The sequence below is a fragment of the Zea mays genome, chromosome 3 (genome assembly GCF_902167145.1).
Source record: "Zea mays cultivar B73 chromosome 3, Zm-B73-REFERENCE-NAM-5.0, whole genome shotgun sequence".
Taxonomy (NCBI): Eukaryota; Viridiplantae; Streptophyta; class Magnoliopsida; order Poales; family Poaceae; genus Zea; species Zea mays.
In genome coordinates this window covers 29,600,472-29,672,161 of record NC_050098.1, presented here as the reverse complement: position 1 = coordinate 29,672,161, position 71,690 = coordinate 29,600,472, and the positions used below count along the sequence as shown (strand labels likewise).

Sequence of the window (71,690 nt, the reverse complement as noted above, 5' to 3'; positions counted from 1 at the left end):
TGAAAATAGGAGCCAGCTCGCATGCTTGCTTGAAGAACGATGTCGGAAAACGCACTGAGAATGGAGCGTGAACCAGGCCAACCCCAGGGACCATTCATGATCTCTACAAGTGGCAATATAAATGTTGGTCAGCTAATTCAACGGTAATTATAGCTTACAGGAAATTGAGCTCAGTGGATGACCATTCTAGAACAGATGTGATATGAATTTGGCGCTAGAGCTTAGGGTCCTTGACCATGACACGCTGTCACGCCTTGCACACAGCCTCCACTTCCAACATAATCTTGCAAAACCCCAAACTAATAAAGATGTTGAGCAACACATTGTTGGGACTTGGGCAGTGTCGCCCAGTCTCTCACCTCAAGGACATATGGCTCTGAAGGAGGATTCTTATGGTGGCCACGGCAGCTGCTACTGAAGATGTCCACTATCTGCAAATCATGGATGGCAAAAAGCCAAAGGAGGTGAGAACGTCTCTATAAATGTCTCTAGTTTTTTATCTGACCACTTTCAAGTACAATTGGAAGCTAGCACAATCGTAAAGGACCGATAGGTAAAAATGGTGGCAGAATATGGACCTAGGTCTTAAATTATCATTAAACATCAGGTTCACAGTTGAGGGATACGATGAACATGCATACCAACCGATCATTGAAATGATAAAATAATAATAGCCTTGATAAAATATGCGACCAACTTTCAATTTTGTATAAAAAACTGTACACTGGTTATTCTGTTTATTAATTCTTGACGACAAATAAAATTCAGTCCACATCATGGTTGGATCTGTCAGCCCACATCATCCAGTTCTTAGAAATCACTCAAGAACTCCACAAAACACAACCAACTAAGTTTCGCCAAAAAATGGGTAGAAAGTTTGCTTGTCAGCCCAAAGAGAGAAAATCCTCTCATTCAGAGTGGTGCATGACTTTCGCATCATCATTGCCCTTACAACATAGCTTCCCTCTCCATACCAGGAAGAAGAGGAACAATAGATGAGATAACAGAACAAACTTCAAGCAGCCAACACATGATGGCAATCAAAATAAAGAACATAGAAGAGAAAACAAATTCAAATCAAACAATAAAAATAAAAACAGAAGAAATGACGACTTGGCTGGCTCCAACGAACAAATGTGGTGATGTCCCGAGGCAACTCCTTAGCTGTTGTGACAGCATCGACATGGTAGGACTGGATAACCACTAAGACAATATTCTAGAATGTATTGCTAAGAAGTTACATGTATAGATTTGTAGTTCATTGATGAGCTAGACTATATTGCTGAGAAGTTACATGTATAGATTTGTATTCAGAACACTTGCAAATTTTGATGATCTCGAAGAATTGTAAGAAATATTCTAGACTAAATCAGAGGTCAAAAAATATTCTAAAATAAAATAGCATCAGTAAGAGGTCAACCAACACCATCTAGAGCTTATCAACAAATAGTTACGGTCTTTCAAACACCGATACAGAGAAAATTATTGTTTCCATGAAATGTCATACATGAGAGCCAAAAAATTGTATGCCTCATAATTAGGCTGTCAACCTTAAAAAATCGGTCTCTGTCTAGCACCTTCTAAACCCAACCCATATTCATTATATGTGGAGAAACATTCAAAAATAGAAGCATCAACCTAAGTTCAAAAAATAGGCTTGTTGCACCAAAATACACTTTCCGAAGAGAACACAGGCATACACTCTATCTATTCTACAAGACAAGATGAGCACGAACAAAACATAAATGAATCTAACCAGCAACATTCGATTCCTGGTACGATCGAAGAAAACACATGTATGAGTTCATTGAGACAACACCATTAATCGCTACAAAACACTGTATTTATGAAAAACTATGTTCGCACAGCTTGACGAATATAAATCAGGACAGCTAGACAAATTATAAATACTGGTGAGAGTGAGACAAATGAACCTTTAAATAGATTATGTACTGACCGTGTAACCGAAAATGTTCTCTCCAATCCTTGGTCCCTCTGAAGGGGTCAAAGGCTCCACAGCAAGTATGATCTTCAGCTGAAGAATAGGAGACCTGAGCAGCAGTTTGATTCGAAAACGAGTATCTTAATTAAAACCTTCCAATAACAGAATTGCATTTGCAATTTGGAGCAGGATTTAAATAACACAGCGCGATCATAGAACAGAAGATCTATATCTAACTAAATCGGTGTTATCAGAAGAATAAGCTAAATAAAAGCAAAAAAGGGCCAATTAGGTTCCCCACATTCAATACTACTATGTACCAAGCAGTAGGTTCGTGTTTTAATACCAGAATTTATAGACACTTTTTATATAGGAAAAAAGAAGGTGATACAGATAACGTAAAAATAATATGATTCAGAATCATGGATAAATTCAAAGACAGAATAAGCTTAGCAGTAATTTTTTTGTCAGTGGCATCTTTCAATAAAGGTTGAACTGCAAACTAAACACTTTAAGATGGAGTTCTCCATGAATAAGAATTCATATATGACCTAGAAATGCAGAAAAAGTTTGTCTCACAATGGCCAAACAACATAATCTGGCCATGCATTACCCAATCAATAAATAGCTATGAAGAACAGAACATATCGTGAGCAGTAATTATCTTGGTCTAGATTATATATATCCTAAACATACCATATACAAATTCTGATCTAAACTGAAATGGATGAAGCAGTTCAATGTTTTGGTGTCAATGAAAAAATGCCTAGTCCCACGTGCAGGGGTCTCAGTTTTCCCAAGTGCTAAAAGATTGGGAGCTAAGGTTGGCAGTTTTTAGGGATGTGTTTTTTCAATGTTTCCAAAACTTCTGGATTGGGAGAGTGTTTTGAGAACTCTTGGAGATACTCTTAGGTCGTCTTTTTTTGTAGTTTGTTACTGATTAGCCTACATAAAAGTTACCATGATGAATCAGATCTTAATAGAAATTGTTTGTGAATCTCTGTCCATCTTCCGGAGTTCTGTTCACGGGACAGCTCACTTGTAGTCAAAGAAATCTTTGGAGTTACAGAGTATGTCTATATTTTACTAAACCCCCTTGTTTTCTTTGTACCTCAAACAGTTCTTTTGTCATGTCCATTTTATTGTGAAGATTTTTGCCCCTTGTTGGTAATTGTCATTATTTTCTGTTTTCTTATGAGCAGTGAGGATGCAGATAGCCTACGGATTCACTCCCTCTCAGCAACAGGTGATATCGAATCTATACAGAAGATGGTGGACAATCTAGACCTGGAACAAGGTCCCCCATCATCGTCTTGAGTTATGGTGGTGGAATAATGCTAAACATCTTCGTTGATAGTATTGCAAATTTAGATTGATGTGAGTTTCTCAAATCTTTTCGTTTAGTTTTTTCAGCTGTTGAAGTAGGACTTGGGCCTGTGAACACAGGACACTTTCGGCTGGAGCCTAGAGATTTTGTAAATTGCCTCTCGATTAGGCTAGTAATATCTACCAGACCTGCCCATGATTTGAGTAAACGCCGAAACTTCGGTTTTGGTGTTACCACATGTGTACACAAGGAGAGAATTTGAAAAATTACCTTGGCATAATCAGCTATTAGCTCATCAATGTCTAGCTTGAATAGTGCAATATCTATATTTAAAGGCATGGCCAAGCCTCAAACTATATAAGAAAACTAAAGTTCAGTCAATTGGAGATAAAAATAAGAAATCGCCAACAACCAACAGCGTGCAATGGAGATGTAAATAAATAAAGCAATTTGAACAACCACCAACCTAAGAGCACCATGGTGACAACATTATGTAAAATCCTTGTGTTGACTAACTTAACATAGCAATATATGTTCAGTATCTAACCAAAGGATGGACATGGTCCAATTGCTAGGGAATCACAAGGGAAGGACATAAAGGCACGCTAAACGCTGATAGAACTTATGTTATGAGCCTATGGTGGCTTCCTGATGGAGACCAAGGGACCAGGTGGAGGAGTTTGGAATGGCTGCATAAATAAATGCATAATAAAAAATAAAAATTCAGAATTTTTTCTTGCACTCACCTCATATGGGAACATAGTTTCTCCCCTTCTTCGACATCCATGAGATAAATCAAGAAAGATGCCACGTAGGGAATTGCATTCCAATAGCTCATTAGTAACAATTTAATAATTAATTAATTTTAAGACAAAAGCAAACACAAATCCAAGGTATAAACTGAAGGAATAGTTCATTATATCAGTGAAGGGTTCCCTGGAGGAAAAATGTTACTAACAAGTAGCATTTTTTACTGCATATTGTTTAACATTTATTTTTTTTCATGTAAATCACTATATCCCTTGTTATTTTACGGTAACTATTGAGTTGGTTTGTTCCCAAGTGTGTTGGTTCTCATCAGAAAAAATATGGTATATAATTGCAAATATGGTATATTCCTAAAGCTATGGTATATTCCTAGAGCACATGTATATTCCTAGAGCTAATCAATTCTCTGACCAAACTGGAACAATTAAATCACAAAATATGGTATATAATTGCAAATATTATGTAGTACCTCCCCATGATTTCTGGGTAACACGGTAGCCCTTGCAATCTTCTTCTCGATTTCTGCAAGGGTTCTAGTTGAGTCTTCATTAGCACCGAGGAATGTTCCCGAACTGTTTGGCATAAGGATCCATCAGTTCAATGAGATTGTAAGTATTCATCATTTGCCTGGATTATTGAAGAGTAAAGGCTGTTGAAGTCAATAAGTAGAACATACTTGTCATATAGACCCATTTTAGGCTCAAAAAAATCCACCAGCATATGAAGATTCCTTTCTAACTTTACCTTGATCACCATTATGCACTCAATTATTGGTTTAGTACCATGTATGACAAATATTTTAATACGGCATATAGGACCATAGCATCATAACATTAACTGCTGCAATTAGTATTAGAAAATGTGAAATAAAATTCCTTATTAAGAGAACCAGTTTCGCAAACGAAACCACAGCTAAAATGGTTGATACTGATTAGTATTTTGATCCCCTACACGAACCACCTAACAGAAGTGATGATGGTAATATATTAACATCATGACACAAAAATTACAGCTATTACTTCCTATGATACCCATTTCCCGTTCACAGCAAATTGGCAAAGCAGATAGTTCAGAACGAACGGAGATCAGAACTATGACCATTCTTATTTTGTTTTGACCTGGGTTGACCATTCCATTAGCAATTGAGACGATTTGAACAAAGAAAACGACAACCTCATCACTGCCCCCTTTCTGAATTAGAGATATTAATAGCGATCGTTCCTGCAATTAGCAACAGCTGAGGCGTCCTTACCGAATTAGCGTGTTGGGGATTTCAACCCGCACAAACTCCTCAGGGCCCGAATTAACGAGATCCGATATCAAACCACCGGAATAACCTCCTCATGGCCCGAATTAACGCGATCCAAGGTTAAACCAATATAATAACCCAGACAGAGAACAAACTAAAACGTCAAAGCCCTGACGCAAGCATCACACTGCAAGTCAATCGTCCGAGAAAAAAACACACCCTTAATTGGTAAACCCTGAGGCTTCAAGCCTCCAAGCCCAAGCGTACTCCTACCTCGCAAGCTTCCGCCTCCAGCGGGACCTAGAAATTGAAGAGTCCAAACCAACCCATCAAAAGGTAACGAATCTTACCGGAACGGAGTCGGGTGGCCTCTGCCCCGCGTCGCCATCCTGCTCCGCCATGGAATAGAGAGGGATGTGGGTGCCAGTTACGGTTTCGAGAATGAAGTAGGGTCGGGGCTCACCGCGGACGTCGAGCAGCTGCACAGCATGCCGAGCGATGGCGTCATGTGGCGGGTTGCACCCGTCGTGGTCATCGTAGAAGGCGCAGGCCACCAACCTCACCAGTCTGCCAGAAAACCAACCCACCCGATCCCGCGCGGAGGTCAAAAAAGGCCGCGACCAAGCTTTCGAGAATGAAGTAGGGTCAGGGCTCACCGCAGCCGCCGTCGTGCTAGGAGGAGAGCGCGGAGGCCCCGACGGCGAGCGTGGCGGTCTCCTTGCACCGCAGGCCCGCGATAGCGTCGCTGCGAACGAGATTCGTGCGAGCGGGACGATGGAGGAAGGAGGGCGAGGCCGTTGATGGGCGGCGACTGTCACGGCGGGGCATCGCGTGCGAGACCGGGGAGGAGGGGGGCGGCCGCGCCAGAGCACCCACGGCGGGGCATCGCGGCGCACGTCCGGCCCGCGGCTCCGAGCGCCGCCGGCTGGTCCCCGGCGGTGACGGAGGGCAGCACGGGTGCCTCGCCCCAGCCGACGGCGCCGCTGCGGAGATCGACGCGCACGACGACGTTGGAGAGCCGGCGAGGCGCGAGGACGCGATGGTGAAGGGCGCGACAAGCGGGACACGAAGCGGGCGCGCGCCGGGCGCCGACACGTCCACGGAGAAGGTCTCCTTGAGCGCGTCGAAGCCGAACGAGCCCACGGGGGAGGGCGAGGACGGGGACGGCGAGACGGCGCAGAGGCGGGTGGTGGCGGTGGCGGGCTGTTGGCGGTGGATCGGCCTCGTGCCCTCGTGGGCGACGCCGCCGAAGGGTGGGGGCGGGGTGGTTGCCAAAGGCTGGGACGAGGGAGGGGAGGGGGCGGAGCACGGTCGGATCTCGTTGGATGAAGCGAACGGTCCAGATTTACCGATGGCAGAACAAAAAAAGGCAGGCTACTCTTAGAGCCTTAATAAGTAGTATAGATTCTTCTTTCTACCTCCACTAGCTTCCAGACAACTTTTAATTCTTAATTTTATTTGCCTTTCAACTATCCTCTTCCCTAGTGGTGCACCAAGATATAACTAAGGTCAATCTTAGGTCACTTCGATTTGTATGACATAGGTTCTTTGATACCTCTATATACAACCTTAAACTTATCCAAGAAGTAGTGCTCATCAATAAAACCCTTAGTCTCTATGTCCCTCTTTATTGTTATAAGGCACAAATAATGGTCACATGGCTTACCAGTGTGTTGCCATTCAAAACAAGTAAATTCATGCACTTAAGTCTTAATGACATATATCTCATTCTTATCATTGTGCTTAACCTCTACACTCCAATCATTTGGTTTTACAACCTTTAGGTGGCCTAATCCTCTAGTCCTTGCATGCAATTGTAGTTTGATAGATGGTAGTATCATTCCCTGAAGCCGTTCTAAAACTTTCTCCTCGTCTCCCATAATGTCATTATCATCTCCCTCAAATTGTCAACAAGGTCAACCATAGGAAAATCCTTGATGTCTCTAATCTAGTTATTGAATGATTCTGACAGATTATTGGTGATAAAGTTGCATTTTATTGCTAGATTGAATGCACATCTCATCCAATGCAACTTGTGATCATTTTCTAGATAGTCAAATACATTAGGACAACTAATAACAAACATGTGTTTGTCAAACACTTCGTACATATATATATGCCCTTGTTGCAGGCCACATAGTACCATCATCGTGAAAATACTTCTTGAAATATTGCATTAAATGCCAAACCACTCTCTATGATCGGCATTAGGAAACACATATTTCACATCTTTTATTAATCCTAAGCAAGCATATGTGCAAATAGCAAGTTGTGGGACTTCATATAGCCTTTTGTAGTTGAGTCATAAAGCAAGCCCAATTATCCTAATTTTCACAATTTATCAATCCAAATGCAACCGGATATATCTAATTATGACCATCTACACCTATAGCTATAACTAACTTCCCATTTCACGTATCGTTCAGTGAAGTTGCATTTATACTAATGTATGATCTACATCTAGTGTAAAATCAATGCAAAAAAACTATGAAAATATACCTTCTTGTCCATAATTTTAGTATCGGTCTCAACAATACTTCCTGGCGATCTCTTCTCAGCATTGGCCTTCCAATAGAACAACAACTATACGTTTTCATCCAATTTGACATACAATCCATCGAAAGCTCTTTCTCTTCCCTTCCACACCATGTTGTATCATATACTAACATTGTACTCATTTTGCTACTGTATTTGCATAGCTTTGTATCCATATTGGGGTCTTCATAAGAAGATATGCTGCCTTGCTAGCCACCCTTGCTTGAGTCAGCATAGTAGTGAAGATTCTACTACTTAAAATACACTTGTGCTCCTCAACTAAGAGTGACCTGCAAACAAATATTACACATGGGGTCAGTAAAACAACTACGATTATGTAAACAAATGTTAAATAGTTATAAAAATATTAACAATATTGTATTACCTTTATAGTTGGAAAATTACTCATTTTTTGTTACAATTATTTACCAAGTACAACCATTAGCCTTCTGTTTGCACTGATATCTAAACTTCATTATATAGGGTTTCTTCATGACTAGCGCAAACTCCGTAGTAATGGCATGTTGTCTCAAAGCCAACCTAAATTCCTTCATATTTAGAAACATGGTGCCAAATTCAATCTCTGGGTTATTCTTATCATTTAAGAACAATAAGTTTGATGGTGTCAAATCTTTAACTAGGATGGGTGCACCATATGTTTAAACATCTTTAGTGATGTCTCCTTGTGCAAGATCTCCTTGGTTAGCAGCTTCTTCTGTAGCCATCCTTGTCATTTCATCCTCAGTCATCAACCCAAAAGAAGTTTACATTTGGTCATCTGTAATGACTGCTATCCGTCCTTCATCATATAATTTCTTGATATGTAGAGTAGACCATTCGACTAGGTTTAGTACTATCCAATCCACATAAATAACCTCTTCAATTGGACATAATTTACTATACATAAACTGGAACAATGCAAATTATAATTCAATAGGATTGTTGCTCATTAGATAACTCATCATATACACCAAAACCCTAACATAAAATGTGAAGCAATACCTTGTTTGAGGACGCATAGGGTGAGACAAGGAAGCTCTAATCGAGGACAGCGCTGATGGGGTCAATGTTGGCTTTAGGACAAGGTGATCGAAGTTGGTGTTGGTGATTACGATAAGGTGGCCCATGCATGGAGGTACCAGCCTAACGACTGATGGAAGGGAAACGACAGTCGGTTCCATGGCGCTGCTAGAAACCTCGTCGGTAGGTTCATGCGGCCCTGTTGGTGTGGTGCGCCCTGTCATGGTGAAAGGGAAATGTGCCCTTGGGTCATTTTTATTATGTTTTGGTGATTAGATGCTCAACACATATTGTTTTGTCTAAGTATGAGAAAAAAGTTAAAGAGATGCAAATGGAAAAGCAAGGTATGATTCTAGCCTTAGTAAATTGTTTTTGGTACTAACATTATTCTACTAAATGCTAGGAATCCTCTCAAAGTGAAAAAATAGAATTGGAGAAGTTTGGCTAAAGCAAACAAAATTTGTACCAACATGCGGTGCACCGGACTGTCTGGTGTGCACCGGGCAGTATCCGGTGCCCAGGCTGGTGCCTCAGCGAACTAGCCGCTCTCGGGAAAAGCTGAGGGCGTCGCGGCTATAATTCACCGGACTGTCGGATGTGTCAGCCGCGCCCACGCCAACGGTCGACCACGCGATCAGTGGGCGACACATGGACTTCGCCAACGGTCACCAGGTCGCACCGGACTGTCCGATGTGCCATAGGACCGGTGGCTGCAACAGTTGACTTCGCCAAATAAGGAAGAGAATCACTCACTGTTCATTGTCCGGTGCTCCCACAGACAGAAGGCAACCAGAGCCTTCCAAATGGAACTTAAACAGCTCCTAGCTGCCTTGGGGCTATAAAAGGGACTCATAGGCATATGGAGCATAACACCAAGGATCCATTGAACATCCTACAACGCCTAGACTTCGCAAGCACGCATTCGTTTCATTGCGATAGAGATTTGAACACTTCTTTGAGCCATGACTCCGCTGTGTTGTTTTGTGTGCTCGTTTCTTGACTTGTGTGCATGTTGTTACTTCAACTCTAAGTCTTGTATGTGTTTCTATTCCCTCCCTTACTCCTAGTGGTTTACTTGTGATCAATATTGTAAGGGTGTGAGACTCTAACTTGTGGAGATTCCTCACAAAAGGAATTCTTGAGAAAAAGAAGAAAATCGTGATACTCAAGTTTGATCTTTGGATCACTTGAGAGAGATTGAGTGCAATCCTTGACCGAAGGAGGTCACCACAACGTGGAGTAGGTATTGACCGAACCACGGTATAAAATCATTGTATCTCTTGTGCATTTCCTTAGTGTGATTGTCTTTCTTCCTTAGAGTTCTCACATCTTCACTCGCGCTCTTGTTCCTAAGTTTAATACATGTCTTAAAGGAATAATCAAGTGAAGAGTTCTCTTCTCTCTGTCTCTATTCATATCAACTTGGTTTTAATCCTATTAACATTTATTATAAACCAAGTTTATCTTGTTTAGAGTTGATTATTGTAGGATCACCTATTCACTCCCTCTAGGTGCTCTCACATGAAAATCGGCATGGTGGACAATGATGTCGATGGTTGGGCGGGGGCATCGACAACCGACATAGGGGAGTTAGCAGCCGCTCCCATGGCCTAGAAACAAACTTGGTGGCAGGCGAGTGAGGGCTTCTATTCTAAGATCGAGACTTCTGAGAGAGCAAAGTATTTGATATTAAGAAAAAGGTTAGGGGCACTTTGGTATTTTTGTCCCGACTAGTGAGAAGAAACCTTTCAAATTTGTAAAAGACAATAAAATTTAATTTGGAAACAAGTGAAGTCTAAAAATATCAAGGAACACAACATTATTTGTGCCATTTTAATGAATCTGACATAGTTGTGTTATTTTCCTGAAACCACTTATTTGGAGTCGTAAATAATAAAAAGTCTCCCTTTGCTAAGCTGTTGTGGTGGCAGCGGTGACATCCATGGTGTGATGGTGTCATTGTGGTCAAAGCGTGAGCTTAGCCTCGACCTTGGAGCAGTAGGCGCGGATGGAGCGATGTGGGCCTCATTCCTGTGACCATCCTTCTGTTAGGCTAGCTTCAGCAAGAGCCTCTAAAGCCTCCTGTACTCTAAATATAGAGGACCAAACAGTTCTCTACGCTCTCCAGCAGCGTCCTCTAAACGGTCCTCTAAATTTAGAGGACGATGTTGGATTCTCTACATATAGAGTTTCTCTAAACGGTCCTCTATCCATTTGAATACTTTAAATAACCGGTTTAGCAAAACTAAAATATGTACAATACATTTAAGAGTACGACAAATACGTATATACAAAAAATAAAAAATAAAAAATGTATCTAATATAGGTATTTACGTATAGATGACGTGATTTAGAGGACGTTGTTGGAGAGGAAAGAGATATAGAGAATGAAATCTTTTAGAGAAGACTGTAAAGAACGGATATAGATGATTGATATAGAGGACGATGCTGGGGACAACCACTCTAAATTTAGAGGACGCTGCTTGATTCTCTATATATAGAGTTTCTCTAAACGATCATATATCCATTTGAATACTTTAAATATCCGGTTTAGCAGAACTAAAATATGTACAATACATTTGAGAGTATGACAAATATGTATGTACAAAAAGTAAAAATAAAAAATGTCTTTAATATAGATATTTGAGTATAGAGGACGTGATTTAGATGACGTTGTTGGAGAGAAAGAAGATATAGAGGATGAAATCTTTTAGAGAAGACTGTAAAGAACGGATATAGATGATGTATATAGAGAACGTTGCTGAAGACAACATTATATATTAGTATATGGATATAGCTTCTCCCTGTCATGCTCTCCTTGATTAGGGAGGCCCTTTGCAAACCGCGCAAGTAACAGATTAGGGGATGTCCAGCCGTCCAAGTTTGAGCAACTGGAGCTATAGAAGATGCGGTAGACTCGTGTTCCTATTGCTTATGTCTAGTTTGACAACTCTATTTTTTAAAGAAATTTTCATTTTACCAAATGAAACAGAATTAATTTTTTTTGGAAAAATAAAAATTCTTTAGGTTGTCAAACTAGTCTTTATGTGGTGCATTTGTAAGCGATTGTGGATCACCATTCTCTGTCGTCCTCTCGAGAAATAGCTGAAAAGGTCACCCACAAGTATATATGGCCAAATGGTCGACCTGGTCCGGCACGGTCCGTTTTTGGCACGGCCCACCACGCCTGGCTAGCGAATCGGGCTATGCCGGACGGGCCCATGTGCCACGGTAGCAGCCCAAGTATGGTCCGTCGGCCTGCCGACCGTGCCAGGTCGGTTCGATAGCATACTGGCTCATTTTAGTATACTAGGTGAGTACCCGTGCGTTGCAACGGGAACATATAATAATATAATAACTTATATACAAAATGTGTCTTATATTATTATAAAAAAATATTTCATAATCCATTTGTAATCCTAGCCATACATAAATTTTGTTATTTTAATTTAGTTGTTTCACTATTACATTGCAACCATCAGTATCATGTAGGCTTTGATATATGCCACGATTTGCATGGTCTCATCATTGAAGAGCACGTGTCACACCTGCCGGTAGAAGTTCCCTCGTACATTGTCAGTCATCAGGTACGCACTACCATACACGCTTGCTTAAACAAAAAAAAACAAGTGTATGTGTTTACGAAGAGAATTAAAGGCAGGCCGACACAAAAGCTACCCCGACGATGGCGAGTGGTCATTGTTGTCGGTCCTCCTCTGCGTCACCTCTGGTGCCAAGATGACGCCATAGTCCTTGATATAGTAGTCGTCGAACGCGCACGACATGGTGAGTACCGATGACTCTTGGCTGGACTGCCAAACGAAGTGCACCCCGGGCTCATCAACGAGGTAGTACACCTAGCCGTTGCACCACCGGATGTGCTACTCCTCTACATAAATCTTGTTCGAGGACACTCACACAACGTCAGCAACGGTCGTCGTCCCAGCGCACAAGAATTCATGGCCGGTCAGTAGTGACTTAAGTGGGAGGTTGAGCTTCAGGTGGATGATGAGCTGGATGGTGTGACGGTGTCGTTGTCGGATGCGGTGCCCAGAACAACCCGAGAGTCGCCGGCGTTAGCGACGACCATGAGGTCCCCCTATTTGAAGATGGACAGCGCGGTGCAGCCGCTCTAGACCGCGTCCAAGCGGCGGCTGTGCTGGAGCTTACCGAACACGGCGACACATGCAACCACGTAGTACTGCTTCCAGAGGTCGAACTGGCAGTCGCCAAGCTTCTTCTCGTCGTCGATGAGCGACGCCAACGCGAGCGCCTCCTACCAGTGGTGTTTGTTCGGGGTTTCCAAGTAAGAAACATGGATTCATCTTTGGCGTTGGTTTATGAAAATGACTCACAAGTCAGATCCATGGAAAAAATATTACGGAGAATAAATGTCACACATATAAAAAAGAATTTAAGTTGAAAACATTATTCAAACAAAAGAAATTGCATGCAAGACTCTTTTTTAAATACTACTCCCTCCATCCAAAAATATAATTCAGGAATCTCGTTGATAATTATCTGCTACTACACATTGTGCAAAGGTAGCAGGTGGGTTTGGGAGAGATGTAGTAGATATTTTTACTGTAACAGATATGGACATAAACACACATATGGTGTAGTGGTAGCTACGAGCACATTTGCTTGAGAGGTCGCAAGTTTAAATCCTATTGGGGCCACATTTGTGTTGTTTTAATTTAATTTTAGCTAGGCGTGTGATACACGCGGGAATAAGAATGAAATTTGCGGGAAGGGGGGAATGAGAAAGACAGTGCGGAGGGGAGAATGAGAAAGACAGTGCGGGGAGGGGGGAATGGGAATGGCAGAACACAGAATGACAGCCTACCCCTTACTGCCTTGATAAGTAGTAGAGATTGTAAAATTCAGCAAAAAATGCATCGCGAAGGGGGCTCAAACACATGCTCACGCGTGTGGAAGGCTTAAACGCGCCTACCTAGCCAATGTGACTGTAGTTTGGTTGTGTTATATGACGAATTCATATACTAAATATATGTATACTATTAATTTCAAAATAAAAACGTAACTACGGTGCCTATAGGGGTGACAATGGGCTATAAATTTTACACTATAAAATTTAAGGATCGGATCGGATTAGGATCGAACCATATTTCTATTCATTTTTTAACTAAGATTTATTTAGGACCCTACTATTTTGTGATGAAGCATTTAGATCACGATCCATTACCACTCACAGGTGCTCGTGCCAGCACTACGGATCGAGATGACGAGACACTGACACTATGCTAATTAAACCAGATTGTGTCTAGGCAGTGCTTTTTTATGTCATACCTATACCGGCCCATCGTGTTAGTGTCAATTAACCATCTATACCCAATATCAGTAGCGCTGACTAGCATGGTGGAGGCAAAGCAAAGGTTGACGTGGGGGCATTAGAGGGGCGTGCCAGGTAGGCACAACGGCTTGTGGAGCGACGACGCAGGGGCGTGAGTGACGGAGACAAAATTAGTACAGACTCATTGTAAAATTAGTAATTTCAGTCCACTATTTGGTCGACATATTACTATTATTATTGGTCTTAGAAAAAAAAATTAATCTATATCACTATAAAATCCACTAGTTTAAATATTATAAAATCCTCCCAACTAAATCATCCTCATAACCTTCACTAAATCTACCAAACAAATTTCATCCAAACTTAACGTATCATCAAAACCAATAGATTTTCTCTCCTACCCAATCCAATGGACAATATTATTTTGATCATTCCTCTCATCCCCTCTTGCCCTCTCTCTTACTCGACACTCGTCACCCCTCCCTCACGTCTCGCCGCCCCCTCCCCTCACTCGCGTCGCTATCTGTCGGGGACCATAATTAGAGGTACCCTCAAGGCTCCTAATTCTCAGCTGGTAACCCTCATCAGCATAAAGCTGCAAAGGCCTGATGGGTGCGATTAAGTCAGGGATCGGTCCATTCGAGGGACTCGATCACGCCTCGCCCGAGCCTAGCCTCGGACAAAGGCAGCCGACCCCGGAGGATCTCCGCCTCGCCCGAGGCCCCCCTCCAGCGGCGAACATATTTCCGGCTCGCCCGAGGCCATGTCTTCGCCAAGAAGCAACCCTGACCAAATCACCACGCCGACCGACCAAATCGCAGGAGCATTTAATGCAAAGGTGGCCTGACACCTTTATCCTGACGCGCGCCCTTCAGTCGACAGAGCCGAAGTGACCGCCGTCACTTCGCCGCTCCACTGACCGGCCTGACAGAAAGACAGCGCCGCCTGCGCCGCTCCGACTGCGGTGCCACTTGACAGAGTGAGGCTGACAGGCAGTCAGGCCCGACCGCAGGCACCATAGGAAGCTCCGCTCCGCCCGACCCAGGGCTCGGACTCGGGCTAAGCCCCGGAAGACGGCGAACTCCGCTCCGCCCGACCCAGGGCTCGGACTCGGGCTAAGCCCCGGAAGACGGCGAACTCCGCTCCGCCCGACCCAGGGCTCGGACTTGGGCTAAGCCCCGGAAGACGGCGAACTCCGCTCCGCCCGACCCAGGGCTCGGACTTGGGCTAAGCCCCGGAAGACGGCGAACTCCGCTCCGCCCAACCCAGGGCTCAGACTTGGGCTAAGCCCCGGAAGACGGCGAACTCCGCTCCGCCCGACCCAGGGCTCGGACTTGGGCTCAGCCCCAGAAGACGACGAACTCCGCTCCGCCCGACCCAGGGCTCGGACTTGGGCTCAGCCCCAGAAGACGACGAACTCCGCTTCGCCCGACCCCAGGGCTCAGACTCAGCCCTGGCTTCAACCGACGGTCTCCGCCTCGCCCGACCCAGGGGCTCGGACTCGACCACGGCCACGGAAGACAGACTCGACCTCGACCTCGGAGGAGCCTCCACATCACCCAACCTAGGGCACGGGCCAGCCACGTCAACAGGAGGTGCCATCATTACCCTACCCCGAGCTGACTCAGGCTACGGGGAACAAGACCGGCGTCCCATCTGGCTCGCTCCGCCAGATAGGCAATGATGGCGCCCCGCATGCTCCCTGACGACGGCGGCTCTCGGCCCCCTTACGGAAGCAAGAGGACGTCAGCAAGGACTCAACAGCCCCGATAGCTGTCCTTCCGCCAGGCTCCAGCGCTCCTCCGACGGCCACGACATCACACGAACCGGGTGCCAAAACCTCTCCGGTTGCCACGACGGCGTGTACTTAGGGCGTTAGCTCTCCTCCGCTAGACACGTAGCACTCCGCTACACCCCCCATTGTACACCTGGATCCTCTCCTTACGCCTATAAAAGGAAGGACCAGGGCCCTCTTACAGAGGGTTGGCCACGCGGGGACGGGGACGGGGACGAGACAGGCGCTCGCGTGAGGCCGCTCGCTCCCTCTCCCGCGTGGACGCTTGTAACTCCCTACTGCAAGCGCACCCGACCTGGGCTCGGGACGAACATGAAGGCCGCGGGATTTCCACCTCTCTCACGCCCGTCTCCGGCCACTTCACTTCCCCCCTTCGCGCTCGGCCTCGCGCCGACCCATCTGGGCTGGGGCACGCGGCGACATTTCACTCGTCGGCCCAGGGACCCCCCGGTCTCGAAACGCCGACAGTTGGCGCGCCAGGTAGGGGCCTGCTGCGTGTTGACGAACAGCATCCCGTCAAGCTCCAGATGGGCAGTCTCCAGCAACCTCTCCAACCCGGGACGGTGCTCCGTTTCGGGATTCTTGAGTTCATGTCCCTCGACGGCAGCTACGACATGATACTCCTTCCATCGCCGTGCGACAGCGACAATGGCGGCCGACAGCCCGCCCGCCGACGGCGGAATCGACGATGTCTTCCCCGTGTGGTGGAAGAACAACGTTCGAGCTCACCCCGTCCTCTCCCCCGCCGATGGAGGAGGAGGCGGGGCAACCAAGGCCAAGCAGGAGGCAGCGCCTCGTCGGCTGTCGAGCGAGTCGACGGCACCAGCGCCCCAACGGGGGGCGCGTCGGGCGTCGACCTCGCGTTTGAGACGAAGACGAGCGTCGTCTCCCCACAACGCACCGATTCCGAGCAAACGGACGACGCCAGCACGCTCGCGAAAGGCTTGCTGGACGTCACCCTCGTACCTGAGACGACGGTGCGGTCAGTCCCCGACGTGACTTCATCACCGCCCGTCGACCAAGAGGTACCGACCGATTCCCATCTCACGCCCCCTGGATTCAGCCTTGACCCGCCAAGCGACTTCGCTTTGGCGGACGCTCTCGTAGAGGCGAGTCCAAACCCTCTGGGGTATCGTGTGCGGTCACCCTGGGACCGGCTGACGAACGTCTCGACCCACAGGCCCTCTGGGTCCGAGGAAGACGACGCGCCCGACTTCTGTTGGGATTTTTCTGGACTTGGCAACCCTAGTGCCATGCGGGACTTTATGACCGCATGCGACTACTGCCTTTCCGACGGTAGCCGTAGCCTCGGCGACGAGGACTGCGGCCCAAGCCACGAATGTTTCCACGTCGATCTAGGGGGTCCCTCCGAAGGCAACCATCTCGGCATGCCGGAGGACGGTGATCTCCCTAGGCCGGTGCCTCGCGTTGACATCCCATGGGAGCTAGCTGTGGTCCCCGTTCCGGCGGGGGGTCACGACCCACAGCTCGAGCAAATCCACGGGGTGCAGGCCAGGCTCGACGAGGGGGCAGGAGCACTTGAGCCGATCCACCGGGACGTCGGGCAGGAATGGGCGGGCCAGCCTCCGGACGGACAAATACGTCATCTACCCTAGGGCTTCCAGCACCGCGTCGCCGACGATGTCAGGGTCAGGCCGCCACTCGCATCCAGTGGGGTCGGCCAGAACCTGGCTGCAGCGGCAATGCTTCTCCGCGCGATGTCGGAGCCATCAACCACCGAGGGGCGACGAATCTAGGGAGAGCTCAAGAATCTCCTGGAAGGCGCCGCGGTCCGATGGGCCGAGAGCTCCGCCTCCCGAAGGCAGGGGCACCCCTCGGAACATCATGCCGCGACTTCCCGATTCATGCGGGAAGCCTCGGTCTACATCGGGCGCACGCGCAACACAGTTCCTGTGGCCCCGGGTCGCCTCGGCAACGAGCACCATCACCGCGACCGTCGGGCTCACCTCGACGAGAGGGTGCGCCGAGGCTACCACCCCAGGCGTGGAGGACGCTACGACAGCGGGGAGGATCGGAGTCCCTCGCCCAAACCACCCGGTCCGCAGGCCTTCAGCCAGGCCATACGACGGGCGCCGTTCCCGACCCGGTTCCGACCCCCGACTACCATCGCAAAGTACTCGGGGGAGACGAGACCGGAGCTGTGGCTCGTGGACTACCGGCTGGCCTGCCAACTGGGTGGAACGGACGATGACAACCTCATCATCCGCAACCTCCCCTTGTTCCTCTCCGACACCGCTCGCGCCTGGTTGGAGCACCTGCCTCCGGGGCAGATCTCCAACTGGGACGACCTGGTCCAAGCCTTCGTCGGCAATTTCCAGGGCACGTACGTGCGCCCTGGGAATTCCTGGGACCTCCGAAGCTGCCGACAGCAGCCGGGAGAGTCTCTCCGGGACTACATCCGGCGATTCTCGAAGCAGCGCACCGAGCTGCCCAACATCACCGACTCGGATGTCATCGGCGCATTCCTCGCTGGCACCACCTGCCGCAACCTGGTGAGCAAGCTGGGTCGCAAGACCCCCACCAGGGCGAGCGAGCTGATGGACATCGCCACCAAGTTCGCCTCTGGCCAGGAGGCGGTCGAGGCTATCTTCCGGAAGGACAAGCAGCCCCAGGGCTGCCCGCCGGAAGATGCCCCCGAGGCGTCAACTCAGCGCGGCACCAAGAAGAAGGGCAAGAAGAAGTCGCAAGCGAAACGCGACGCCGCCGATACGGACCTTGTCGCCGCTGACGAGTACAAGAACCCTCGGAAACCCCCCGGAGGTGCCAACCTCTTCGACAAGATGCTCAAGGAGTCGTGCCCCTATCACCAGGGGCCCGTCAAGCACACCCTTGAGGAGTGTGTCATGCTTCGGCGCCACTTCCACAGGGTCGGGCCACCCGCGGAGGGTGGCAGGGCTCGCGACGACGACAAGAAGGAAGATCACCAGACAGGAGAGTTCCCGAGGTCCGCGACTGCTTCATGATCTACGGTGGGCAAGCGGCGAACGCCTCGGCTCGGCACCGCAAGCAAGAGCGTCGGGAGGTCTGTTCGGTGAAGGTGGCGGCGCCAGTCTACCTAGACTGGTCCGACAAGCCCATCACATTCGACCGAACCGACCACCCCGACCACGTGCCGATCCCGGGGAAATACCCGCTCGTCGTCGACCCCGTCATCGGCGACGTCAGGCTCACCAAGGTCCTCATGGACGGAGGCAGCAGCCTCAACATCATCTACGCCGAGACCCTCGAGCTCCTGCGTGTCGATCTGTCCTCGGTCCGGGCAGGCGCTGTGCCTTTCCATGGGATCATTCCCGGGAAGCGCGTCCAGCCCCTCGGACAACTCGACCTTCCCGTCTGCTTCGGAACACCCTCCAACTTCCGAAGGGAGACCCTGACGTTCGAGGTGGTCGGGTTCCGAGGAACCTACCACGCGGTACTGGGAAGGCCATGCTACGCGAAGTTCATGGCCGTCCCCAACTACACCTACCTCAAGCTCAAGATGTCGGGCCCCAACGGGGGTCATCATCGTCGGCCCCACGTACAAACAGGCGTTCGAATGCGACGTGGAGTGCGTGGAGTACGCCGAGGCCCTCGCCGAGTCCGAGGCCCTCATCGCCGACTTGGAGAGCCTCTCTAAGGAGGAGCCAGACGTGAAGCGTCATGCCGGCAACTTCGAGCCCGCGGAGACGGTTAAGTCCGTCCCCCTCGACCCTAGCAGCGACGCCTCCAAGCAAGTCCGGATCGGCTCTGAGCTCGATCCCAAATAGGAAGCAGTGCTCGTCGACTTTCTCCGCGCGAACGCCGACGTCTTCGCGTGGAGTCCCTCGGACATGCCCGGCATACCGAGGGATGTCGCCGAGCACTCGCTGGACATCCGAGCCGGAGCCCGACCCGTCAAGCAGCCTCTGCGCCGATTCGACGAAGAAAAGCGCAGAGCCATAGGCGAGGAGATCCACAAGCTAATGGCGGCAGGGTTCATCAAAGAGGTATTCCATCCCGAATGGCTTGCCAACCCTGTGCTTGTGAGAAAGAAAGGGGGAAATGGCGGATGTGTGTAGACTACACTGGTCTGAACAAAGCATGTCCGAAGGTTCCCTACCCTCTGCCTCGCATCGATCAAATTGTGGATTCCACTGCTGGGTGTGAAACCCTGTCTTTCCTCGATGCCTACTCAGGGTATCACAAAATCAGGATGAAAGAGTCCGACCAGCTCGCGACTTCTTTCATCACACCCTTCGGCATGTACTGCTATGTCACCATGCCGTTCGGATTGAGGAATGCGGGCGCGATGTACCAGCGGTGCATGAACCATGTGTTCGGCGAACACATTGGCCGGACGGTCGAGGCCTACGTCGATGACATCGTAGTCAAGACGAGGAAAGCCTCCGACCTCCTTTCCGACCTTGAAGTGACATTTCGATGTCTCAAGGCGAAAGGCGTGAAGCTCAATCCCGAAAAGTGTGTCTTCGGGGTACCCCGAGGCATGCTCTTAGGGTTCATCGTCTCCGAGCGGGGCATCGAAGCCAACCCGGAGAAGATCGCAGCCATCGTCAGCATGGGGCCCATCAAGGACTTGAAAGGCGTGCAGAGGGTCATGGGATGTCTTGCGGCTCTGAGCCGCTTCATCTCGCGCCTCGGCAAAAGAGGTCTGCCTCTGTACCGCCTCCTAAGGAAGGTCGAGTGCTTCACTTGGACCCCTGAGGCCAAGGAAGCCCTCGGGAACCTGAAGGCGCTTCTCACGAATGCGCCTATCTTGGTGCCCCCAGCTGCCGGAGAAGCCCTCTTGATCTACGTCGCCGCGACCACTCAGGTGGTTAGCGCCGCGATTGTGGTCGAGAGGCAAGAAGAGGGGCATGCATTGCCCGTTCAGAGGCCAGTCTACTTCATCAGCAAGGTACTGTCCGAAACCAAGATCCGCTACCCACAAGTTCAGAAGCTGCTGTACGCGGTGATCCTGACGCGGCGGAAGCTGCGACACTACTTCGAGTCTCATCCGGTAACTGTGGTGTCATCCTTCCCCCTAGGGGAGATCATCCAGTGCCGAGAGGCCTCAGGAAGAATCGCAAAGTGGGCGGTGGAAATCATGGGCGAAGCAATCTCGTTCGCCCCTCGGAAGGCCATCAAGTCCTAGGTCCTGGCGGACTTCGTGGCTGAATGGGTCGACACCCAGCTCCCAACAGCTCCGATCCAACCGGAGCTCTGGACCATGTTCTTCGACGGGTCGCTGATGAAGACAGGAGCCGGCGCAGGCCTACTCTTCATCTCGCCCCTCGGGAAGCACCTACGCTACGTGCTACGCCTCCATTTCCCGGCGTCCAACAATGTGGCTGAGTACGAGGCTCTGGTCAACGGGTTGCGGATCGCCATCAAGCTAGGGGTCCGACGCCTCGACGCTCGCGGTGACTCGCAGCTCGTCATCGACCAAGTCATGAAGAACTCCCACTGCCGCAACCCGAAGATGGAGGCCTACTACGATGAGGTTCGGCGCCTGGAAGACAAGTTCTACGGGCTCGAGCTCAACCACATCGCTCGGCGCTACAACGAGACTGCGGATGAGCTGGCTAAAATAGCCTTGGGGCGAACAACGGTTCCCCCGGACGTCTTCTCCCGAGATCTGCATCAACCCTCCGTCAAGATCGACGACACGCCCGAGCCTGAGGCACCCTTGGCCTAGCCCGAGGTACCCTCGGCACAGTCTGAGGCACCCTCGGCTCGGCCCGAGGCACCCTCGGTTCAGCCCGAGGTACCCTCGGCCCCCGAGGGCGAGACGCTGCACGTCGAGGGGGAGCGAAACGGGGTCACGCCTGATCAAAACCGGCAGACCCCGTACCTGCAATATCTCCACCGAGGAGAGCTACCCCTCGACCGAGCCGAAGCTCGGCGGTTGGCGCGTCGCGCCAAGTCGTTCGTCTTGCTGGGAGATGGGAAGGAGCTCTACCACCGCAGCCCCTCAGGCATCCTCCAGCGGTGCATCTCCATCGCCGAAGGTCAGGAACTCCTCCGAGAAATACACTCGGGGGCTTGCGGCCATCACGCAGCGCCTCGAGCCCTTGTCGGGAATGCTTTCCGACAAGGTTTCTACTGGCCAACGGCGGTGGCCGACGCCACTAGAATTGTCCGCACCTGCGAAGGCTCTGCAGACGATACCCATCACCTGGCCTTTCGCTGTGTGGGGTCTGGACCTCGTCGGCCCCTTGCAAAAGGCACCTGGGGGCTACACGCACCTGTTGGTCGCCATCAACAAATTCTCCAAGTGGATCGAGGTCCGACCCCTAAACAGCATCAGGTCCGAGCAGGCGGTGGCGTTCTTCACCAACATCATCCATCGTTTTAGGGTCCCGAACTCCATCATCACCGACAACGGCACCCAGTTCACCGGCAGAAAGTTCCTGGACTTCTGCGAGAATCACCACATCCAGGTGGACTGGGCCGCCGTGGCTCACCCCATGACGAATGGGCAAGTAGAGCGTGCCAACGGCATGATTCTGCAAGGACTCAAGCCTCGGATCTACAACGACCTCAACAAGTTCGACAAGCGATGGATGAAGGAACTCCCCTCGGTGGTCTGGAGTCTGAGGACAACACCGAGCCGAGCCACGGGCTTCACGCCGTTCTTTCTAGTCTATGGGGCCGAGGCCATCTTGCCCACAGACTTAGAATACGGTTCCCCGAGGACGAGGGCCTACACCGACCAAAGCAACCAAGCTAATCGAGAAGACTCGCTGGACCAGCTGGAGGAGGCTCGGGACAAGGCCTTACTACACTCGGCGCGGTACCAGCAGTCCCTGCGACGCTACCACGCCCGAGGGGTCCGGTCCCGAGACCTCCAGGTGGGCGACCTGGTGCTTCGGCTGCGACAAGACGCCCGAGGGCGGCACAAGCTCACGCCCCCTGGGAGGGGCCGTTCGTCATCGCCAAAGTTCTGAAGCCCGGAACGTACAAGCTGGCCAACAGTCAAGGCGAGGTCTACAGCAACGCTTGGAACATCCAACAGCTACGTCGCTTCTACCCTTAAGATGTTTTCAAGTTGTTCATATACCTCGCTCCCATGCAAAGTTTAGTCATCAAGGAAGGGTCGGCCTCGCCTCGGCAAAGCCCGACCCTCCCTCGGGGGCTAAAAGGGGGGAACCCCCTCTGCGTCGAATTTTTTCCTCGAAAAAAGATCCTTTCTGCCAGAATGTCTTTCGTGCTTTTCGACTACTTCGAAAGTGGATCCTGAAAACGACGGAGTACACGTAAGCAGCCAAGGCTGACCGAGCCGAGGGACTCCTACGCCTCCGGGATACGGATACCTCACTCATCACCTTCTGCGATAAGTAACTCACGTTCGGATAAGTGATTCCGCGGACCGAACAAGTCTTTACGTTCGGAAGCTCTTCTGCCGGAGCGATTCTTCGAGCCTTCTCGACTGCGTCGATGACAGAACCCCATGGACGGGTAAGAGTGCGCGTAAGCGGCAAGGCCGTCCGAGCCGAGGGACTCCTACGTCTCTGGGATACGAATACCTCACTCATCACCTTCCGTGAGAAGCAACTCTTGCTCGCAAAAACAATTCTGTTACCGACAAAAAAGTCCAGATACTCGAAACAAGAGGAAAAAAGACGCAGCTTTACAACACGGCGAGGGTGTGTTTTGGCCTCGGCGGCCGCAGAAAACACACGCTACAAGATAATCCGATCCTGCAGGCTCGGATCCGGACAGTTGAGGGAGCCACAGCACCCTCGGCGTCCGCAACACCTTCGGCGAGGTCCGACCTAGCCTCGGACGACGACGCGCCCGTGTTTCGTTCCTCGAACGGTCCGCGCACGCGCAACGGCCGCCCTGCGAACCACTCGCCCCGTCGCATTAACTCCGCGGCGGGACAGGCGGCGCCTCTGGCAGGAGAAGCGAGCGACGCTTCGCCTTCGCCATAATGACCGCGTCAAAAAAGGTACGCCGCGTCGTTCGATTTCGTATCGTTTTCCTTTTTTCCTCTTTCTCTCTCTTACAACAGGGACCGGAAAAGGGGGATACCCCGAAAAGGATCCTTCCCCGTGAAGGAACCAGGCTCCGAGCCTCCCTACTGATCAGAGGTTCGAAGGCTGGCCCCTCGGAAGGGTTCAACAGCCGCCTCAGAGCACGTGGGCTCCACACCCACTACTGGTCAGAGGTTCGAAGGCCGGCCCCTCGGAAGGGTTCAACGGCCGCCTCAGGCTACTCGGGCTCCGCGCCCACTACTGATCAGGGGTTCGAAGGCTGGCCCCCGAAGGGTTCACAGATGCCTCAGACACAGAGCGAGGGATGACCATGGGTACGTTCGATACATAACCAAGGCTCGGGCTGCGCTCCCGAGGTACCCTAGGACATTTCCGAGACCAGCGGGAACAATCTTGTAACGGAATCCCATCAGAGGGAGGCATCGAGCCCTCGGACCCCGTCGACAGGGGATCGGGTCCGGCAGATCACCCGCAGGTACGTTTCGGCGCGCCTCTGGGCCTCTAGCCGACCCCTAGCGAATGGGGCACGGACGTCCGCTCGGATTACCCGCCTGCAGCTCACCGGAGACACCATGTTCGGCGCCCACCGAGGGCAACATGGTGCTTTCCCCCCCTCCTCCTTGCGGAAAGGCGACGCAGGGGCATATGTAAAAAAGTCGAGTCTGTCCTTGATCGCCCTCTCGCCCTGTGCAGAGGCTCGGGGGCTGCTCTCGCAAACCCGGCTCCGGCCAAACCATTGACAGCGTCAACATACCAGCCCGAGAACTTGGGACCCGACCGTACACCCGGGCTACGGCCAGCTCGCATGAGGGGACGACCAGACCAGCCGAAGCATTACGCGAGGCATTAAGACCTCGGAGGAGTCAAACCACTCCTCCGAGGCCTCGGGGGCTACACCCGGCGGGTGCGCTCGCGCGCACCCACCGGAACAAAACGCAACCAAGAAAGGCTGGTCCCCTTGCAAAAAAGTGCGACGAAAGCCTCCAAGCGAGTGCTAACACACCCTTCGAGGCTCGGGGGCTACTGTCGGGGACCATAATTAGGGGTACCCTCAAGGCTCCTAATTCTCAGCTGGTAACCCCCATCAGCATAAAGCTGCAAAGGCCTGATGGGTGCGATTAAGTCAGGGATCGGTCCATTCGAGGGACTCGATCACGCCTCGCCCGAGCCTAGCCTCGGACAAAGGCAGCCGACCCCGGAGGATCTCCGCCTCACCCGAGGCCCCCCTCCAGCGGCGAACATATTTCCGGCTCGCCCGAGGCCATGTCTTCGCCAAGAAGCAACCCTGACCAAATCGCCACGCCGACCGACCAAATCGCAGGAGCATTTAATGCAAAGGTGGCCTGACACCTTTATCCTGACGCGCGCCCTTCAGTCGATAGAGCCGAAGTGACCGCCGTCACTTCGCCGCTCCACTGACCGGCCTGATAGAAAGACAGCGCCGCCTGCGCCGCTCCGACTGCGGTGCCACTTGACAGAGTGAGGCTGACAGGCAGTCAGGCCCGGCCGCAGGCACCATAGGAAGCTCCGCTCCGCCCGACCTAGGGCTCGGACTCGGGCTAAGCCCCGGAAGACGGCGAACTCCGCTCCGCCCGACCCAGGGCTCGGACTCGGGCTAAGCCCCGGAAGACGGCGAACTCCGCTCCGCCCGACCCAGGGCTCGGACTTGGGCTAAGCCCCGGAAGACGGCGAACTCCGCTCCGCCCGACCCAGGGCTCGGACTTGGGCTAAGCCTCAGAAGACGGCGAACTCCGCTCCGCCCGACCCAGGGCTCGGACTTGGGCTCAGCCCCAGAAGACGACGAACTCTGCTCCGCCCGACCCAGGGCTCGGACTTGGGCTCAGCCCCAAAAGACGACGAACTCCGCTTCGCCCGACCCCAGGGCTCGGACTCAGCCCTGGCTTCAGCCGACGGTCTCCGCCTCGCCCGACCCAGGGGCTCGGACTCGACCACGGCCACGGAAGACAGACTCGACCTCGACCTCGGAGGAGCCTCCACATCACCCAACCTAGGGCGCGGGCCAGCCACGTCAACAGGAGGCGCCATCATTACCCTACCCCGAGCTGACTCAAGCTACGGGGAAAAAGACCGGCGTCCCATCTGGCTCGCTCCGCCATATAGGCAATGATGGCGCCCCACATGCTCCCTGACGACGGCGGCTCTCGGCCCCCTTACGGAAGCAAGAGGACGTCAGCAAGGACTCAACAGCCCCGATAGCTGTCCTTCCGCCAGGCTCCAGCGCTCCTCCGACGACCACGACATCACACGAACCGGGTGCCAAAACCTCTCCGGCTGCCACGACGGCGTGTACTTAGGGCGCTAGCTCTCCTCCGCTAGACACGTAGCACTCCGCTACACCCCCCATTATACACCTGGATCCTCTCCTTACGCCTATAAAAGGAAGGACCAGGGCCCTCTTACAGAGGGTTGGCCGCGCGGGGACGGGGACGAGACAGGCGCTCGCGTGAGGCCGCTCGCTCCCTCTCCCGCGTGGACGCTTGTAACCCCCTACTGCAAGCGCACCCGACCTGGGCGCGGGACGAACACGAAGGCCGCGGGATTTCCACCTCTCTCACGCCCGTCTCCGGCCACCTCACTTCCCCCCTTCGCGCTCGGCCTCGCGCCGACCCATCTGGGCTGGGGCACGCGGCGACATTTCACTCGTCGGCCCAGGGACCCCCCGGTCTCGAAACGCCGACACTATCAAACTCTCCTCTCGTGCCACCGCTAACCCTTCCTCTCCCATCTCAAGATCATAGCATTAGTACGGACTATATACCAGTAGAAATAAGAAATTTTGATCGTTTTATTCGAATAGTTGATAGAAATGATTTATTCTTAACGGTAATGCATAAAGTTGATAGAGAGGAGTTGAGGACCTCATAGAATTGTGGGATGGCGGTACCGCAAGCACGAGGAATGGAATATACTTTCCCAAAATTCCGCAAGGTGGTTCTGTTTCCCATGGCCCCACTGTGGCACTGGCAGCTATAGACGTCCAGGTGGTTCCACTTAGCGTTCGAGCCACATGGCATTCAGATACACAACAAGAATGAGATGCAGCTGGATATCGAGCTAGCTCGGCTCGTCCGAATTCGAGCTGGCTCATTAAGCTAACGAGCTGGCTCGACTCGTTAAGCTAACGAGGCGTGAGACAGAGTAGAAAAAAACAATATGTACACAATAATCAATTTCTAACTAGTTTCAAACTAATTTAAGAATAGAAAATAATAATTATACTCATAATTTTACAGACCACATCAATGTAACACCAAATTAACACAACTCATCGCCACTCATCAATTCACTATTCACACACATGTTCGTTGGTTTAACCTACAATTATAATCGCATAGATCAATTTAACACATAGACACAATTTATTGATCATTAATTTAACTCATAAACAACAAACACTACATATACATATAACATGTTCATCAATTTATACCTAAACGACATGTATATAGTTTCGTTTTACTGAAATGTGATAGTTTGTTTAGCTCGCGAGCTGGCTCATTAACAAATCGAACTGACTCGTTAACGAACAGAACTAGAATATTAGCTCAGCTCGCATAAATATTTAAACGAGTCGAGTCGAGCTATATTGAGCTGACCATGAATCAAGCCGAGCTATATTGAGCTGACCATGAATCAAGCGAGCTGACGAACCACGATTATTTTACCGGTACGTTCCAGGGTAGCACGCAACCCAAAAGGGCAAGGCGAAGGCCCAAGGGCCCGATGCTCGATCGCCCGACCCTACCACGTTGTGGCAGTGCCGCCTAATAAAAATGTGGGATTAAGGACCTTGTTTTGTAGCTTAATTTTATCATGTCAAAAGTTTAGGAGGTGTTTAGGAGTAAAATATTTTTGAAGTTTAGAGGAAACCATAGTATTGAACAATACCATAGTATTTTTACCAAAAATTGTTTGGCTACATTGTAAAAAACCTTGTTTTAAATACCATGATTTTATAGATATCATGGTATTTTTAGATTATTTAAAACTTCACTCCATCACAAAGTTTTTGCCTACGACTAGCATTGCACGTATATACTAAATATCATAGTTCAAAATATTTTGTCTCTAAACACGTATTGTTAAGAGTGATGTAAAAAAATTATGACATTTAAAAAGTAGTATTTCAAAATAATAGTTTTGAAATACTTTGGTTCCAAAGACGGCACTGTTTTGATTGATTCTAGAGAATTTATAATGACTTTTAAATTAAAAAATGGTGCAACAAAATGGAAAGTAAATCTTCCGTTAAATAAAAAGGTAACGTAACCCTCAAAATCCCCTCTCCGGGATTCTTTTCTTGTCTGCCTCGCACCCATTTTCTTTTCTTGGCCTCCCCGCTTCGCCTGTTTCAGCTTCCCACGCGGCGCGGCCACCCCACGTTCCCACCCATCCCCCCTCCGAAAAGCACAACGCCACAACCCGCTCACTCGCAAAGTCGCAACGCGCCCCACGAGGCCACGACGCACGAGCGCGCGCTCCGGGCGTTCGGGAACTCGAACGCGCCGGTGGGAGAGGAGAACCGCACCGCGGCGCAGACATGGGCGAGTACTGCCCCTCCCCGCAGGGGGACTCCGCGCTGGCGGCGCCGCCCTTGACGCTCCCCTCCTCGTCCCCAGCGACGGCGGTTAGGCCAAGCTACGGGAGCTGCGACCGCAGCTACGTGAAGCAGGTCTTCGACAACCTCCACGGCAGCATCTCCGTAGACCCGGTGAGCTCCGCGCTGCATCCTTACTTCGCTGCCCCTCCTCTCATCTCTCCTCCCCTCATTGCTCGTGGATTGATTGATGATCGTTGATCGTGTCGGTCCTTCTTCGTCTGCCCCTCGGAGGTGGATGAATTGGTTGGTGATGCATGTTCAATGCTGTTTTACATCAGTTCGGTTTGCCGCTCGCGTTGCCCCCAATTCGTCTCCCTTGCTACCGCTAGTGGCGCGGTGCAGGATTATGTAATGCCCTTCCGGGTTTTCTGATATGCATCCGTATCTGTTTCATTTGATTCTACGTTTTCCGCGGCCGCAGTTTACTCTTGCGATGCTGTTGTTTGCTCGTGCGAAAGCAATAGTTCACCCTTTTTATGGTTTACTCCGCTGTCTGCTCCTTCAGTTTTTTGTGCCAAGTGCCTGGACACAGTAGATTCCATCTCTTCATGTGCTTCTAGTTGTTGCGCTGTGCTTTTTATGGTTTGGTATTTGGTCCTGTACTCCTGTTCATGTGTTGTAATGTTGCATGTTGATGTTGGTGTGGCGTATGGACTCCTTGAATGGTTAGCTATGCATGTGGCGTTTCGTTTCTCCAAATTAATAAATTCAATGGGGGTACATTTATTTATTCTAATCTAGGAGTAACTTGAGAATAATGCTAGCCTTACTTTTGAAGGGCAGACTGGTGCTGTTTCACCGAGTCAAAGGTCATGGAAATCGAAGGAGTCCACTATACCCCCATGCGAGGGAGCGCCTGACTTATTGGCCCATAAACAGTCTCCGGTGGCTAGTTTAATTTGCTTTGACTGCTACATGTGACTTGAACCTGACCTCAGATGTTATACCGCAAATGAAATTTAAAATCATTTCGGCATTTTAGTTCTCCACTTTTGGATAGGTAGGCAGTTTCATCTGTGCATTACTGGCGTTGACATTCCACTGGAGAAAGAGCGACCGTTTGGTGTACATGACAAGTCTATATTGGCCCGCCCGTTCTGATGTTGTTCATAACCATTTTACATATTATAAAGTGTTTAGGCTTGGCGTTTTACTTTACACCATAGATAACCACTTACGTTTGTACTCCTTTAATTTCAGTCTTGAATAGTCATGGATCCAGTGTTATCTAAATAGCATTACAGACCATTTTTATTGATAAGCAATGTATTCACATTTTAGAAACATTGTTGTAGACTTCTGCATAAGGGTCAATAGGAAATTTATTCATTCTATTCATGTAATGTTCGCTAGGCTCTTTCCAAAACACGTTGGTGCTAATAGTCCAAAAGATACTAAATGTGTATGCTTGTAAGTTTTGACAGCTTGTAAAGTTTGCATTCATGCATCTATCTGTAACCTATTTTACCCTGTTTGCCTTGCATAGCCCTGATAATCATGCTTGGTACCTCTGTTATATCATTGCTGGCAAATTGGTTAACCACTTTGACTTCCAACATGTTGCACTTGTATTAAGGCTACAACTGGATTTGGATGTTTTAAAACTTAAAAACTAACGTCTCATATATAGTATATCTTAGGAACTGGCTATGGTACGGTGCCGTCATAGCACCCCCATATAAATAATAACTGTTTCTGTCTTTGTTCTGCAGTTGGCCCTGCAATTTGTTGATACAGAGGAGTTTCAGAGGTGACTGAGTTTAGTTAATTACCTCTTCTCATTTATCTATCGACTTCTTTATGGACTGATCATGATTTTAATTTCAACACATCATGCTATTTAGGTTGCGGGATTTGAAACAGCTTGGTGAGTTCAGTTTCTCTCTCAATATGTGGAATTTTTGAGACATTTTGAAAATTAGATGGAGTTCCATTGCTTGTTATTTGTTGTTTGGCATTCCAGTTAAGATGTATTTGTCATTGTAGTTGACAAACTTTTGTTTTTGAACAAATTCAAGCAGACAAAACTGATGAGGGTTAATAATGGTTATTGCTATAAATGATAACTATATGTTCAAGATTCATGATTTGTTCCTTATTGGGTTGACAAGACTACAACCAATTTGCTATTTGCACAGAAAGTTATGCAGTGATTGAATTGCATAGCTTTGTCATCCCTAAATTCGCTTAGTTGAATATTTACATTTATGCATCACTTTACTCTGTTCTTACCATTTACATGGATGTTTATGTTTTCAAGTTTTCGAGAAAATTTATGAGAACGCGTAATTTGTATAATGCAATTTAGGTGGACTGCTATGAACTGTATTTGTTGTTGCAATACATATTTTTTATGGTTTTCAGGTCTTACATACCTCGTCTATCCTGGAGCGGTTCACACACGCTTTGAACACTCATTAGGTGTCTATTCGTTGGCTGGAAAGGCAATAAATAATCTTAAAACATATCAGGTGTGTATGTCATCAATCTGAACTCGGAAGCTGATTGAAATGCTGGAAAAAGCTAAAAGTTTGAGGTTAAGGTAATGTTTTATTTTGACAGGGAGTAGAGCTTGGAATTGATCCTGTCGACATGCAGACTGTAAAACTTGCAGGTTGGTCTACAAATCCAGGGTACATCATTTATCAAACATCTTTGTGATCTTTGCTTAACTCTTGTTTAGGTCTCTTGCATGATATTGGACATGGACCCTTCAGTCATTTGTTTGAGCATGAGTTTCTTCCTCGAGTTGATCCTGGCTCATCCTGGTGATTCTCTTTTAGCATATGGCTCCTTCTCATGTATGGTGTTAAACTGTTAATTACATCTACGTGTGCTGTCCTATACCTTAAGTTATGGTTAGTCTGCTTGTATAACCGTTATGCATAGACATCTGTATGTTCCCTTCTCTTTTATTTGTTAAGAATCTTGTTTGTGCTACTTTAGCTATTATGGCTTATGCCTTTAAAATCGCATGCTGTTTCTGTCCACATTCTGGATAGGTATACATTGTGCATGTTGGTGTCATGATGCAATTTCATCGTTCTTGCCTCTTAATGAAAAATGGGTGCATAGCCATGTTCGTGAATAAAATATATAGTTTGGTCATTCTGACATTTATCTGCCCATGCTGACATGCTTTATCTATCTTGGGGTTGGTGCTTTAACTTCTATGCTCTTGTTCATTCAGGTCCCATGAAAAGATGTCAGTGCTCCTTTTGGACAGTATTGTTGACAAACATGCAATAGATATTGAAAATGATTACCTCAAAATGGTCAAGGTAAGAATAATTTTGCTTCCAGTCCTTGTGTGGTGCACACTAATGACCATCATTTAACCAACTCCCCCTCTTCATTAAAGATTCAGCTTGGCAATATGGATGAATGCAGTTTAATATGTCCTGTGATCTACTGCTTCTCTTTATATATGGAGTAAGCGAGGGATCACATGGACAGAATCACAGAAATGTAAAATAATTCCATACAATTCTTTATCGTAAGTGTTTATGTATAAGTTCATAAACCTTAAATAAACATTAAAATGTTATGTAGGACATGATAACTGCCAGCTCTGATCCTGCCAGCACAACAGTACGCATTTTCTTCTCTACTTTCAGCCTGGTTACCTACCTGTATTGAAAATACATTGCTTATTTTGGATGAATTCTGGAACTTATTTCTTCAGAGTGCAAAGGAGAAACATTTTCTTTATGACATTGTCGCTAATGGTCGCAATGGTATAGATGTTGACAAGTAAGGGCCTCTTTGAACTGAACTTATGGTGTTTTCTTCTATACATGCCCACAGTGGTTTGTGCTATGATCTGGCTATGATATAAGGTTGAGTAACTGTGTGCAGGTTTGACTACATTGGCCGTGACTGCAGAGCATGTGGTCTTGGATGTAATTTTCAGTATTGGAGGTACAATTGATTTCTCTTGTTTTACATATCTCCTGTTTTACCTATGTATCGTCGCGGGAAGCTTGTGGTTGATCGTCCGGGCAGCCGACACACAGAGTCGAGAGGGCGGGAGGTACGCTGCTTCTGCGGTCGTTCCTCCTGATTGCGACTCGGGTTGTGGGGTTCTAGGTGTGTCAGATGGCTTGACCTGGAACTAGGGAGGGTGTGCTAATGTCCCAGCGAGCCTCAAGCTAGGTGACCGGCACAACGGTCATTTGCTCGTAATCATGTTCAAGGTCGTACCTCACATTCCCCTGCGGTAACCCAGCTGATGGGGTGGCCACAATCCCCTCTTTGATCGGCCAGACCGACCAAAGGGCTGATACATGGTTCAATAAGGAAGGAATTAATGAGATGCCCCCAACGGGCCGAGCCCCCCCCAGTGGAACCACTCGCCAAAACCATACCCTGTCGGAGGATGGTTGGATCTCACTTAGATAACCCATTTGTAGCTCAGCGGCCTCCTTTCCGCGCCAACTAGGTCGAAGGAGGACGACCCTCCCCTCAAAAGGACCTTAAAAAGCCTTCCAAGGGGGGTGCATGCATAACAAGGATCAAGTGCCCAAAGGCGACCAACTGAAGGGTCTATCCCGAGAGCTACGCCCGGCTCTGGCATTAAATGGACGTACGCTCAGCACGAGCCTTAAACTGTGGCGACCATCGCAAAAAGTGTCCGTCCTAAAATCGTGAATATATCGAATAAACCCCCAAGCAATCCTCATGGATTACTTGGGGGCCAGGGGCTACATCTAGCAAATGCGCTTGCGCGCGCCTGAGAATTCGGTCCTCAACAAGAGTCAGGAACCATGGCAACCATCGCAAAAAGGGTCTGTCCCAAAACTGCGAATATACCCCCAAGCAATCCTCATGGATTACTCGGGTAACGCAAGAGACCGTACGCGGTGGTGTACCGTCACGTTTACAGTAACCCGCATACCGGGAGCAATGTTTTCTGGTCGCTCGACCAGCTAGTCGAACTGGGAGACCGACCAGCGACTAATCTCGATTAGTCGTCGACTAGGTCCGACTAATCGAGCTCTGGTCGACCTGGTCGTTTACTGGTCGTCCTGTTCATCCAGGAGACCAGGACCTATGTATATACTATATAATATATACTATTATACTATATAGTAAATATATAGTATATATGAACTTCATATACTATATTATGAAGGATAGGGTAAACATGACATGAATTCAGCAATACTGAAAAGTGAAAACAGCAGAGAAACACTTACTAGTTATTAATACTACAAGTCCCAGATACCAGTATCACACAACACACATTACCACCCAGTTACCTAAAGAAGATCTTCATCCAACTGAAATTCATCACCTGCAGCTCCCCTTCCACCTGATTCTTGTCCGCCTTCATCTTCATCATCATTCGTTTGTCTTGCTGTCTCTTGTTCTTGTTCATCTTCAGCAGGAGAATTGTCATCTTCTTCACGTATGTCTTGAGCTGTAGCTGCTGCATTTCTGGGTCTTTTTCTGGTTCTAACATAGGTTTGTGTCTGGGTTTGAGAGGAGGAACCAGCAGCAGCAGCAATCCTAGGCAAATTTCGGCCTCGGAGACCCTGACTTGCACCTAGAGCTTCATCCACGGCATCCCAAATGTTATCACCATCAGATTCTTCTTCAACCCATTCATTTTGCCATGTAAACTCTTCAAGCAACAGTGGATTGCTTCTCTTTCCCTTGGAACCTAGCTCTCTTATATTTGTGAACCTATTATCCATCTTCCTGTTGTAGCTTACATAGGCCAATTTATTTAGCCTCTTGTGCTCCAGTCTGTTTCTCTTTTTTGTATGGATCTGCACATGGACATAGTTTATTACTCAATCTGAAATTCTCAACTCTGAAGTATGAAGTATGCACAAACAAAAAAACAGTACTTACTGCTGCAAAATCACTCCAGTTTCTTTCACAACCAGATGCTGAGCAACATAGGCTTATAATTCTTTTTGCAAGGCTTTGGAGTTCATATGCCAATCCTCCATAGGCACCCCACCATAAGACTGTCATATAAAATTGAGATTGTTAGATACTTAGATCAGTAGAAAGTAGAAACTAGAAAGTACATTAGCAGACAGAAACTTGATACTTAGATCACTTACTAGGATTTTTTCTCTCTCTGTCTCTTATAGCTCCAGGTTTTGAGAATGCTTCCCCTTCGGACCTCTCGTAGTCATCTGCTTGATTACTTATTTTAGTTTGTTCTTCCTCATCACTGATCATTTTCCACATCACATCATTGAACATAGATCTCAGAATTCCAGCTTGCTTCTTGTCTTTCTCCCTAATGGAGAAGAATTTCCCTGGATTCAAAAACAGTGCTGCTCCATACAATGGTTGCTTCATTTGTTGATCCCATCTTTTATCGAAACGTGCCAATACTTCTTTAAGTAGTCTAGGCTTCCCTTTCAGTGCTTCCTGGATGGTGTCTCGTGCTTTACCCATTGCTGCCATGATCTCTGGAGCTGCTGGTGTCTCATCACCATCAGCAATCCGTAAAGCAATGAGAAGGGGTTGTGAAGCCCTTAGGCAATTCTCCAAGTTTTGCCAAAACCCTACAGAGAGGACAATGTTCTCAGCTTGCGTACCTTCTTGACTGGTAGAGAATTTAGAATGCTGCCACTCATCACAAATAAACAAACTGCGCAGACCATTCTTATGTTTTTGCATGCTTGCCAAAGTGAGGAATGATGTTGCAAACCGAGTAATACCTGGCCTAACAAGGTCTCCACCTAGCTTCTCCCTCATTAGGCTATGAAGTCGTCCATGCTTGTAGAGGAACCTCGACACCCTCTTTGCCATAGTAATACAGTCATTGAATTCCTTGATTTTTCCGATGTCCTCTAACAATAAATCCAAACAGTGAGCAGCACAAGGCGTCCAAAATAGGTGTGGAATTCTTTTCACAAGAGCCCTTCCTGCTGCTTTAAAATTAGATCCATTATCAGTTACTATCTGGACGACATGTTCTCTACCAACACTGTCAATTTGCTTCTCTAGTAGATCTGCCAACAATTCAGCACTAGCTATCTCAATCGATGCATCAACAGAAGCTAAAAAGAATGTCCCTGCAGGACTATTAGCAAGAAAGTTGATCAAATGCCGCTGTCTTGTATCGGTCCATGCATCTGACATAATTGAGCAGCCATATTCCTTCCAAGCTTGTTCATGCTTCGACCTTAATGTTGTTGTCCTATCGACAGCCCTATCAAGCCAAGGCACCCTAACATCATGGTACGATGGACCACGGTATCCAGGACCAAATTGCCCAATTGACTCCAACATAACCTCCCAGCTCCTTGAATTGACGACGTGCAATGGTATTTTGTTCTCATATAGAAAATCTGCGACATGGTCGTTAACAATTTGCTTGGCTTCCTTTCCTTTCTTTGTGCAAGCTTCAAGAGTTGACTGAGTGGTTTTATTTTTATGCCTGTCAGCAACAACTTCTTCTGGCGTCTTGCAAAACATGGCAGCCACTGACTTGCCAGACTTTTGGTTTTGGGTGGGATGAGCTGAAACAACAAAAGAGCTGATGGCGGCTTGAGTTGCTTTCTTCTTCGCTTGCTTGTGCTTTGTCCCTGAACTTGGTTCAGGTTCAGTAGCATCACCATGTTCCTGTCCTCCTTCCTCACTTTCAACAGAAAGCACAAGCCTTGTGTTCCTTTTCAAATAAGCATACATGTCCTTCGAAACTACTTCTGGAACCATTGAACATTTTGTCGTATCAGAAAATCCACCGGCAAGGTGCTGTTTGAACCTTTTAATCCCAGAAGGAACAACTTTCAAACAGAAAATACATCGGATGAAATCTTTCTTGGTAGGATCTGGCCACCATCCAAACTTCCAACCAGGATCTTGTGATTTGGCCTTTCTCTTTGAATCAGTTGCGTGTGCACGAACATCAGCAGGCAACTTTGCAATAGCCTTATCAACGAGAGCTGCAGAATCTGCAGCGGCTGAGGCTGATGATGCTGAAGCAAGAACTGTGTTATCCGCAACAGAAGATGGATTGCCGCTGCCCACAACATGTGATTCTGGGAATATCACCTCAACATTATCCTAACGACGACGACCAAACTCTGTACAAGAATAAGGAATAAGGATGGACTGATCTGATGGACTGATGGAGTACAAGAATGAAAATTCAGAAGTCCAGTCCAGATTACAGAATGACACAGCAGATAGCACATACAAGGATGAATGATTGAAGGATGAAGGATGAAGATTGAAGAACAGAACTATACAAAAGAATACCTCCAGAAGATGAACTCATGCCGACGAAAAAAACTGGATTCGCGCGTGCTGGAGAAGTCTGGAGTCCGTCGGTGAACTGGATTCGCGCGTGCTGGAAGCCTGGAACTCGAGATTGGATTCCCCACGTGCTGGATTGGAAGTCTGGAGGGGAGCAGTGGACTCAAGAACAGCCGCCGAGCAGGTAGGGAATTAGGGTTTAGGGAAATAAAGAGAAGATAAGAAGACAGAACAGGCAGGCGGCTGGCTAAAATTCAATAGAGGCGGCTGGCGTGTGGCGTTTCAACTGCCTGTAGTCGGGCCGCCCGCCAAAAAAGCCCACGAAGCCAGAAAATCAAAAAACCTAGGTCCTAAACCTAGTCGCCCAGAACAGCCTAATCGAGCGCCTAATCGGCCGACCAGGGCGACTAGTCGGACGACCAGGGCGACCAGGGACTCTAGTCGAGTCGGCTGCCTAATCAAGCACTGCTAACCGACTAGCCCGACTAATCGCGACTAATCGCGATTAGTCGGACGACTTGAAAACACAGACCGGGAGGATGTAGCACCACACCATACCTACACTTACGCACGTCGGAGGATGACACGAGGTTCGTGACAAAAGGCGGGGCCACGCCACGGACGGCCCCAAGACGCACTCTGACTCTGCCCTGTGGGGCACGCCAGGCATTGCTACATGGATCTCAGCGCCGGACTCGCTACAAGGACCCGTATACCGGATGGATAAGACGATACGCCATGCCTAACAAACACTACGCACGATTCCGGAGACAGTGTCAGGAAGGCTACGTCATCGGGACAGCGGGACTACGGAAGACAACACTACAACAGATCATGCCCTTACCAGTAGGAAACAAGTCCCCACTATAAGGTCCTACCCTTGAGCTATAAAAGGGCAGGACCCCTCCTTCGTCCAGGACACACACACCAGTTGTAACATAGTTCTCAAAGCAATACTACGATCATCACTAAATTGGACTAGGGCAAAAGCCTAAACCAGTATAAACTCTTTGTCTGAATCTTCAACATTTGACCATTCGGAGTGAGTTCGTGCTAGCATCCCCTCCCGAACACAAATTCTATTACCCCCTGGTTTACGAAACCACGACAACATCCTTCCACTTTGGATCCTATTTAGCACACCTCCAATCCTTCAGAATATATATTGTTTGTAGAGATGAAATGAAAGTTCTATATGCAGGAGAGACACTAGAGTGTGAGACATACTTAGCAATGTCATGTTTATAACAATAACAAGAAGGGGGTTTTCCAACATTTACTCTAGGAACTCTTCTTTGTGCAAGAGGTAATTCTTCATGTTCAGGGATGGGAGAAACAGGGATTGGAGATACATTACCAGTTGTGTCTAGAGAGGAGTCTGAAGAGATATATGGGACTGGAGCTTCAACTTGTTCGGGTTGTGGTTGCTCCCCCTGCTTCTTAGTCCGCTTTCGAGTATACTATAGGTTGCTCCCCCTATTTGTCATTCACCTTTCTTCCAATGGAACAATTAGGTTGCTCCCCCTGTTTTCCCTACAATAGAACATGAGATTGACCCAACAATTACTGACTCATCATCCTCTGTCTCCTCCTGAATATTAATAGTTAGATCATCATGATCCCCACTATTTTCATCATTACTCAATATCTCAGTAGTTATCCTCTTCTCCATTTTCTGCTAGAAACATACCTCCAACAATCACCCCTCCTGAAGCCCCACTATCCTCATCACTACCTCGACCACAATCAACCTGGGAATTGTCATCCTCCCCCTCTCTACGACCCCTTCCATTAATCGGAGAGAAATCCTTCAGGATGTGATCTTGATCAACCTACTTTGTGTAATATGGGTCTTCCTCTCGAAATGTCACATCCATACTCACAAACAGTCTCTTACCAATAGGATCCCAACACTTGTATCCTTTCTGAGTACGTGCATAACCCACAAAAATACACTTGCTTGAGGATCCAACTTGCTCACCATAGGTTGATGATCTTCTACAAAGCAAACACAACCATAGACCTTTGGTGGAACTCGAAAGTCACACTTCATCAACAGAAGCTCCGTAGGTGATTTCATATCAAGTATTCTTGAGGGCATTCGGTTGATGAGGTATGTGGTTGTCATTACTGCCTCACTCCATAGATACTTAGGCGCATTCATCTAAAACATGAGAGATCTTGCTACCTCCGATAAATGAAGATTTTTCCGCTCAGCTACACCATTCTATAGTGGAGTTCTAGGACATGTTGTTTGGTGAATAATTCCTTGACCTGACATATATGATCTGAATTCATTATTCACATACTCTGCTCCATTATCAGTCCTGATAACTCAAATCCTTGCATTAAATTGATTTGCAACCAATTTATGAAAGACTTGAAAGCACTTTAACACCTCATTTTTATGTTTAAGTATATAGATCCAAGTGATACGAGTGTAACAATCAATAGAAGTGAAGAACCACTTTGCACCATTCACGGAAGTGACTAAACAAGGACCACAAACATCTGATTGTATTAGAATAAACGGCTCACAACTGCGAAGACTAATACTAGGATAGATGGATCTAGTATGCTTGCCAAGTTCACATGCATCACATACAAGCCTACTTTTTTCCACTCCCTTAAACATCATGGGGTGCAATCGACTTAAGTTCTCAAAAGATATATGTCTTAGTCGACGATGATGTAGCAGAATCTCCTTCACATCCCCTTCAACAATTGCTTTCAATGCTGACTCCTCATGACTGATGAACATAACCCATTATGCCTGGCTCCAGTCCCAATCTTTCTCACAGTCCTCCTCTCTTGAAAGACATAAGAGTTTTCATCAAATGTTACTGTGCACTTGAATTGGTCAATGATTGAACTTACAGAAAGGAGATTGACTGAAAAAGATGGAACATGCAGGATTGATGACAAGCTAAAAGATGGTGTACACTCAATATACCCTATTCCATGGATTTGTTATGATGTGCCATCAACAATTTGAACAGACTCAGAATGTGTATAAGGAATGTATGTTTTGAAAGAGGTGGACATGACGGTCACATGCTTTGATGCTCCTGAATCTATGACCCAATCTATGTGATGCCTACATGAGGATGCAAAAACTTGTACCTGAGTACCTTCGCCCATGTGGGCGTAGTTGGCGAAGTTACCGAAGGAGTTGGCGGCTTGCCCATCAGGTGAAGTGAGGCACTCAGAAGACTTGCCCTTCTGCCATTGCTCCCACTGCTTAACTTGTTCCCTAGTTAGAGTAACAGAGGGACTCTCTTCAGCGGTAGCTATGTTGGCCCTGGAGCCACCACGACCTCTACCTTGACCTCCACCACGACCACCACGGCCTCTTCCATAGCTCCTACGAGTACCCCCTCGACCTCCACAAGATCCTCCTCAACCACCATTTCCTCTAGGATTTGGACAATTATAACTTAGGTGTCCCTTTTCCCCACAATTATACCATTATTTATCCTCAATTGCAGTATAGGCCGGCTTCACATGATCACCATTACTCATCACTCGAAGTCAGCTCTCTTCATCAATCATAGCTGAACAGTTTCATTCTTCATCAATCATAGCTGACACAGTTTCATCCACGGTAGGAAGACTCTCCTGGTGACAAAAGGCAGCTCTCCTACTCTCAAACTCAGGTTCCAGATTATTTAGGAAGTGGGTTACTCTCGTGTCCTCTACTCGCTTATGAACACTCTGTGCATCCTGTGGACAAATCATTTGGAGAGGGGCGTAGTGATCTAGTTCGCCCCACAAGTACTGAAGCTCACTAGAATATTGTTCCACTGGTCTCCCCATCTATTTCACTGCATCTGCCTTGCTCTGAATTTCCATCATCATCACATTCCCTTTTGAGAGTACATGTTACTCAAGGTCCAGTGATGCACACACGTCGGTGCGGCACGAACTCGTCTCCGCAGAACGGATCGACACTGGGTGTAGGACGACTCTGACTCCTCCTTGGCCGCCGGATCCTAATCTTCCACCTCGGACTGCTGCCTCCTCCACCTGCACAGTCACGACACCCCTCACCCTCATTCGTCCCACGGACACCGCCAAGGGAGCCCGCCGGAGCGTGATGGGGTACACAAGGAGCTCGTCGTAGCGGATGGCCGGCAAACGGCAGCAAACAATGCGGCTACGGGTGCTGGCGGCGGCGGTGAGCCCAAACCCTAGTTCTAGATACCATGATGATTTTGGTGTGTGTCATCTTCCACAACACATCCATCCTTCCATATTATATATCAGCAATATACAAGTAGGCCCTTACACTTTTTCTATTTACATTTACACCAACAGGTTCATACGTACCTAAAGTTTAGCAGATAATGATTATCTAGGTGGAACCAAACAGGGCCTAAGTTCATTTGCGTCCCTTGCAGGTTGATGGAAGGCATGCGAGTGATGGGTGATGAAATTTGCTACCCTGCCAAAGATTGTAGGATTATATATAGTTCTCACCTGCTTAAATTTAATAAGAGAAAAAAATTGTAAGAGCACTGAAATGTGTGACTTGTGTCTCCCTGATAACTACAGACTTGAGCATCCATAAATTGTTTTCAACACGTGCTGATCTGCACCGAACAGTCTACACCCATGCCAAAGTGAAGGTATGGGTGATTTATATTTCCTTACCTTCTGTTGTTTCATACCTCTTTTTTATCTATGTACAAAAAAACACGTTTACATCATCTAACAACACCTGGAGGGGATATGAATAAGTTCAGCTTTTGAGAGATTCAGGATTGAAATACAGCCGCTGATTGGATTTCCTGTGAATTGGCATTCCTTTTACCTTTAATCAATTGCGCTTTGTGGTAAATTAGTTTTTCATAGCAATTTCACACATGGATGCCTTTGAATTATTAGTGATTAACTTTTTATGCATCCGGTACGTTATCTAAAAAACTCGATTAGGGTCCGACCAGTTCATTATCTGACATTCCTCAATTTTTAGGCTGTTGAACTCATGCTCGTGGATGCCCTTGTTGAGGCTAATGATTACTTGGGGATATCATTGCATGCACATGATCCAGAAGATTTTTGGAAGGTTTGGTGTCTGTTAATGTCTTTATATTCATAGTTTTTCAGAGTATCTTACATTCCCTGAAATTACAGTTGGATGACACAATCATTAAAACAATTGAGACTGCTCCTAACAATGAACTGAAGAAAGCAAAAGAAATCATTCAACGTATTCGCCGAAGAGAACTCTACAAGGTAGTATGATGCTCAATTGCTCATATACAAGTGTCATTTTGTCATGTCATTACACATGGTTAGTATACACAGGAGATTCTGTTTTTTTAACACATAGCTGTCCCATGTCCATGAGTTCATTTGAATTAATTTACTCTTTGCAAACCTATTACATCACAACTTCATGAGAGCATGCTTGTTCTGTGTAGATATGGTAGTCCTGGCTTGTTTGAATAAACCAAAATGTCTTCCAAATAGTCTTAATGAGTAACCTATGTCATCAGATGCTGCTATTAAGAATAATCAGGAGGAAAGGAGGTTTGATCTTCAGAGAGGCGTATGATAATACCTATATGGAAAAATAACCGCTGAAGCAACCTTGTTATGCATCTTGTAGGGTGCAGTACAGCTATTCCACTTAATTAGAATTTATGAGCTCTGTTTCTGTTCAGTAGATGCATAATGTAGCATCTGCAATGTATTGGTGTACTTATTGCTGCAGCTAATCTTTCTTTTTGTGAAAGTATTAAGCTATTTGAGTTGCAGTTTTGCAACCAGTATTCTGTTCCAAAGGACAAGCTGGAGCATTTCAAAAATATTACTGCACAGGACATAGTTTGTTCACAGGTTTGCAGTTTTTCCCCATTTTATTCAGTGTGGCCGAAATAATCTGGCCTCTCTGAAGGATTCACACCTTTTTTAATGTTGACTCAACTGTCCTCAGAAATCTTCTGAGGTGCTGCTGAAGGAAGAGGATGTTGCAGTATGCAATGTTAAGATAGATCTTACTCGTGGAAAATATAACCCCCTCGAAAGGTTTTTGATATTGAATGCTACTTTATCTCACTTATTGATTTGTCTGAAATATCAAAATTCTAATTGATCACATTCCTTTTGTGTATGTAACAACCAATCACCAGCATCAAGTTCTTTATGGTAATTACTTGCTTCTGGTAAACTTATGTGTTTTGATTGATAGTTATTTCAGTAATTATGATATGATTTTCTTGCAAAAACTATGAATATATGTCCACTCTATCCGTCATGTTTCATTGGTCATTTTTAAATCTTAAAAATACAATCCAACCTTTGTTAGTGTTTACTTGGTAATTTTACTATTGCCTTCTCACCCATTTTACTGCTACTATTTTTTGTAGTTTTTCACAGAATGTAGTAAGAAATATAGCCATAATTTGTGTACACCATTTACTTTGAAGTGCTATTATTAGAATATTAGGGAGATAGCATCACTTTTCTGAAAAAAGGTTGGACTTTGAACCTCGAAGGGGCATCTTTATCCTACTCGGGCGTATTTGTGAGCAACATGATTGCTAATTTACTTGTGAACTATTAATGCCCCTTGACAGATGTCTGTAGTTACTAGTTGTGAATGTAGATATCTCCATGTTCTCTGACCTAAGCAAAAAATTTGTTGAAACAGGATTTTGGTTGCGATGAGAAGTTCCCGATCATAGATGATAGAGTCAGCCACTTGCTACCTGCGTACAATGAGGATAGAATTGTGAGGGTCTATGCCAAGAACCCTGAGTTGGTTAGTGAACATGAAGTCAGCTACTATGTTTTCATCATGATCAGTAGTTTCCGAATGTTAATGAAATACTTGGTTCCAGGTTGATGTGGTGTCAGAAGCCTTCGAGAATCTCCAAATGAGAATGTATGGTGAGAAGACTCAAGTGCACGAGACGCCCAAGAAAAAGAAGATTAGGTCCAACTAGCCGGTTGTATGTTGTCAAATCAGTCTTTAAATAGCAATACAATTACGTCACATGAAAATAGCTTGACAAACAAGAAGCTGTATAGATAAAGCATCCCAGAATAAACAGGTTTTAGATGGTAGTCTCCACTGGTAAGGTATAGATATTTAGTGTACATCTGAAGTACAAACAACACTGCATGAAGTATAAAAACTCACGTTGACGTACGTGGTGCGATGTTGCATGTGCGTATAGATTGGATAGTTTGCCAAATACATTTTTTATGGCGAGGCTGGACTTTTAAACACTTAATACACATGTATCGCCTTTTTAAGCGATCGACCGTGTTCAGTTATTTATCTCTTTGATTTTGTTATGTTGTGATAAACAGTGCCGGACGCAGGACATAAATTTACGTGGGCCCAAACAAATTCGTAAAACAACTAGACAAGACCTTAAGGCACATGTAATATTGCATATAGAAACTAGTGACGGTACGATAAAAGCTAGAATTTGAATCTACACCTTTCTCGCTTCATCTTGAACATTTTTATCATACTCATCAATTTGTCTTTTTAATGTTGGATTTAAAACTATTTTATCTAGATTAGATATTCTTCCAATATTTAATTGTTAAAACTCTTGTTTGCGCAATGGTCTATTGAGTAGGGTGACGCACTAAAAGCAGGTTGTTTTAGACTCTCTTCAACACATGTGCTATGACGTTTTATATCCTAAATTTTAAGGGAGATTCTCGTCCTCTACACGTCAACAGTGTCCTCTAAATTTAGGGGACACTGTTGGATTATTGATATATGTAGTTTCTCTCCTCTATTCATTTTAATACTTTAAACAACAAATTTAGCAAAACTAAAATATGTACAATATATTTGAGATACATTTGAGAGTATGACAAATACATATGTACAGAAAATTAAAGTAAAATGTGTCTAATATAGGTATTTATTTATAGAGGACGAAATTTAGAGGACGCTGCAGAATAAAGATTAGATATGCAAGAGGGAATATTTTATAGGAGATCATAAAGGATGAATATAGAGAATGGATATAAAGGATATTGCTGGAGATTGTATTAACAGACTATGAAGTTGGACGGTAGACTGGAACGATGGAAGTGGCATGTTCAGTGTAGTTTTGGTCTCGTATACTTGCTATTTTTTACAGTATATTCAACGTGTATATATAAGGAGACAAGAAATTGAGGTGGGGCTATGGCCTACTTTGCCCCACTATTGGATCCGCCCTTGGTGATAAACGTGTTGGCAGTGTGTTGCGATTGCGCAGAAAACCATAGAAAAATGTATGTCAAGGCGCTGTTTGTTTCAATATATGTGGGCCTATTCGGTTGGCTTCTTTAGGCTGGCCACAGAGGCCTCCGCGCAGCAGCCCCCTCCCCTTGCTAGCGGCTACAGTGGGCGCCCCTTGGCCCGCAGCGCTGCCCCTGGTCGCCCCCTACGCATCGGCCCTCTTCTCTCTCCCTCCGAATCCAGCGGTTCACTGTTCATCCCCTCCGGCACTGTTCTGTGGGTCTACGAGTAATTGTTAGTAGATGGAAAATTGATAGTAGATGAAAAGTAGGTATAGGAAATGATATTTTATAGTTGTAGTGGGGTATAGGGGGAGTATTTAGGGGGAACCACTGCGGGAGATGAAAAGTAGGGGATAAACTGTTGATGATGTGACACAAAAAAATGATATAGGGGGATAAATTTAGAGGGAACCGCTGCGGATAGTCTTAGACTATCCGCAACGCTTGACACGACCGCTTCCCCTTCGGTGTTGCAGCGGCGATAGTATGTCCCTACACGCCGCAACGCTTCATGCTAATTGGTCCTCTTCGAGCTACAATACTAGGGGAGCAAGCAGTGAACCTCTGGATTCGAGGGAACCCCAGCCGGCCCCCTTGCCTAAAGTTGTGTGGCTGCCGACATTTGTTGGTTGGAGAAAATAGATAAAGGGTGATGAATAGGTATGAAAAATGATATTTTATGGTTGTAGTGGGGTATATAGGAATAATTTAGGGAAACAGTTGTGGAAGTAAGAAAAGGAGTGGAATCTTGGTGACGTGGCGCAAAAGTGAGATATAGGGGGGACAAATTTAGAGGAAACCGTTGCGAATAGCTTTAGACTTTCTTCAGCGCATCCCCCTCCCCTTCCCCTTCCGACAGTATAGCGGCTACATGTACCCTCTATTGGCGGCATCGCCTCCCTCTACCGTGCCCTTTATTAAGGGTTGATTTGATGGTTAGGAATCCCGAGGGGATCCATGGGGCAGGAATCCCCTTGTTATTCAAAATTGATTTGCAAGGGAATTTCTTCCCCATGGATCCCCTCGGGATCACTGATCACCAAATCAGCCCTAAAGGGGAACCTTCTCTCTCCCTCCGAAAGTAGCAGCACGCTACTTCCCCTCCCCCTTCCCCGCTCGTAGTAGGTTGCTTCCTTCTTTGTCTTCTTCTCGTTCGATAATTTATGGTGGTTGAAAGGAAAATGATAATTTATTGTGTTGGTGGGTTTTAGGGGGTGAGAAAGGAGAACTGTTGCGAGAGATAGTGAAATAGGGGGAGAGAGATTGCCGATGTGGAGGAAAAAGTGACATATAGAAGGGTACATTTAGAGGGAACCACTATGGATAGTCTTACAATGCTGCTCATGTTGAATTCTACGGTTCGTGTAGTGTTTTGTGTGCTCAGATGGTGGCAGCGACGGCCAACGCTTTAATCCCAAACGAACAGTGTCATCGCGGTAGTATACCAGTGCATCGGGTACTTCGAGAGAGTTAGAGATATAGCGAGGGACGTTATGTAGTCATATTGCTTCTAATTATTGTTTGAGCTACTAGCATATGAGTAATTTATAGAGATTTGGACAGTAAAATATGTGATATTCTACATCCTCTTTGTATATAGTGAATTGATAAATGCCAAGGTAAAGAAGATTACAAGCTCAGGTATCTATTATTAAGTTGATTGTCTGACTAGCTCTCCATTCCTTTTTATTTTAGTGGGCTTTAGTCTAGCTAGTCCCTAACTCACCTCTAGTCCCGAACTCACCTCTGTGTATCTTATAAACCTAGAGCGAGATAAAGTCTAGAAGTGAAAAGCCCGTTCTATATTATTCTACCCCTTCATTTTATTACTCGAGGGAGGAGAGAGTGACACATAGGCCCTGCCTAGTAGAGGCTCACTACTCCTATCTTGTCAAACAAATAGAGTTGTACGTTGTGGCAGGCTTTGTATATGCCACAGTGTTGATCATACCCAGCTGCAATGGCAATTATGTCCTATAGTAGTGGTAAGTACATGAGTCTACGCCATTTTGTACAATGTAGTTGGTAAACAACGTCACTGCTTGTACCTTATAATACTTGCAGTTGTTGAAAGGGAATTAGGCTTACACCTATTTCCTAATTGATTTTGGTGGTTGAATTGCCCAACACAAATAATTGGACTAACTAGTTTGCTCTAGTCTATAAGTTCTACAGGTGCCAAAGGTTCACAATAAGCCAATAAAAAGACCAAGAAAAGGGTTCAAACAAGAGAGCAAGGGATAACCGAAGTGTGCCCTGGTCTGGCGCACCGGACTGTCCGGTGCACCACCGGACAGTGTCTGGTGCACGAGGGAACTCGACGCCCAACTCTTCACCTTCGGGAATTTTCAGAGGAACTCCACTATAATTCACCGGACTGTGCGGTGCACCACCGGACAGTGTCCGGTGCCCCAAGGGAGAGCAACTCTGAACTCGCCAACTTCGGGAATCCGCTCCGCTATAATTCATCGGACTGTCCGGTGAGTCACCGGACAGTGTCCGGTGCAGACCGGACTGTCCGGTGTGACAGCGGAGCAACGACTACTTCGCGCGCAACGGTCGACTGCAATGCATTAAATGCGCGCCTGCGCGCGCAGAGGAGCAGAGCACGCGCGGGTGACACACCGGACAGCCTACAGGGCCTGTCCGGTGAACCACCGGACAGCCAGGCGGGCCCACAAGTCAGAGCTCCAACGGTCGGAACCCAACGGCTAGGTGACGTGGCTGGCGCACCGGACTGTCCGGTGCGCCCGTCGACAGCAGCCTCCACCAACGGTTAAGTTTGGTGGTTGGGGCTATAAATACCCCAACCACCCCCACATTCAAATCATCCAAGTTTTCCACCTTCCAACTACTTACAAGAGCTAGCATTCAATACAAGACACACCAAAGAGATCAAATCCTCTCCCAACTCCACACAAAGCTTTAGTGATTAGAGAGAGTGATTTGTTGTGTTCATTTGAGCTATTGCGCTTGGATTGCTTCTTTTCTTCCTTCATTCTTGTGATCAAACTCAATTGTAACCAAGGCAAGAGACACCAATTGTGTGGTGGTCCTTGCGGGAACTTCGTGTTCCGTTTGATTGAGAAGAGAAGCTCACTCGGTCCGAGGGACCGTTTGAGAGAGGGAAAGGGTTGAAAGAGACCCGGTCTTTGTGACCACCTTAACGGGGAGTAGGTTTGCAAGAACCGAACCTCGGTAAAACAAATCCTTGTGTCTCACTTCTTATTCGCTCACGATTTGTTTTGCACTCTCTCTCTCTCAGACTCGTTTCTATTTCTAACGCTAACTCGGCTTGTAGTTGTGATTAATTTTGTAAATTTCAGATTCGCCCTATTCACCCCCCCTCTACGCGACTTTCAATTGGTATCAGAGCCCGGTGCTTCATTAGAGCCTAACCGCTCGAAGTGATGTCGGGAGATCACGCCAAGAAGGAGATGGTGACCGGCGAGAAGCCCGCTACAAGCCACGGGAAAGCTCCATCGGGAGAGTCCCGCAACAAGGGGAAGGAAAAGGAATCCCCTTCACACAAGTCGCGTCGGAGCGGTGATAAGAAGAAGAAGATGAGGAAAGTGGTCTACTACGAGACCGACTCCTCGTCGCCATCCACCTCCGGCTCCGACACGCCGTCCATAACTTCTAAGCGCCATGAGCGCAAGAAGTTTAGTAAGATCCCCCTACGCTATCCTCGCATTCCTAAGCATACGCCTTTACTTTCTGTCCCATTAGGCAAACCACCAACTTTTGATGGTGAAGATTATGCTAGGTGGAGTGATATGATGCGATATCACCTAACCTCACTCCACAAAAGTATATGGGATGTTGTTGAATTTGGTGTACAGGTACCATCCGTAGGGGATGAAGATTATGATGAGGACGAAGTGGCCCAAATCGAGCACTTCAACTCCCAAGCCACCACCATACTCCTCGCCTCTCTAAGTCGAGAGGAGTATAACAAGGTGCAAGGATTGAAGAGCGCCAAGGAGATTTGGGACGTACTCAAAATGGCGCACGAAGGAGACGAAATAACCAAAATCACCAAGCGGGAGACGATCGAGAGGGAGCTCGGTCGCTTCCGGCTTCGCCAAGGGGAGGAGCCACAAGAAATGTACAACCGGCTCAAGACCTTGGTGAACCAAGTGCGCAACCTCGGGAGTAAGAAATGGGATGACCATGAGATGGTTAAGTTTATTCTTAGATCACTTGTTTTCCTTAACCCTACTCAAGTTCAATTAATTCGTGGTAACCCTAGATATACACTAATGACTCCCGAGGAAGTAATAGGGAATTTTGTAAGCTTTGAGCTAATGATCACAGGCTCAAAGAAAATCAACGAGCTTGATGGCCCCTCCACGTCCGAAGCACAACCGGTCGCATTCAAGGCGACGGAGGAAAGGAAGGAGGAATCTACATCAAGTAGAACACCCATCGACGCCTCCAAGCTCGACAACAAGGAAATGACGCTCATCATCAAGAGCTTCCGCCAAATCCTCAAGCAAAGGAGGGGGAAGGATTACAAGCCCCGCTCCAAGAAAGTGTGCTACAAATGTGGTAAGCCCGGTCATTTCATTGCTAAATGTCTATTATCTAGTGATAGTGACAGGGGCGACGACAAGAAGGGGAGAAGAAAGGAGAAGAAGAGATACTACAAGAAGAAGGGTGGCAATGCCCATGTTTGCCGGGAGTGGGACTCCGACGAGAGCTCCACCGACTCCTCCTCCGACGAGGACGCCGCAAACATCGCCGTCACCAAGGGTCTTCTCTTCCCCAACGTCGGCCACAAGTGCCTCATGGCAAAGGACGACAAAGGGAAGAAGGTTAAAACCAAATCCTCCACTAAATATGAGTCCTCTAGTGATGAGGAAGATAATTTGCGTACCCTCTTTGCCAACCTCAACATGCAACAAAAGGAAAAATTAAATGAATAAATTAGTGCTACTCATGAGAAGGATGACCTTTTGGATTCCCAAGAGGACTTCCTAATTAAGAAAACAAAAAACATGTTAAGGTTAAAAATGCTTATGCTCTAGAAGTAGAAAAATGTGAGAAATTATCTAGTGAGTTAAGCACTTGCCATGACATTATCACCAACCTTAGGATTAAATATCTCTCTTGCTAGCCTTAGGATTGAAAATGAAAAATTACTTGCTAAGGCTAAAGAATTAGATGTTTGCAATGCTTCCATTTCCGATCTTAGAGATAACAATGACATTTTGCGTGCTAAGATTGTTGAACTTAATTCATGCAAACCCTCTACATCTACCACTGAGCATGTTATCATTTGTACTAGATGTAGAGATGTTAACATTGATGCTATTTATGATCATATGGCTTTAATCAAACAACAAAATGATCATATAGCAAAATTAGATGCTAAAATTGCCGAGCATGACTTAGAAAATGAAAAGTTTAAATTTGCTAGAAGCATGCTCTATAGTGGGAGACGCCCTGGCATCAAGGATGGCATTGACTTCCAAAAAGGAGACAATGTCAAACTTAATGCCCCTCCAAAAAGATTGTCTAACTTTGTAAAGGGCAAGGCTCCCATGCCTCAGGATAACGAGGGTTACATTTTATACCCTGTCAGTTATCCCAAGAGCAAAATTAGGAGAATTCACTCTAGGAAGTCTCACTCTGGCCCTAATCATGCTTTTATGTATAAGGGTGAGACATCTAGCTCTAGGCAATCAACCCGTGCTAAATTGCCTAAGAAAACTCCTAATGCATCAAATGAACCTAGTATCTCATTTAAGACTTTTGATGCTTCTTATGTGCTAACAAACAAATCAGGCAAGGTAGTTGCCAAGTATGTTGGGGGCAAACACAAGAGCTCCAAGACTTGTGTTTGGGTACCCAAAGTTATTGTATCTAATGCCAAAGGACCAAAAACAGTTTGGGTACCTAAAACAAAGAACTAAACTTGTTTTGTAGGTTTATGCATCCGGGGGCTCAAGTTGGATCATCGATAGCGGGTGCACAAATCACATGACAGGGGAGAAGAAGATGTTCTCCTCCTATGAGAAAAATCAAGATCCCCAACGAGCTATCACATTCGGGGATGGAAATCAAGGTTTGGTCAAAGGTTTGGGTAAAATTGCTATTTCACCTGACCATTCCATTTCCAATGTTTTTCTTGTAGATTCTTTAGATTATAACTTGCTTTCCGTTTCCCAATTATGTCAAATGGGCTACAACTGTCTATTTACTGATGTAGGTGTCACTGTCTTTAGAAGAAGTGATGATTCAGTAGCATTTAAGGGAGTATTAGAGGGTCAGCTATACTTGGTAGATTTTGATAGAGCTGAACTCAACACTTGCTTAATTGCTAAGACTAATATGGGCTGGCTCTGGCATCGCCGACTAGCACATGTTGGAATGAAGAATCTTCACAAACTTCTAAAAGGAGAACACATTTTGGGACTAACAAATGTTCATTTTGAGAAATACAGGATTTGTAGCGCATGTCAGGCAGGAAAGCAAGTTGGTGTTCATCATCCGCATAAGAACATCATGATGACTGACAGGCCACTCGAGCTCCTACACATGGACCTATTTGGCCTGATAGCTTACATAAGCATCGGTGGGAGTAAGTACTGTCTAGTTATTGTGGATGATTATTCTCGCTTCACTTGGGTGTTCTTTTTGCAGGAAAAATCTCATACCCAAGAAACCTTAAAGGGATTCTTGAGATGGGCTCAAAACGAGTTCGGCTTAAGGATCAAGAAAATAAGAAGCGACAACGGGATGGAGTTCAAGAACTCGCAAATTGAAGGCTTCCTTGAGGAGGAGGGCATCAAGCATGAGTTCTCTTCTCCCTACACGCCACAACAAAATGGTGTAGTGGAGAGGAAGAATAGAACTCTATTGGACATGGCAAGAACCATGCTTGATGAGTACAAGACTTCGGATCGGTTTTGGGCCGAGGCGGTCAACACTGCCTGCTACGCCATCAACCGGTTGTATCTACACCGAATCCTCAAGAAGACATCATACGAACTCCTAACCGGTAAAAAGCCAAATATTTCTTATTTTAGAGTCTTTGGTAGCAAATGCTTTATTCTTGTTAAAAGAGGTAGAAAATCTAAATTTGCTCCTAAGACTGTAGAAGGCTTTTTACTAGGATATGATTCAAACACAAGGGCATATAGAGTCTTTAACAAGTCCTCTGGACTAGTTGAAGTTTCTTGTGATGTGTTTGATGAAACTAACGGCTCTCAAGTAGAGCAAGTTGATGAGATAGGTGATGAAGAGGCTCCGTGCATCGCGTTAAGGAACATGTCCATTGGGAATGTGTGTTCTAAGGAATCCAAAGAGCCTCCAAATGCACAAGATCAACCATCCTCCTCCACACAAGCATCTCCACCAACTCAAAATGAGGATGAGGCTCAAGTTGATGAAGGAGAAGATCAAATAGATGAGCCACCTCAAGATAATGGCAATGATCAAGGGGGAGATGCAAATGATCAAGTCAAGGAGGATGAAGAACCAAGACCGCCACACCCAAGAGTCCACCAAGCAATCCAACGAGATCACCCCGTCGACACCATCCTCGGCGACATTCATAAGGGGGTAACCACTAGATCTCGTGTTGCACATTTTTGTGAGCATTACTCTTTTGTTTCCTCTATTGAGCCACACAGTGTAGAGGAAGCACTACAAGATTCGGATTGGGTGGTGGCGATGCAATAGGAGCTCAACAACTTCACTAGAAACGAGATATGGCATTTAGTTCCACGTCCTAATCAAAATGTTGTAGGAACCAAGTGGGTCTTCCGCAACAAGCAAGACGAGCATGGTGTGGTGACAAGGAACAAAGCCCGACTTGTGGCCAAGGGATACTCCCAAGTCAAAGGTTTGGATTTCGGTGAAACCTATGCACCCCTAGCTAGGCTTGAGTCAATTCGTATATTATTAGCCTATGCTACTTACCATGGCTGCAAGCTTTACCAAATGGACGTGAAGAGTGCCTTCCTCAATGGACCGATCAAGGAAGAGGTCTATGTTGAGCAACCTCCCAGCTTTGAAGATAGTGAGTACCCTAACCATGTGTACAAACTCTCTAAGGCGCTTTATGGGCTCAAGCAACCCCCAAGAGCATGGTATGAATGCCTAAGAGATTTCCTTATCACTAATGGCTTCAAAGTTGGAAAGGCTGATCCTACTCTATTCACGAAAACTCTTGACAATGATTTGTTTGTATGCCAAATTTATGTTGATGATATTATATTTGGGTCTACTAACGAATCTACATGTGAAGAATTTAGTAGGATCATGACACAGAAATTCGAGATGTCGATGCTGGGGGAGTTGAAGTACTTCTTGGGATTTCAAGTGAAACAACTCCAAGAGGGCACCTTCATTAGCCAAACAAAGTATATTCAAGACATTCTAACCAAGTTTGGAATGAAGGATGCCAAGCCCATCAAGACTCCCATGGGAACCAATGGGCATCTCGACCTCGACACGGGAGGTAAATCCGTCGATCAAAAGGTATACCGGTCGATGATAGGCTCCTTACTCTATTTATGTGCATCTCGACCGGATATTATGCTTTCCGTATGCATGTGTGCAAGATTCTAAGCCGACCCTAAGGAAGCTCACCTTACGACCGTAAAACGAATCTTGAGATATTTAGTTCATACTCCTAAGTTTGGACTTTGGTATCCTAGGGGATCCACTTTTGATTTAATTGGTTATTCGGATGCCGATTGGGCGAGGTGTAAAATTATTAGAAAGAGCACATCGGGGACTTGCCAGTTCTTGGGAAGATCCTTGGTGTCTTGGGCTTTAAAGAAGCAAAATTCCGTAGCTCTTTCTACCGCCGAAGCCGAGTATATTGCCGCAGGCCATTGTTGCGCACAATTACTTTGGATGAGGCAAACCCTTAGGGACTATGGTTACAAATTAACCAAAGTTCCTCTTCTATGTGATAATGAGAGTGCAATCCGCATGGCGGATAATCCCGTTGAGCATAGCCGCACTAAACACATAGCCATTCGGTATCATTTTTTAAGGGATCACCAACAAAAGGGAGATATCGAGATTGCATATATTAACACTAAGGAACAATTAGCCGATATCTTTACCAAGCCACTAGATGAACAAACCTTTAACAAACTTAGGCATGAGCTAAATATTCTTGATTCTAGGAACTTCTTTTGATGTTTTGCACACATAGCTCATTCATATACCTTTGATCATATCTCTTTCATGTGGTATGACTAATGTGTTTTCAAGTGAATTTCAAAACAAGTCATAGGTGTATTGAAAGGGAATTGGAGTCTTCGGCGAAGACAAAGGCTTCCACTCCACTCCATGACTCATCCTTCGCCGTCGCTCCGAGCAACTCTCCGACTTTGGTATAATCTTCACTCATATGTCGTTTACCAAAGGGGGAGAAAGTAGTTCAAAGGGCTCTAATGATTCTGTTTTTGGCGATTTATGCCAAAGGGGGAGAGAGCATGAGCCCAAAGCAAAAGGACCGCACCACCACCAAATTCAAAAATTTTAGTTTTTCAATTAGGTTTTAAAAGAAGTATTTTCAAATTGGTATCTTATTTGTGATATAATTTCAAATTGGAATACCCCCTTCAAAATTAACATCAAAACCCTCTTGAACACTAAGAGGAGGATTTTATCAAGGGGGAGTTTTGTTTAAGTCCAAGGAAAAAGCATTTGAAACAGGGGGAGAAAATTTCAAATCTTAAAAATGCTTCTCAAAATTCTATTCATTTACCTTTGACTATTTGCAAAAGAACTTTGAAAAGAATTTACAAAAGAATTTGCAAAAAACAAAACATGTGGTGCAAGCGTGGTCCAAAATGATAAAAATAAAGACACAATCCATGCATAACTTATGAATTTATATTGGCTCAATTCTAAGTAACATTTGCACTTACAATTATGCAAACTAGTTCAATTATGCACTTCTATATTTGCTTTGGTTTGTGTTGGCATCAATCACCAAAAAGGGAGAGATTGAAAGGGAATTAGGCTTACACCTATTTCCTAATTGATTTTGGTGGTTGAATTGCCCAACACAAATAATTGGACTAACTAGTTTGCTCTAGTCTATAAGTTCTACAGGTGCCAAAGGTTCACAATAAGCCAATAAAAAGACCAAGAAAAGGGTTCAAACAAGAGAGCAAGGGATAACCGAAGTGTGCCCTGGTCTGGCGCACCGGACTGTCCGGTGCACCACCGGACAGTGTCCGGTGCACCAGGGAACTCGACGCCCAACTCTTCACCTTCGGGAATTTTCAGAGGAACTCCACTATAATTCACCGGACTGTCCGGTGCACCACCGGACAGTGTCCGGTGCCCCAAGGGAGAGCAACTCTGAACTCGCCAGCTTCGTGAATCCGCTCCGCTATAATTCACCGGACTGTGTCCGGTGCACACCGGACGGTCCGGTGTGACAGCGGAGCAACGGCTACTTCGCGCGCAACGGTCGACTGCAACGCATTAAATGCGCACCTGCGCGCGCAGAGGAGCAGAGCACGCGCGGGTGGCACACCGGACAGCCTATAGGGCCTGTCCGGTGCACCACCGGACAGCCAGGCGGGCCAACAAGTCAGAGCTCCAACGGTCGGAACCCAACGGCCAGGTGACGTGGCTGGCGCACCGGACTGTCCGGTGCGCCCGTCGATAGCAGCCTCCACCAACGGTCAAGTTTGGTGGTTGGGGCTATAAATACCCCAACCACCCCCACATTCAAGTCATCCAAGTTTTCCACCTTCCAACTACTTACAAGAGCTAGCATTCAATACAAGACACACCTGTGGGGGATAGATATCCCCCGGGTCCACTAAAAGAGTAAAAGACCTCACGAAAGGCCCAAGGGCCCAATAAATCGTAAGGTCATTCTTTCGTGGGCCTGAGGAGGAACAATCAGCAAAGCAGGTTGACACGAGGCCGGATTGGTGCAAACCCGGACGGCCCACAACGTCGAGCAAGCGACCACAACAGAGATCCGACTTTCCCGCGCTGGAGCCCCCATGCAACGGAGCCATGCGAGGATAGGTCGGCAGAACTACAGGGAGATAAACTCAAACAGTTCACTATCTTTTAGCTACACATTGTTATCATATCCACGTGTATTGCCCCACGGTCGAGTATATAAGGCCTAGGGGGCACCCCTTCAGAACGGTCGACCCTATTACTTAGCCACCCACTTCAACTCTCTGCATTCTCAATTCGGAGAGCTCTCTTGTAACCTCATTCACCAAGCATACTCACCAGGACGTAGGGTGTTACGCATCTCTAAGCGGCCCGAACCTGTAAACATTGTCCACTGTCCCTCGTGCAACTGGCACGAACCATTTTGCTACAGTCGTCGACACCGTCCTACTCCTAAAAACACCTTGAGGGGCAACCCCGGGTGTGCGGTCGGACCCAAAACACCGACAGCTGGCGCGCCAGGTAGGGGGTGTGTCGACGATCCAAGCTAGCTCAATGGCCGTCACCTTCCACAGCAAGATCACCCTTCGTCCCGGATCCGTATTCTGCTTCGGAACAATCTCATCCGTAGCAGATGAAGAGGGAACTCTACACCGCATTACGGATCCGCTGGAAAAGAAGTCTCCTCCAACAAGCTCCGAAAATGTCGGAGAAGCGCAACCTCCAGCTCTCCAGAAAAAGATCGTCTCCGGAAAGTCAGGGGCCGAGGGCCCGCTGACCCGGAGAACTCCACTGTCTACTTCCCCGACAAAAGAATGGACACAGATCGCGAGAAAGAAGGAGACCAAGGGGAAGCAAGTTGTTCTTTCCGTTCCTCCGCCCTTAGAGGAGAACGGAAAGAAGGTTGCCACGACAGTAGCGCCATTCTATCCCGACGTCCTCTTCATCGGGAGAGTGGAGTCGCCTACCGTCTCCGACGACGAGCCGACCGCACCCGGAGAGGAACCACCTCAACGAGAATCCCGCCGACGGAGAAACCGGCGCAGGAACGTTCGACGACATCACGCGGCCGGAGAACGGGATCCGGAGCAACCTGTCTCGCGAGACGAGGTCTCAGAGATAGGAGAAACTCCGGAGGAACGAGTCTTCAGAGAACGAAGGAACTCCCGACGACGTGATCGCCGCCGGGCTCAGGAACAAGCCGAGCAAGATGCAAGGCAACGCCGGGAGAATCCATTCTTCGGACGCAACCTGAGTCCCGACTTCGCCCGAGCCATGAACACACCGAGCGAAGTTGGAGGAGTACTAGCTCGGATAGCTGATGGACTCCCTCGGACTCCCGACGCCGAGGGCTACCGACGACTGTTCACCCAGGCGGCCAACCATCTTCTACCGCTTGCTCACCCGCCGAACGATCTACGACACGCCATCAACAGTCGCCGAGACGCGCGAAGCTCCATCAATGCTTCGCGTGAACGATGGCATGAGAACGAGATCCGCCGCCGGGAGGAGTATGACAGGGATCATGGCATCCCAGCTCGGAGCCAGGCCACCAGAACTGAGTCGGCAATGGCCTCAACTGGCGGAACTACCCGGGGACGATCGAGGAACCACAACAACTACTCCCCTCCCCGGGACAGACATCATCCCCGACGACAGGAGGACACGTGTGGAGTGTCTGCTCTTACTCCGCACCTTAGGGCCATCCAATGGCCTCCTAACTTCAAGGTATCCAATGTCGACAAATATGAACCTAAGCAGGATCCAGGGGGCTGGCTGGCCGTCTACACCACCACTGCTCGGGCTGCCGGGGCGTCCGAAGACGTGATGACCGCGTACTTACCTATTGTCCTCGGGCAAGACGCGCTGCAATGGCTGCGACATCTACCCCGACACTGCATCGACGACTGGGGCGACTTCAGTCGATGCTTCACCGCCAATTTCCAGTCCCTCTCCGACAAACCGGCGCAACCGTGGGATCTCAAATCCATCAAGCGTCAGGGGGACGAAACTCTCCGGTCGTACCTCAAAAGGTTCCAGACCATGAGAAATCGTATCCCCGAGGTCACGGAGGCAGCCGTGATCGAGGACTTCTACAGAGGATCCAATGACTTGGCTTTCGTCCGAGCCATATTACAGAAGGCGCCGACTACCTCCGAGGAGCTGTTCCGGGAAGCCGACCTCTACATCACCGCCGACGAGCGGGCCCAGGACCTCATCGGAGGAGCAAAGCCCGCACCGGCGGCACCACGACGCGACGCGAACCAGCAACCCGACAAACGCTGGGAGAAGAGGCCCCGCGAAGAAGTACACGCCGCCGGGCCACCAGCTTCTCGCGCCCGAGGAGGACCTCGCGGAGGCGAGCGCACGCTGGACGACATCCTCGACGCCCAGTGCCCGTACCACAAGGACATGCGCCACACTCTTTGTAACTGCCGGGACTTCAAGCACTCCGTCGGGCACGGCCGACCCTTCCAACCTCTACCTCCTCCTCTGCCGAGGGGAGGGCCAGAAGAACCACGACAACCCCATCAGCAGGAGGAGGGAGGAGGAGGAGCTTTCCCACGCGTTGACAGGGAGGTCAACGTCATCTTCGGCGGACACGGGTCGCAGGAGAACAAAAGATAACAAAAGCTCAACGACCGCCAGATATTGGTGGCGACCACCGGTCCTCCCGCCCCATACCGGTGGTCGGAGCACCCGATCACTTTCACTCGGGAAGATCAATGGCTCAACTTCGATCATCCAGGCAAATACCCGCTCCTCGTCGATCCGGTGATCCGAGAGAGCCGGGTGAAGGAGGTGCTAGTGGACGGGGGGAGCAGCATCAACGTCACCTTCCCCCGGACACTCCAAGGCTTGGGAGTTCACCTCAAAGAGCTCCATGAGTCAGACACTCCCTTCTTCGGCATCGTGCCGACTGAAGGGGAATACCCGATGGGCCACATCTACATGCCTGTCACCTTCGGAACTCCGGAGAACTACAGAGCCGAGTTCCTGAGGTTCGAAGTGGCGAACTTCGACTGCGGGTACAACGCCATCATCGGGAGGCCGGGATTGGCCAAATTCATGGCCATTCCGCATTACACGTACATGATACTGAAGATGCCAGGACCGCAAGGAATCATAACTGTGCGCGCCGACTTCCAAGGCGCCGCAGAGTGTTTCCGAGTGGCCATCCAAGCAGCCCTCACCACCAAGCCGTCGACGATTTCTTCAACACATGCGAACTCTAAGCCTGAGGAGGACCTTGCAGTACCGGCAAATGAAGCTCAGGCCGCGACCTCTATGCGGCCGACTGAAGAAACTAAAAGGATCAACCTGGGGTTCGCTGATGAACGCAAGACTGCCATCATCAGCTCTAGCCTGGACGACAAATAGGAAAGCGCGCTCGTCCAGTTTCTGCAAGATAACCGAGACGTATTCGCATGGCAACCTGCAGATATGCCGGGGGTCCCAAGAGAACTGGCCGAGCACAAACTGAAGGTCTATCCCCAGGCGAGGCCGATTCGGCAAAAACTATGCTGTTTCACGCCCGACAAGAGAGAGGCCATTCGCGCCGAGCTAGCTCGCTTGGTCGCGGCTGAATTTATTAGAGAGGTGTTACACCCTGAGTGGTTAGCCAACCCTGTTCTTGTACTCAAAAAGAATAAAGTGGATTGGCGCATGTGCGTCGACTATACTGATCTCAACAAACACTGTCCGAAGGATCCCTTCGGGCTCCCGAGGATAGATCAGGTGGTGGACTCCACCTCTGGATGTTCTGTGCTGTCTTTCCTGGATTGCTATTCCGAATACCACCAGATTAGTTTGGCAAAGGAAGACGAAGAAAAAACAGCATTCATTACTCCGTTTGGTGCTTTCTGTTATACCTCCATGCCGTTCGGCCTCAAAAACGCTGGAGCGACTTATCAGAGAGCCATTCAAACATGCTTAGCTGATCACTGGGGCAAGCGTGTGGAGGCCTACGTAGATGATGTGGTAATCAAAACAGAGAACTCGGAAAACTTCATCGAAGACTTACAGCTGGTTTTCAACAGTATGAGACGGTATAGATGGAAGCTTAATCCCGAAAAATGTGTTTTTGGGGTACCAGCAGGAAAGTTACTCGGGTTTATTGTCAGCCACCGGGGAATTGAGGCTAATCCGGATAAGATTGAAGCTATCATGAAGATGGAAGTGCCTCGATCACAAAAGAAGGTTCAGTGCCTTACTGGATGTATGGCAGCTCTGAGCAGATTTATATCCAGGCTAGGGGAAAAAGGTTTACCATTTTACAAGCTACTCAAGAAGGTGGATAAGTTTCAGTGGACTTTAGAGGCACAGGAAGCTCTAGATGCACTGAAGAAATTCTTAATGACACCACCAGTACTGAAGCCACCACGACGAGCTACGTCAACTCAACCAGCTGAAGACCTACTACTGTATATCTCTTGCACGACTCACGTGGTAAGCACCGCGTTGGTAGTCGAGCGAGCAGAAGAAGGACATGCCTACCTAGTGCAACATCCTGTTTACTTCATCAGTGAAGTTTTGGGTCCCTCGAAGAAAAAGTATCCTCAAGTTCAGAAACTATTGTATGCAGTACTTCTAACTGCCCGTAAGCTACGTCACTACTTTGACGACCACAAAGTCATAGTGGTTACTGGTTTTCCAATAGGAGATATTCTTCACAACAAGGAAGCCATTGGCCGAATAGCCAAGTGGGCTTGCGAGCTGGGATCTCATGACATCGAATTTCGACCTCGCACTGCCATCAAGACTCAAGCATTAGTTGATTTCGTATCAGAGTGGACTGAACAGCAAGTACCAGACAACCCAGAGACTGCGGAAGTATGACGAATGTATTTTGATGGTTCGCTGAAGCTGCAGGGAGCAGGAGCAGGAATCCTCTTCACCGCACCTGGAGGCGAGCACCTCAAATATGCCCTCCAGTTGCTGTTTCCGGCCTCCAACAATGCAGCCGAATATGAAGCTCTGATCCATGGATTGAACATCGCCATATCATTGGGCATCAAGAGATTGATGGTATACGGGGACTCTCTGGTAGTCATTAGCCAAATAAACAAAGAGTGGGATTGTTCAAGCGATTCAATGGGAAAGTACTGCACTGCCGTCCGAAAGCTAGAAGATAAATTTGAGGGTCTGGAATTTCATCATGTAGAAAGAGATCGGAACACAGCAGCCGATGTGTTGTCCAAGCTAGGATCCAGTCGAACTCAGGTCCCACCGGGAGTCTTTGTGCAAGAAATACTACAGCCGAGCATCTCAATGGAGCAAGCAGAAGAGTGTAATATTATAGATCAACCCGAGTCAGACTCTGATGACTGGAGAAGGCCAATCATCAAGTATATAAAGAATGAAGAGGAACCAGATGACAAGAATTCAGCCGAGAGCATTGCCAGACAGTCGGCTCACTACACACTCATCGGGGAGACATTGTACAGAAGGGGTGCATCAGGCGTCCTCATGAAGTGCATTCTCCCATCCACTGGGAAGCGACTTCTGGAGGAGGTCCATGCTGGGCAATGTGGAATACATGCAGCATCCAGAACACTAGTCGGGAAGGTCTTCAGGTCAGGATTCTATTGGCCAACAGCGAAGAGTGATGCAGCTGAGTTAGTTCAGAGGTGCGAAGCTTGCCAATACTTGTCAAAACAACAACATCTACCAGCACAGCAACTGCAGACCATACCAGTAACTTGGCCTTTCGCATGCTGGGGACTGGATATGATTGGACCTTTCAAGAAAGCTCAAGGAGGATACACTCATGTATTGGTAGCAATCGACAAATTCACTAAATGGATAGAGTTCAAGCCCATTGCCTCTTTGACCTCAGCTAAGGCCGTGGAATTCATACAAGACATAATATTCAGATTCGGGATACCAAACAGACTCATAACTGACCTAGGATCCAACTTCACAAGTTCAGAGTTCTTTGACTTCTGCGAGCAAAAAAGCATTCAGATCAAGTATGCTTCTGTAGCACACCCGAGAGCCAACGGGCAGGTTGAGCGAGCCAACGGGATGATATTGGAGGCACTCAGGAAAAAGGTCTTCGATAAGAATGAAAAGTTCGCAGGAAAATGGATAAGGGAATTTCCCTATGTCGTCTGGAGCCTAAGAACCCAACCTAGCCGAGCTCTGCATGGAAACACTCCTTTCTTCATGGTCTATGGGTCGGAGGCAGTGTTATCCGCCGATCTCAAGTTCGAGGCGCCAAGGTTGATCTTCGAAAACATAGCAGAAGTCGAGGCCACCAGGCTGGAGGACATTGATATACTCGAAGAAGAACGGCTAAATGCGGTAATCCAATCAGCACGGTACCAGCAGACTCTAAGGCGCTATCACGACAAGGCCGTGCGACAGCGATCCTTCTCAGTAGGAGATCTCGTCCTCCGCCGAATTCTAACGGGGGAGGGACGACACAAGTTATCGCCCTTATGGGAAGGACCCTTCATAGTAGCAGAAGTCACTCGACCAGGATCATATCGTCTCACTCAGATGGACGGCACAGAGGTCGGGAACTCCTGGAACATAGAACACCTCAGGAAGTTTTATCCCTAGCTGAATTTCAAAAGCTATCGGGACGACGATGTACTCTGTAAAATGGAAATATGTCATCAATAAAAAAGGGCTTCCAAGATACTCAGTTTGTTCATGATTGACTTGCATTCTTACTTAACTCGGGGTGACCACTATGCCCTGCTAACGGAGCAATCGGCTTAAGTCGGCAACGACTTAAGGCGGTGCAACACGCTCACGCTTACTTAACTCGGGGTGACCACTATGCCCTGCTAACGGAGCAATCGGCTTAAGTCGGCAACGACTTAAGGCGGTGCAACATGCTCACGCTTACTTAACTCGGGGTGACCACTATACCCTGCTAACGGAGCAATCGGCTAAAGTCAGCAGTGACTTAAGCCGGTGCAACATGCTCACGCCTACGCAATTCAGGGTGACCACTACGCCCTATTAACAGAAGCAATCGACTTAAGTCAGCAGCGACTTAAGGCGATCCGACGTGATTACAATTATTCATATAAGGATGACTTCTATATCCCGCAAACAAATTTCAAAACCATCGCACATCATTTTACTACTACAAATTTATGAACTGATGAATTCTGAAACAATATGAAAATAACACTATCGTCCAAGTACTGAAATGGCGTCCTCTAACAAATGTTTGACCATGCTAACCGCGCGCTCAAAGCACGCAAAATGTCTCTCTATTTTGTGATATCTTTCTCAGGAGCAATCGATGAGGAAGGACGACTCGAGGAATCAGGGGCAACATTCACATCAGCCCTTATATCTTCGGGAACAACCACGCCGGGTCTCCTCATCAAGATTCGCCCCGCTCGAATAGCCTTGTCCATGGCTCTATCGCGCTGGGCTCTGAGAGTAACAAAAGTTTCTTCGGCAACCTTGGCAGCCAGCCGAGCAGTTTCTAACTCTTGGGCGATGGATTTCTTGGAAGCTCGGAGTTCTTTGATAGTAGCGTCCTTCGCTGATGTCAACTGCTTGAGCCGGGTCACTTCATCCGTGGATTCCTGCAGCTTACAGCGTTGGTTGTCTAACTCTTCCATGGTGAAGCGATGACTCCTCTCCAGGATAGTCAGCGAGTTGCTAGAATCACGATACAATCTGTCAAGACTGTCGCGAGAAGCAGCAAGGATACGTTTTTCTTCCTGCAAACAAAAGTCAACTCCCTCAAACACCAAGCAAGTAATAGAAGCACAACAAGGCAAAGCACAGTCTCATAAATCACCTTTTCAGAATTGAGCTGAGCGTGAAGAGAAGAACTCAGTGCATTGGCGTCATCTAAGGCAGCGGAGACCTGACCCAGTTCAGTTTGACTTTGAGAGTACTTTTCCTCAAAGTCAGTGCACCGCTGGACCAATTCAGCCTGATCTCGGGAATGTTTTTCCTCAAGAGTGGAAATCTGCCGAGTCATACCTAGCAGGAGACAATCAAACAAAAAGGGGTCAGAATGTAAAGCAGTCTACAGTGAAGACAAAGAGAAGCAAAAAAGCACTAACCAGCGTTGGTCGCCTCCAATTCAGAGACACGATGTTGAAGTGACACTGGATTCCAACATGCAAGTGACGAAGCTACTTCTAGGACAGAAGCACCCTGTAACCTCAGCTGGCTAGCCATCCCATCCACCAAAGCCTGATGAGGAGAACAGATGAGTGTAATGATAGCAGTTCATGCAATGTAAAAACCAAGCTAAAATACATCACAGTACCTAGAGGTTGGAAAAGAACGAAGGGATCCCCAAATCAGGAGAGATCAATTGATAATCGCGCGTAAGGCCACCACCCGAAGCAGCTTGCAACGAACCAGCAGGAATCAACTCGGTGCCATCAACAGAGCCCAACACTCGGTCAGCGGGGACGCTACCCTCTAAAGCGACTCCCTGGTCCAAGGCTTGGGCTACCACCATACAACCGGAGTGTGGAGGCGATCCCGCATGAACGTCCATGGAAGTACAGGACGGAGACCCCGCTCGGACACCCTCGGAGGCTGGGTCATAGTTTGCACTGCCCACTTGAGCCGGATCATCCCCGGCAGCACCCTCGGGGGCTGGGCAGTGGCTTACACTTCCCACCCGAACCAAGTCATCCCAGGCGACATCCTCGGGGGCTGGGCATGTGTCAAAACCACCCTGGGGGTCCAAGTTCTCTGCGGTAGCCACTTCTAAGGCTGATGGGCCCTCAGTTACTTCCATGGGACCAGGACGATCCAAGTCACTCCCGACCCTCGAGATCGCGCTCCAAGGTCGACGAGGCACGGGATGACCTCAACCCAGCATTAAGCACATCAGCACAAACATCCATCACACCATCATCTGCTGGCTCCAATAACAAATCCTCTGGAACCATATCCTCAAGAGTCTGATCAAAATTGGCCAGGGACAGTTCTTGCAGGCCAATGAGAGCAGACAAAGCAGGAGAAGGAACTCCACTACTTTCACCGCTAGCGATGAACTGCCGACTGTTTTTCCGAGTCAAAGGAACTTCATCTTCTTCCTCCTCGTCGTCCACATTAGCAACGCAGGCAGCACCCCCATTGGGATCAGCAACAGATGGAGCACTCACATTGGGATCAGCAACAGATTGGGTACACCCATTGGGGTCAGCGTCAATAAATTCAGTCACAGGCACTTCTTCAGCAGCAGGAACCGAGGTACCAACGTCCCGATCCAAACTGGATACTCGCCGGAGGCGTCTCTTTTTCTTTTTCTGCTCATCAGCAGAAGGATCAGGTTGATTGGCTCGGCAAGGGCGCCTCGGGCGAGTACTGGCAGGCTTTTGAGTATCCAAAGTTGTATCAGCCTCTGGGAGGGGCGCCACTACCAATGCCCCAACAGGAGCAGCGTCAGAAGAGTCCTCAGCCAGCAAATCAAGCATAGCGCTTATCTCTGCATCACTAGGGTTCAGGGGCACCTCAAAATGGACCTGTCGTTCATCATCAGGAATCCCCCCGAGCGAGGCAACCAAGTCACTAACTTCTTCAGCAGAGGGCCGCACTCTAAGGCCCAAACTGCCATCAGTGACAGGAGGATTCGACACAAAAAGTGTGAAGGCTTTGAGAGGAGGCAAGTTCCAGGCTGAGAATGCCACTGGGGCACCAACATTTGACACTTTGCCTCTAAGGATCATCTCGAGTCAGCTCACCAAGTCCATAGAGGGAATTCTTCTGTTAGTAACCCGAGTTGAGTCGGCTAGGCCTCGATACAGATAAGCCGGGTATGCCCTGTCTTTCAACGGCTGAATATTCTTGAAGATAAAATCAGCAACCACAGCTTCAGCAGTCAGACCCCTCTCTTTCAGCAATCCAACTTCAGCCAGCAAAGCACCTGCCTCAGCTACTTCCTGATCTGTGGGAGACTCGGTCCAGCTTGGGGTGCGAACATCCGGCTGTCTTCCCGACCGAGGGGGGAGAGAGTTTCCATAATTCTCAACTATGAACCACTCCAAGCGCCATCCCTTGATACTGTCTTTGAGAGGGATTTCGAGATACTCAGTCTTCCTCCCGCGGCGCATCTCCAAGCTAGCACCCCCAACCAACTGATGTTGTCCCCGGCCATCCCAGGGCGACAGTGATACAAGTACTTCCACAACCTGAAATGTGGCAGCACGCCAAGAAAGGCTTCGCATAAATGAACGAAAATGGAGATTTGCAGGATAGAATTGGGATTCAGATGGGTCAAATTAAGATGGTAGAAATCAAGGAGGCCGCGGAAAAAAGGAGAAATGGGAAGGCCAAGGCCGCGGAGAAGGAAAGGAGCATAAATCACGGACTCATGGGTATCCTCAGTTGGGACAGTAACCCCATGGCAAATCCGCCAAGAGCAGAGTTCCCTCGGAGGAAGAACCTCGATGGACACGAGGTGGAGAAGTTAGGGCTCAGAGATGACGGACATGTGGTTACCTGCGAAAGGCAACTGGCTGTTGGGGTCGATTGGAGGAATCACCATGGCAGACGAACTCGAGGCTTTCCTCTTGGGCGCCATCTCGATTCTACCGGCGAGCGGAGTAGGAGGCGAATTGCGGAGAGGATTCGGAAGCAAGAAAGCAAGAACTAGGGCACGGAAAGCAGAGGCGGCTAAAAGCGCAGCACTTATGGGATATTCCCGAGCTAGATACCGTTTCAAAAAGCGCCCAGTCAGCACCCGGCGGTTATTTCCAAAACACTAGCGTGCCACGACATCACCCGACAGTTATTTCCAAAACACTGGTGCGCCACATCATCACTCGGCTATTATCCTCAAAGTGGCCCACGTAGCCTGCTATCGCTCGGCGTTACCTCTAAAACTCCGACATCGCATTCAGTCGCTTGACGTTACCTCTAAGACGCCGACGTCGTCTTCAAGTTACTCGGCAGTTATCTCTAAAACTCTGACATTGTGTTCAGTCGCTCGGCGTTACCTCTAAAACGCCGACGTCGTCTTCAAGTCGCTCGGCAGTTAACTCTAAAACTCCGACATCGTGTTCAGTCGCTTGGCATTACCTCTAAGACGCCGACGTCGTCTTCAAGTTACTCGACAGTTATCTCTAAAACTCCAACATCGTGTTCAGTCGCTCGGCGTTACCTCTAAAACGCCGATGTTGTCTTCAAGTCGCTCGGCAGTTAACTTTAAAACTCCGACATCGTGTTCAGTCGCTCGGCAGTTACCTCTAAGATGCCGACGTCGTCTTCAAGTTACTCGGCAGTTATCTCTAAAACTCTGACATCATCTACAAGTCGCTCGACAGCTACTTCTAAAAGCATCAGTATGATGTCCGAGTTATTCACTTACTATTTCAAAGAAATCAACTTCACGAAAAAGGCGGGAAGAGGAATGATTCAAGAACTTTGAGTTATGAATATCAACGAGCAATCATCACAGAGAAGCCAACATCATTTCTTCATTAAAGGGAAGATATCATACTTACAAATCAACTCATTATGAGTTGATACTTCCCTACTACTACTACTGCTACATTACATTATACTACTACTACTACTACACTACACTATACTACTCTACACTACTAAATACTACTACATTATTCTAACTATACTATACTAACATCTAAAGAACCAGTGGCATCTAGCCACTGGCCCTGTTGCTGCCGCCACCGCTGCCGCCCCTGTTGCTGCCCCTGCTGCTGCCGCCACCGCCGCTGCCGCCCCTGCTACCGCCGCCGTCACCGTCCTTGCTGCCGCTGCTGCCGCCCCTGCCGCTGCCGTCACCGTCACCGCCGCCACCGCCCTCGTCGTCGTCGTCGTCGTCGCCGTCCTCGTCCTCGCCGCCACCGTCTGAGTCCTCCTCATCCGAGGAGTACTCCGACTCATCCGAGCCCTCGAGCCCGGAGCGCTCGACGGCCCGGATGTATGTCCAGACCTCCGCCGCGAGCCCCTGGGAGTCGTCTGAGTCATCAGACGACTCACGCAGGGGGATGGGAGCCGGAGACCCCTCAGACTCAGAGGAGAACTCCTCCTCTGAGTACTCCGAGTCACCAAAATACTCCGATGGAGGAGTTGGCTCACGCTTGCGCTTGTTGTTCTTGCCCATGGTGGAAGCGAAAGGGAGAGAAGAAAAGCAAGCAACGTAGAACAGCAAGAGATGTGGAAAAGCCGGAGAGACAACGACATTATTTATAGAAGGAGAAGGCAACCGCTCACCTCCAACCGCGGTCACTGAACAGTCGCAAAGCATTCAATAAGCACTTCAACCCGTCTGAAGACATGTCAGGCGGCTGACGCCGTTTCACGCAACACAACACCCATTGGGACTCCAGTCAACAGCGCGGAGGATATGATTACACCCGCCGTCACATCACATTACTACTCAGAAGCAGCCGGCTAAAACACTCAGCGTACCAAGCCGTCCCTTGCCCACACCCATTGGGGGGGACGCCCAGGAATTATCAGTATATTTTTCAAAACGGTCACATCTGTGCAGGGCATGCAGTGAACACCTCAAGACAAAAATGAGATATCAGTAAGGATCAGAGGAAAGCCAAATATAGCCAGTGAAGTACAAAATATGGCCGACAGAAGCGACGTGAAGACTAGATAGAGAACGTCCATCAAATGTCCAATCAGTCGCAGAGCAAATAAATTACACTACCTAGCAAGATATGGATGGATTGCGAACTCGGCTGCAAAAGACAAAATACATGCCGACCTCTGAAGCATAATATTGATGACATAATGCTGACCTCCAAAGCATAATGCGGATGGCATCATGCCGATTTTTACAAGCAGAAAGGATAATCTTCAGCAAAAAGACATAAAAGGAAGACCTTCGAATGGATTATCCTCAAAAATCCACTTGAAGGTCGGGGGCTACACCCATTGGGTGCACCTTCGGTGCACCCCATGGATCATCATTCCAAGCCAAGATAGTGCCGACTTCTAAGGCATGGGACAAGATTAAAGACAAGGTTGGCCCTCAACCAAAACGCAGGAGTAAAAATGGAAATAATTTCTGGTGGAGACCTTCGAGTAGATTATTTTCTAAAATCTACTCGAAGCTCGGGGGCTACACCCATTGGGTGCACCTCCGGTGCACCCAATGAAGTTCAGGGTCCTACAAAACGAAATGCCGACCTCTAAGGCACAAGCACGAAACAAAGCTTCGGTTTACGAGTGATCAAAGTAGGAGGAGACAGTAAAAAGTCGTTTTCTTCAAATCGCCTGCAAGCTGGACCTGGGATCTTTGGGCTGATTACCTCTAAATTAACCCAAAGATCGGGGGCTTGTGGAGGATAGATATCCCCCGGGTCCACTAAAAGAGTAAAAGACCTCACGAAAGGCCCAAGGGCCCAATAAATTGTAAGGTCATTCTTTCGTGGGCCTGAGGAGGAACAATCAGCAAAGCAGGTTGACACGAGGCCGGATTGGTGCAAACCCGGACGGCCCACAACATCGAGCGAGCGACCACAACAGAGATCCGACTTTCCCGCGCTGGAGCCCCCATGCAACGGAGCCATGCGAGGATAGGTCGGTAGAACTATAGGGAGATAAACTCAAACAGTTCACTATCTTTTAGCTACACATTGTTATCATATCCACGTGTATTGCCCCACGGTCGAGTATATAAGGCCTAGGGGGCACCCCTTCAGAACGGTCGACCCTATTACTTAGCCACCCACTTCAACTCTCTGCATTCTCAATTCGGAGAGCTCTCTTGTAACCTCATTCACCAAGCATACTCACCAGGACGTAGGGTGTTACGCATCTCTAAGCGGCCCGAACCTGTAAACATTGTCCACTATCCCTCGTGCAACTGGCACGAACCATTTTGCTACAGTCGTCGACACCGTCCTACTCCTAAAAACACCTTGAGGGGCAACCCCGGGTGTGCGGTCGGACCCAAAACACCGACAACACCAAAGAGATCAAATCCTCTCCCAACTCCACACAAAGCTTTAGTGATTAGAGAGAGTGATTTGTTGTGTTCATTTGAGCTCTTGCGCTTGGATTGCTTCTTTTCTTCCTTCATTCTTGTGATCAAACTCAATTGTAACCAAGGCAAGAGACACCAATTGTGTGGTGGTCCTTGCGGGAACTTCGTGTTCCGTTTGATTGAGAAGAGAAGCTCACTCGGTCCGAGGGACCGTTTGAGAGAGGGAAAGGGTTGAAAGAGACCCGGTCTTTGTGACCACCTCAACGGGGAGTAGGTTTGCAAGAACCGAACCTCGGTAAAACAAATCCTTGTGTCTCACTTCTTATTCGCTCACGATTTGTTTTGCACTCTCTCTCTCTCGGACTCGTTTCTATTTCTAACGCTAACCCGGCTTGTAGTTGTGATTAATTTTGTAAATTTCAGATTCGCCCTATTCACCCCCCCCCCCTCTAGGCGACTTTCAGTTATGCTTGCACATTCGAACATGGTTACAGTGATAGTGGAACACATCATACAATGGCCTTGGGTACGGGTGCTGTTGTACGACATTGGGCACGTCTGCTGCCTTTTATCGTGACTATAGTGCACCTCCTTGTCAGCAATATCATCCATCATATTCAAAATGATGTGCAAAGATCATGATACTTAAGAGGGGAGGTGAATTGGATTTCACTAAAATTTATTACTATAATTAAATTCCAATTGCAAGTCTAGCTTCACTTGAGTGTCTAATGTGTATACAAAAGTTTGCACCCTAGTTCTAACCCTATGCTATCATGACAATTCTAAAAATATGAATTCTTGAAGTAAATTGCACAAATGTAATTGTGGAAAGTAATACAAAGGTTTAGAAGTCTCCTCATTTTTTCAAAGTCTCGATGAGTCGGCACTCCCCACTAATCCTTGTTAGAGCACCCGCTCAAGGGTGTCGCTCCCCCTTAGTCTGAGCAAGGACCAAATGCTCTCAATGGGCTAGTTCTTTGTTGCTCCATCATAGTGAACCTCTCACAAATGTATAGATGTCCTGACTTGGGTCACCCACAACCTCTCTAGGTGATCATCGCATTTTAATCGCCACCAAACCGTCTAGGTGATGCTGATCATTAAGAGTAATAAGCATAAAGTCTCACTTGACTCTATCAAGTGAAATGAGATCAATGGATGCACACTAATCACTCTTGTTTGCCCTAATGATGTTGCTAATCTCGCAAAATTTGATTCTCAACTCCCTCACTATGCAATGTCTCTATCACAATATATGGGTTGCTTTGGATATCAAATGGGGCAAGGACATGTGTGTTGGACAATTGATCGGGTATTTATAACCCCCAACCAACCAACTAGCCATTACATGCAACTTAGGTGAATTCATGACCATCGGATCATGATCATCATCGGACCATCTCATATGGTCCAACGAAACACAACAATAACTATTATACTACTATGATAGAACTAGTCATTTGAACATTACCTCAGACGTATGGCCTAACGCTCATCGTCAGACCAGTCGAACACCCACCAGACAGAACTCATCTAACCCATCCCACCTTGGTACAATGAGTCAACTAGCGATCACGCGGCGAGGGATAGCGGACTGTCTGCGCCTATAGCCGGAAGCATCGATGGACAGGGTAAGAAGAGTGGCAAGCATGAGTGTGTTGTCGTCACTATCACTCGAATCGGAATCATCGTCACGAGGCACAGGAGACATAGCACACGAAGGGGTCTGAACTTGAGTATAGAAGTGGAAGGTGCAGAGAAATGGGCACTCCTGGTAGCCATATATATAGGTGAGAAGGAGGGTGGCTTGTGCGAGAAGCTCCTGTCTTGCACCAGAAGAA

The 71,690-nt window shown here is 47.8% G+C and overlaps 2 protein-coding genes, 1 long non-coding RNA gene and 1 other non-coding gene across 8 annotated transcripts in view; 1 reads left to right on the top strand and 3 right to left on the bottom strand.

Annotated features, from left to right (window-relative positions):
- Positions 1-5,424, bottom strand: part of LOC118476644 (uncharacterized) — a 5,482-nt gene extending 58 nt beyond the window's left edge. The window contains exons 1-7 of one of the 5 annotated variants that reach the window (XR_004857100.1): positions 5,290-5,424; positions 4,714-4,984; positions 4,016-4,609; positions 1,958-2,051; positions 360-431; positions 183-283; positions 1-103 (exon numbers count right to left, since the gene is read on the bottom strand). The exon at positions 1-103 is cut by the window's left edge and continues 58 nt beyond it. This is a non-coding gene — a long non-coding RNA (uncharacterized lncRNA). Of the gene's footprint in view, positions 104-182; positions 300-359; positions 432-1,957; positions 2,052-4,015; positions 4,610-4,713; positions 4,985-5,289 lie in introns of all 5 variants that reach the window. The other 4 variants (XR_004857102.1, XR_004857101.1, XR_004857099.1 and 1 more) reach the window with 4 other exon arrangements.
- On the bottom strand, positions 849-951 carry LOC111591287 (small nucleolar RNA Z221/R21b). Its single transcript, XR_004857500.1, has one exon. It is a non-coding gene; the product is annotated as a small nucleolar RNA Z221/R21b (small nucleolar RNA).
- Positions 5,425-28,310: 22,886 nt separating the features above from the next.
- Positions 28,311-44,044, top strand: LOC103649905 (deoxynucleoside triphosphate triphosphohydrolase SAMHD1 homolog). Its single transcript, XM_008675588.4, has 19 exons — positions 28,311-28,658; positions 30,260-30,297; positions 30,392-30,414; positions 30,912-31,018; positions 31,110-31,161; positions 31,231-31,315; positions 31,738-31,828; positions 32,100-32,138; positions 32,233-32,300; positions 32,406-32,468; positions 41,177-41,232; positions 41,331-41,404; positions 41,752-41,844; positions 41,913-42,014; positions 42,540-42,620; positions 42,718-42,809; positions 42,914-42,929; positions 43,435-43,545; positions 43,625-44,044. The coding sequence occupies exons 1-19, from the start codon at positions 28,488-28,490 to the stop codon at positions 43,727-43,729; spliced, it is 1,467 nt and encodes a 488-aa protein (XP_008673810.1). The 5' UTR covers positions 28,311-28,487; the 3' UTR covers positions 43,730-44,044.
- Positions 33,205-37,225, bottom strand: LOC111591124 (uncharacterized). The gene is made up of 3 exons (XM_023301967.2): positions 34,625-37,225; positions 34,407-34,525; positions 33,205-34,321 (listed from the first exon to the last, which is right to left on the bottom strand). The coding sequence occupies exons 1-3, from the start codon at positions 36,231-36,233 to the stop codon at positions 33,809-33,811; spliced, it is 2,241 nt and encodes a 746-aa protein (XP_023157735.1). The 5' UTR covers positions 36,234-37,225; the 3' UTR covers positions 33,205-33,808.
- Positions 44,045-71,690: the final 27,646 nt, after the last annotated feature.

Coding starts and splice junctions, on each gene's coding strand:
- LOC103649905 (XM_008675588.4), top strand. CDS start 28,488: ATGGGCGAGTACTGCCCCTCCCCGCAGGGGGACTCCGCGCTGGCGGCG. Junction 31,162..31,230: donor GCAGACTGTAAAACTTGCAG/GTTGGTCTACAA, acceptor ACTCTTGTTTAG/GTCTCTTGCATGATATTGGA. Junction 43,546..43,624: donor ATGCCAAGAACCCTGAGTTG/GTTAGTGAACAT, acceptor ACTTGGTTCCAG/GTTGATGTGGTGTCAGAAGC.
- LOC111591124 (XM_023301967.2), bottom strand. CDS start 36,233: ATGGTTCCAGAAGTAGTTTCGAAGGACATGTATGCTTATTTGAAAAGG. Junction 34,526..34,624: donor CAGAGAGAGAAAAAATCCTA/GTAAGTGATCTA, acceptor TTTATATGACAG/TCTTATGGTGGGGTGCCTAT. Junction 34,322..34,406: donor ACTGGAGTGATTTTGCAGCA/GTAAGTACTGTT, acceptor GTCCATGTGCAG/ATCCATACAAAAAAGAGAAA.